The 71,137-nt window shown below is 35.5% G+C and overlaps 1 protein-coding gene across 1 annotated transcript; it reads left to right on the top strand.

Annotated features, from left to right (window-relative positions):
* Positions 1–39,641: 39,641 nt before the first annotated feature.
* Positions 39,642–68,832, top strand: LOC123266356 (aminopeptidase N; the record flags this gene model as incomplete). The annotated part of the gene is given in 6 exon segments (XM_044730595.1): positions 39,642–40,009; positions 41,162–41,534; positions 49,579–49,892; positions 66,593–66,751; positions 66,820–67,119; positions 67,192–68,832. Coding segments are annotated over 5 exon segments (2,774 nt in total), but the record flags the coding sequence as incomplete, so codon positions are not given.
* Between the last annotated feature and the right edge of the window lie 2,305 nt (positions 68,833–71,137).

The following is a 71,137-nucleotide window of genomic DNA, read 5'->3' as shown; positions in this document are numbered from 1 at the left end:
ATTACCAGCCGAAAAGAAGTTTGAAACAATTAAGATTAATGTCGGTGACCGAGAAATCACATCACAACCATTTATCCGTTATCTGGGAGTGATGCTGGATGCACGACTCAACTTCAAACAGCAGGTGGAACATGTCAGTGCCAAAGCGTCAGTAGTGAGGGCTAGTCTCGCACGGCTGATGCCTAACATCGGAGGCCCAATGCAGAGCAGGAGGCTACTATTGTCATTAGTAGTCACATCAGTGCTCACTTACGGAATATCCATTTGGGCTGATGCACTGGAAACCCAAGAATCATGGAGAAAAGCTGGACCAATATACCGACAGAGTGCCCTACGAGTAGCTAGTGCCTTCCGCACTCTATCAGAAGAAGCAGTGTGCGTCATTGCTGGAACCCTACCTCTTAGAGTTCTAGCAGAGGAAAGACAGGCCCTTACCAACGAAAAGGTCAACTGCACTGAGCCCGGAAGAACTTAGAATTGAAGAACGGCAAAGAGCATGGCCAATGGCAGCTACAATGGGATGCTGCAGAGAAGTGTTGGCGGACGCACCGTCTCAGACCTGGGGTCGTCATTTGGCTTATCCGGGTTCACAGTGAGATACAGTACTATCTTACGCAGATGTTGTCGTGACATGAGTGTTTTCGAGTATCTACACCGCTTTAAGCACGATGACTCTTCGGGTGCCCGACCTACCCCGGAGCTCCTGAAGCCGCGGAGCACGTCTTCTTTGTATGTCCTCGTTCCGACCCACAGCGTGAAGAACTGGAGAGGATCCTGAACCAGAGAATGCAACCAGATTCACTAGTAGAAGCAATGTTGTCATCAGAAGCTGCCTGGAACGCTACCAACACGTTTGCAACAGAAGTCCTTAAAGACTTGCGTTCCACCGAAAGAAAAAGAGCAAATAGCAGAAGACAGAAGGAAGATAGTTAACACCTTAGCCACCAGAAGGAAGAGCAGTAGCTAGATCCTCCCTTCACGAAGTAATGCCTGACGGCGGTTTCCATGAGGGATTAGAGGAAAGAAGGAAAAGGGGTTTAGGGTTTAGTGGGTAGGGGCGTTAGTGTCGAGTTAGTATGACGCTGCGTCGAGTCGCCACATATCCAGGCCAAACAGCTATGCCTAGAATCCGTAAAAAGGATTCCCCCCCCCTAAAAAAAAAAAAAAAAAAAAAAAAAACACGCATACACACACACACAATACAATTACACACATCCACCAACATACACACACTAGCACACACGGAACCAAATTATTAGCATACACACACAAAAACTACCCACATACATCAACATACACACACAAAAAAATAATAACACGCACACAGACACAAACACACTAAATTTACACACATCCTTCAACATCCACACACTAGCACACACGAAAGAATAATTATAAGCTTACACACACATACACACAATAAAGTGACACATATCCACCAACATAAACACATTAGCACACACAAAAAAGTAATGACAAGCATACACACTCACACCTACAAAAACAATAAAATTACACACATCCATCATCGTACACAAACTAGCTCACATGAAAAAAAATTATTAACGCACACACACACACACACACAAATACTTAATTAATTACACTTATCCATCAATATACATACATTAACACACACAAAAATAATTACCACCATACAGACACAAACTCACACTTTAATCACATACATCCTTCAACATGTGCACACTAGCACACGTGAAAGAATAATTACAAGCATACCCACACACACCGACGCACACACACACACACATACACACAAACACATAATACAATTACACACATCCACCAACATGCACACACTAGCACACATGGAAACTAATTATTAGCTTACTCACACTAAAACTACACACATACATCAACATACACCGACAAAAAAATAATAACACGCACACAGACACAAACACACACTAAAATTACACGCATCCTTCAACATCCACACACTAGCACACACGAAAAGAAATCATTTGCCTGCACACACACACCTACACACACACACACAGACACACACACACACACACACTAAAATTACCCACATCCATCAACATACCCACAGTAGCACACACAAAAAAAATTATTAGCATACACACACACATACTAAAATCACACACATCTATCAACATGCTTACACTAGCACACACGAGAAAGTATTCATACGCATACACACACACGCACAATTACATAGTAACACACACACACACTCTTGCACGTGTACATACTCTTTCGTACATGCCTTTAAAAATTTTTCCTTGTTCAAATTTACAGGCGCTTACATTTTCAAATAATCCAAAACACAAACAAACACACAGACACACGCATACAAAATTACATACTAGTACACATAAGCAACATTGTTGTTCCATTGTAAGAACTCAGTCTCGCGAGCCGCCGCTCGAGCGAGCGTACCGCTGTACCTTTCGCGTCTCACTCTCGCAGTCACCGACTACTTACCGCCGAGTTGCCTTGCTGCTATAGCGCGCACCTGATTGGCTACTGATTTTAATTAATAATTAATTATCTATGGGTCTGATCGAGAAATGGCTGAGGACTTTTCGTCTTAGAATTTTTTCTATTAGATCCTTCAAGGACGTCTGTTACTTCTGGGACACCCTGTATATATATATATATATATATATATATATATATATATATATATATATATATATATATATATATATATATATATTGAGACACTACAAAATGTCCCGATGTTACCAGCCTGGCGAACTACCACCCGAAATTTTCATTACCGACACTAGCTAAATTAATGTGTAGCCCCGTGACGTCACAAGACGACACGAGGAGGGAAAAATCAGCTACGAACCTCAAAACTTGAGCGATGATCGACACTTCGATCTATCCCCCGGTGTCAACCACCACGCTAGATATTTCTTAGTCAATTTTACCACTATTACCACTATTACCACTATTACTACTATTCGGTGATTACTCACCAAAATCATATATAAAATCTATTATTAATTATTATAAAATCTTATACTACTTTTATTAATATTATCAGTTCATATTAGGTGATAATTCACAACAATTATTGTTAAACAACGTATATTTCTATTATTAAGTGTATGTTCTTTTTATTATCAATATTCTATTAAGTTGCGTTACCAAGTTATTCATAAAATTATAACAAAAGTGAACAATTGTGCAATAAAATTGATTTCATTGTTAATACTACTATATATCATTATTGAAACAACACCACACAACTATTTCGGCCAATCTCGTCAATCAAAAGGGTCAATCAAGGACAAAGGGTCATCTTCGCAGTCAAATTTGTAAGTAATTAAAGCAAGTTAACTGGCACGCGCGAGAACTTTTGTCTAGACCTTTTCTATTAAACAAAATACCGACATTCATACGGAAGCGGAATATTCCAAAGAGCAGTGGATCCCAAAACTTTTTATGAAACTTAAGGCGACTATTCTCTTATCCGCGAGGTTTAGTGGGCTAAGGAATTAAATTTTTTAAGATTGAAAAATTTAGTGTTTCAATGGCGCTCGAACAGGGACACTGCCCTCATAAATGAATGTTGTCTATTACCTGTAAAGTCTAAAGAAATCGTAAATTCATTTTTATAAAACCAAGAATTCTTTTTATATTTGATACTTTACAGAAAATTTATAAAACTTATTTAAACAGTGAAAGTTTTGTAATCACAACTACAAAATTTATTGAACTAGTGAAATTTTTGTTATAAAATTACATCAATTGTAAAATTTATAAATTTAATTTCTAAATTGACAAAAATTCTCACGTTCTCATATTAATTCATTTAGTTTGAGCATCATAAATTGAAAATATTCTTATTGTACTATAAATTGTAAAATTATAATCCTATTATTATAAAGATAATTATGCTGATGTCATAGCTGAGAAGTACTCTCAGTAAAATTTATGAAAAGCATTTTCAGTATTAAATTTATCAGTATACAAATCTTTACAAGGTTATTGTCTAATACACTTTGTGTGCCGGGTCATAAGCCATCAACACGTTGCATACTCGAACTCAAGTAAAACACAACTCAAGGTCATTTCACGTGTATATTTTTAGAAAAACCGTTGTCGTATACTACGTATTGAAACTCGGAAATAAAATAAATTCTTTTATTTCTCCATAAAATATCTTTTGTTCAGTTGAGCCGGAACTAAACCTTTCATCTAAAATAAATATTAGAAAGTATTTCACTATCGAAACTAAATCTCTTATTTGATTTTATTTTCAAAATAAACATTTAGTAGAAAATATTTTATTATTAAAATTAGATATCGCCGTTAAAATAATTTATTATTTTTAGCTTCGCAGTTCGAATTTCGATATTAATATTAATATTATTAAACTTAACGTTAAAATTTAGGGATTAAATTCATAACATCGAGTATCGAATACTCATTAAATAAATTTGAGATTATAAAATTAACTTTAAATACGTCACCGAGAAAGATAATCATTAGGAAAATTCTTTGTCAAGTGTGTCATCATAAAATAATACCCTGAAAACTTAATACACTCGGAAAACAATTAAATAAAATTTAATATTCGAATTATCCAAAATGTTTCCTCGTACGCCAGTACATCGATTTTCGGTACCCGTCAGCAGTAATGCGAATCAGATCCCACAAAACCCTAATCCAGTGGTATCTAGCCACAATTTATCAAATTTTAACCCGACTCAAGCCCCTAGTACAAGTTTCTATCCACAACTACCAGAAGATTTACTTGAACTGGACAACTCAGACAACGATTTGCACAATAGCACCGGTTACAATAACACCGACCCTACCCAGTTAGTCCGTGATAACGTAAGCGGAGTACAACAGTTAGTTGACCCCGCAAGTACGAACGGCAACGATACAGGCAGGGTACAAGACCCAGCGAATTCGAATTACAATAACGCAAATAAGTCTTCAAACCCCAAAGATACAGCTAGCGCGACTCAAACGGTTGAGGAAGTAGTTAGACAGTTGAGAGCTGAAAATTACGCCTGGAAAGTAGCATATCACCAATTGATGCCACCCTTTGCCAGTACCCTAGCTCGAACGATGTCCGATACTGTAAATAACCATAATAATCACGTTAACGAAACATATGCATTTCAGCCGCGGGAATTATTCCCAAGTACAAATTTTTCGGCAGCAAACCACTCCGTGCCGCCCGCGCCTCGCTCTCTCCCTCCGAGTGTGCCTCCTTCCTTTACAGCACAGAACCCAACTCTTAGTGGGGCTGCGCGTTTACCGTACGCTCCGCTGCCTGCCCCACCACTCGTACCGCTGGTACCTCAGCATATACCAGCTACACACGTACAACCTCACACCACGTTACCGAACGTAACTCAGACCTATACAGCACCACCGATGCCATGTTACGCACCAGGTACACACACTCAGTCTCACACTACCGTACCCCACGTGACGCATACTTACACAGCACCGATAGTCTCTTCTCATGTGCCTGCGTCACAGACACAACAATACACACATACTATTCCAGGCATAGTCCCAAGCGCTTCTCCCTCCTATATGTACCAGAGTATAGTTGCACCCTTACGGACAAATGACATTTGCCGGACTGCAAAATCATGGAATATATTTTTTCCCCCACGCGATTCATCTATTAAATTAGATGCCAAAAAATTTATTAAAACTTTAGAACAACGTATGGTCAGCAATGATATTCCTTTAGAGAATTTTAGACTGGTTGTCGCTTCAACATTAACGGGTAATATTTTAGATTGGTATTATCAAAATAAACAATTATTTGTTAATTGGTCAATTTTTAACACTTACTTTAAAATATGGCAGACCTATCAATCGGATGAAACTCTTTTACAAGAAATCTATTCTTATCGACAAGCCGATGACGAACTCGGAGTCGCGTTTATTAACCGAATGCAATGCGCGTTTGCTCAATTAGACGAGCCCATGCCTGAACACCGACAAGTTAGGATTATTATTCAAAAATTTAATTCAAAATTTTTATTTAAATTTGCGGAAGAACATATTGACACTTATTCAATACTATATAAACGTGTTAGTTCTTGGCAACCAGTAGTAGATTCATGTCAACGCTCACATAATAACAAAGAAGCGAAATCTAACACGGATTCCGATTATAACCTAAAAACTCAAACGAAATTAAATCCCATTACTAAATCGAAGTTACCGAATTCTAATATGATTAAATCGGAAAATGACCAAAAGACCACGCTTTTTGCATTGTCGAGTTCAAACCCAGTTAACTCAGGTAACAGAATTCTAAAAAATGACCACTCGGACGTACTTGTATCCGCAATAACTAATTTCCAAGCCGCGATGCAGGATATGTTCGAAAATTTACAAAAGACACTTAACCAATTATCTTCACAGACCGTGTGCGGCCGTTGTGGACGCAGTGGATATATTGCTGCAGTCTGTTGTTCACGAACTACAGACGAGATACGGAAAAGAGCTGGTTTACGACCCTTTACAAAAAACCCGGATCCCGAAAACCAAGTAGTTACTCCGGTGATCTCCAATACACCAACTAAGGCTCAAATATCCGCGATCCAAACCCTTACGGCACCTATTTCTTTAACTAGTGTCCCAGTTAGGTCGGTTTCTAACAACTGCGAAGAAAATAGTTCAGAAATCCCTGATATTAACCAAAAAGAATTAGATTATGAGTATATGGACTATGAGTCAGACTCTGAGTCAGAAATGCTTAGTTCAAAACCTGAATTAAAAATCAAATCCGGCAATGAACTTAATAACCTCATGCTTATACATAGTCTCGGCACACATGACTCAGACAACTTTAAAAAATCAAGTCAAATTAAACGACAACCATCATTTCAGACTAGAACTGAGAGTATTCCAAAGTTGTCGTCAGTCATAAGCATTGAATCAGAAACTTTATCTTCTGATCCCATAATCACTTGTAATATTAAGAAACAGTCATTTTTATTACCACCTTAATCATTAATACCGACCCCTACAACGTCAACGATCAACACCGAAGAAGCTTCAGCATCCGTCACCCAGCTCAACATTGGCAAAATTCCTAGACCAACAATGGTTCAGCCTGGCATAACTTCTACAGCTCCAAACTTCAGGTTCACTTATGAACGGCCTGAATGGTTTGAAAGTATCTGTAAAGCAATGAAGGAAATCCATATCCAAATCCAGAAGAATACACAGGACATCCAAACACTCCAGAGTGGCATAAAAAGACTCGTGCAAAGCCATTCTTCATTAAAGAATTGCCAACTCACCAACCTGGCAAGTTCTGTGCGTGAAGTAGAACGAGATGTCGTTGCCGTCAAACAACGACTTAACTCAATCGAATCTAAGATACAGAAACTGGGAAAATACCAAGATAAATGCAAGGAGCCTGTCCAACCAGAAGCCGATTCACTTCCATTGATTTTCAAGGGAAAACAAGACACTACTATTTACAAAATTGGAACTAAAAATCGTCAGTTAGCTCAAAAACCAACTTTTGAAAAAATTAAATTCTCTCAGTCGAAAATTTCATCTCGACAAGGGTTACGAGACGAGTTTCCAACTAGTCCAGTCACGGTAACAATTTTAAATTCGTTACCGCCTTATCAGACACAAACAACACCAATATACGATGTTTCAAGTACTCGAAAGGATACAGCCAACCAAGCTTGGAAGCACGCTGAATTTAGTTTTCGTCCACCTGAAAACGAGAAAAAGGACAACTTCCAAGGACACTACCAAAGATGTGGAGTACCAATTCAACTTTTTGATCCAGAATGCCAGGCTAGTAACCGACGTTGGCCTGGATACAAAAACGGAATCAAGATAAATAACAACGAAGAGGACATCGAAGACTTCCAAGAGACGTACCAACGTTCTCTGTGAAGATAAACCCCTATTTAATCATTCACTTAATTATTTATTTATATTACTGTATCATCGTTCATATCATTATTTAAAATATCACTGTATCATTATACTATTATTATTACTTTTCTATGACACAATTATTACTACTATAAAATTTATATTAAGCATTTATCATACTATTTCATCATAAAACTATAATATTTACTAAATCATTCATACCATCTAATACTTTATCTGCCAGTTTAATTTGTTTAATTACAGCTGCAGACCAATCAAACAAAAACACAAAAACATAAAACAATTAATTAATAATTAAAATTTTATTTTATATTCAGCCCAGCAAATAGATCGAAGTTTAGAACGAAGTTTCGACCATTTGCTCAAGGGAACTTTCTATCTAATTAACTATTTATTTACAGGTGATCACTCACCAACTTCACAGCTAAAAATTTTATTTTTATATTTTAAAATTTCTTTTCAGGTGACGACTCACCAGTCCATTCACACATCTAATTCCCAGGTGATTACTCACCAATCTACTTATCCAATTCCTCATTTACCACTATCAGGTGACTACTCACCAAACCTTTCATTCAAATCTTCCTATCATAGGTGACTACTCACCAAATCATACTACTACTAGGTGACTACTCACCAAATCATACTACTACTATCATAGGTGACTACTCACCAAACCATACTACTATCAGGTGACTACTCACCAAACCTTTCATCAACTTTTCTTCCTACTATCTCATCAAGCCATCCTTCCTAGGTGATCACTCACCACTAACTCCTATCATCCTACTATCCCCATACCCGGTGACGACTCACCGACTCTTGCAAAGAGCTAGCTCGGTTCAAAAATTGACGGGGTAGTCTTGGCTTGGCAGGGGGGATTGAGACACTACAAAATGTCCCGATGTTACCAGCCTGGCGAACTACCACCCGAAATTTTCGTTACCGACACTAGCTAAATTAATGTGTAGCCCCGTGACGTCACAAGACGACACGAGGAGGGAAAAATCAGCTACAAACCTCAAAACTTGAGCGATGATCGACACTTCGATCTATCCCCCGGTGTCAACCACCACGCAAAATATTTCTTAGTCATTTTTACTACTATAACCACTATTACTGCTATTAGGTGACTACTCACCAAAATCTCAATTAATCTAAAAGTTTATTATTTAATTTAATATTCTGTATTATTTTCTATTAAAATTATTATTTTTCGCATCAGGTGATTACTCACCACGCTCACTAGTATTATTACTAAATTAGTTATAATCTTAAATACAAGTGTTCTGTTTCATAAATATTTCGTTACCGAAATATTATAAGTCTTGTTTAAAGTGTTGATTTGGTGAAATAAAGTTAAGTTTATTGTTATCACCGCTATACACTATTACTAAACTACCACTATTCACCTATTTATTTACTACGACTATCCATCTACAACCTGCCAAAGGGTCAATCAAAGACAAAGGGTCATCGTTGCAGTTAAAATTTGTAAGTAATTAAAATAAATTGACTGGCACGCGTGAGAACTTCTGTCTCAAACTAATAAAATCATCTAAAGACAAAGACACTCATTGGTTCACGGGAGCGGAATATCCCAGAGCAGCGAATCCTAATTTTTAGAAGTTTAGGCGATTATTTCTTATCCGCGAGATTTAATGGTCTAAATAATTAAATTTTAAATTAAGTAAAATTTAGTGTTTCAATATATATATATATATATATATATATATATATATATATATATATATATATATATATATATATATATATATATATATATATATATATATATATGACATATAAGTATATATATCAAGTAGATATATAGGACATATATCAAAAATGCATGTATACTCAAATGAAAAATCTCGATCAGCACAACATCAGTAGAGGTCATATTTTAGAAAATGTGAATAATAAAGTAAAAACAGAGCAAGTAAACAAAATTCGAACGCTCTAGGGCTACAATCGATTTGCTGTCAAATCTTTTTTTGAAAAATAATTTCATTCAAAATTAATATTAATTAATTGGATATAAAAAGTTATTTTTTTATATTACATCGTTTTAATAATCAGTACATCTTAATCCGGATTTTCCTTATTCTTAAATAAAATTGTTTCGAGTAAAAAAAATGGTGATGCGCTCGGAGCAGGGAGTCCGAACACACTATTCCATTCAATTATGAATGACAATACTTTAATTAAAATTAAATCGAATGATCAATGGGAAAATATTTATAATTAGAAAATTAAAATTAATGATTAATGAAAATATTTTTCATTAAGAAATTAAATTTAATGGTCAACGAAAATTATTTCCATTTAAAAATTAAATTTAATCCTTAATGAAAATATTTTTCATTAATAAATTAAATTTAATGACCAATGAAAATGCTAATGCATTAAGAAATTTAATGCATCATTTGCAACTCTGGCTTGAATCATACAAATTTATCAAATATCGTACAATTTTGCTAAAATTTTTAAGCTGTGTGACGTCTGCTAAAATTCAAAATTTTTTGTTTATTTTTAAATATATGTAACTTCTTATTTTTAGTATACAATTTGTCATACCCTTGAAGTCTGTAGAAGAGAAATCTGGCCTATCTTTCCCACGATTTGATGACGCTCACACGAGTTACCCGGATCTCTTTGTATCTATCAGAATTTAACGACTTTGTTTTTCTAACTTTCAAATTTGTAATATGGTGAAGTCACCATCACGTTTTCCGCTTAAAGTCGTAAAAGTAAGACCTATAAGGCAATAGTTCAAACTACGCATAGGTTTATCCGGGTTTCGAAAAATCTAGAAACGCGATGATGCAAAATACCCTTGAGCTCTCCCTCAATTTTTGAATTAATTTTCCTATGAGTCCCATACAGACGCCGGTGTCGCTAACCATATATAAACTGCCCGAAAATCATTTTTCAATAGTTCGATTTCGACCAGGTTACCACTGGTTAGCTGCGCGTCGGTCGGCTCCGGGCATCAAATTCTTCGGAAGCACAAAGTACTCCGTGATACACGAGACAGTGCCTTGCTCGTGGTTAGGCTGCACTTAGTAGCACTAACGTGGTAGATTCATCGGCTATTCGATATATGCCATAATTATATTCCGTTTGTCTTTATTTTTATTATTTTCCGCCGTTGAGCGTCGATTGTTGATTATTCCGCCGTTGAGCGTTGATTTTTCCGCGAGAATCGCGAAGTATATTGTTTTCCGCCGAAGAGCGTCGAGTAGTGTTAGGTTTTTGCGCTTAAAGTCGCGAAGGTTAATTCATTATTTGAAATTATTCAATTTCTCCGTGATACACGAGATCCGGTAATTCGGTAGCGAAAATACCTGAGCGTCGATTGAGTGTTAAGTTTTCCGCGTAAAGTCGCGAAGATTAAAATAATATCATTATTAGTAAATATTTAATTTCTCCGTGATACACGAGATACGGTATTTCGATAGTGAAACTACCCATAGAAGGTGAAAGGGCCCATTAAATTTGAGCCTCTCTACAGACTTCCAGGGTAAGCCCAAAACATTATCTACTTTTAAGACATTATTATTTTTCTAACATTTGTGTTCTTTTTTATCTCTATCTTTATTAACCGTTTTTGTAAACCCAAATTTGTAACACTTTTACTTGTTATTCTCAATAAATTCAAACAAATAAACAAGTTGATTCCTTCATTTTTACTTTTAAAATAAAATGAGATCTCCATTACAAAGTAAAGTTACAACTAAACAATAGAATAGGTTACTCGTGACCGAAGTCAGCAGGATCCATCATCCTTACTCTCTCTAAGTTAACACTTAGAGATAACGTTCGAGCTTGTGTACCGCTCCACACTCCAACGCAATTTTTAATTTAACTCCCGAACGGACAAAGTGATAACGTTCGGATATTTGAGATTTCTATTTCATATTCCTTGCGCCCATCACTCACTCCGTTCGTGACAGCTGTACGAAAATGGTTAACTTTATTTGCAGCATACAATCTTAAATTTATAATTTTAATATTACAATAGTTAACGTATGACACAGTACTTTTTTAAAATTATGTTTTTGTCAATAAAAATTAAAATATATGTATAACATTAACAGAAAAATAAAATTTTACTTTCTTTATTTAAAATGATTTCTCACTTTTAATTAGTTATTTTGATCTATTCAATTTATTTAATAAGCTTCATAGAATATTGCTTTTGCATTTCGATTCAGTTATAAATTTAAATAAATTTAATTCGCCGTTGCTATCTTATGATAATAAAAATATAAAAAATATCTTTAATACCGACTGCCACTGACGCTTAGAAATTTTACTGAAAAGTTGTTCATCTATGAGATAGTAATTTTAAAATATGTCCTGTCTTACTTTTAACATTCTTATGTAAAATATTTTTGGATAAGTTCCATTGATGTAATTGAAAATTGGATTGACCGCAACGTGGATTAGGTATTAAAAGTTACGATATTTTATTATTATGCTTAAACATTCGCTTTTTTTATTAATCCAACAGGTGATAACAGTGATTTATATACTATCGTGTTATTCTATCGTGTTAAATCGGCATTCGAATTTATAAAATTTCTGAAGGTGGTACACATCTAAAATATATACTTTTGACTATCTGCCTGCAAGCCATTTTTTCGAAGATTTTTGAAAATCAGGGTTCAACTACTAACTTCCCGATTTGTTGAACATCATTGATATTAGAGCGGGAAGTTGAAAAATAGTTCGATTAACAATTAAATTTAATATCTAATTTTACAAATTTCCATTAATCATTAAAAAAAATTTTTAATTTTATATATTTCCATTAACTATTAAATTCAATATTTTAATTTAAATGATTTTTGCTGATCATTAAAAAAATATTTTTAATGATAAATATTTCCATTCACAATTAAATTAAATTTTTGAGTGGAAAATTTTTTCATTAGAGAATTGAATTTAATGAGTTAATGAAAATATTTTTCATTAAAATTTTCACAACTCTGGGTCCGAACTATCTACGATGTAAAATTTAACCGACGCTTGACTAAAATTCGTGAGAAGACAACTTAATTTCATAGAAAATTTACCATCGGTTTTAATTTGACTAAATCGTCCAATATAAATTGTGCAATCCAAAACCGTTTTTAGATGTTAAATCATTTAATAAATAACTGAGTAAATTAAATTTTAATCAAATAAATTCTCACGAAATTACGAACCTTTTTCCCCGCAAGGTCCACTGAGTGACGCTCGGCTAAAAATCCCCTTGAGGACCACTCAGCACCGATTAACGAATATTAATAATAAATCTTTGACTGTTGTTAATTGAAAAATTAATAAATAATTAGTAAAAAGAGGAGAAATAAACCTGATATTAGGTAAACCGCGGTCCACTCCTAGCCCACAGAGTAATTTTCGATACCTTGATGAATAAAACGACGATCTAACTCATTACTTGAGATTGAAGTCCTAGTTGTTGTTGGCTTCCTTCGTCTTGTAATTACTCCGGGGATCCACCTCTCTTGATCTTCCATGAAACTCCGTCCGGCGGTTACACCACTTCTCTCTTTTGCAATGCACGGCTCACCTATAATAACCCAAAACTACCCCGTCCCACTTTCTCTCTAGTCCCGAAGATCGAGACGAGCCAGGGCTGCGTCGAACAATTATCGATATCCGGCAACTTATCGATTCAGGGTATATTTACCCTGTTACAAAATTAATATTCAATAAACAACAAAAATAACAACAAAACCTATCTTAGAAAATAAGGTTAGATTAAAGTTTAAATATATAAATCAATCCATATTTTGAAATAAATTAAATACTATACAATTAATATTTGATAAATATCGAGTAGAATTATTATTTTTATACTTGCACACGTGTAGGTATTAATACACGTGGCCGAGTATATTTTAAATTACCACATGCACATAAAAGTAGAGAGGACCCAAACGATACGTTTAGGAAAACCTTAAAGAGAAGTTAGAGAGGCCCAAGAAAATAGACAGCTAATTGGACACTATTTTCTCCCAATTAGTAAAAATTGGGAACGCCCAAAACTCAATACCTCAACGATTTTTCACAACATACTTTCTTATCTTCAAGATTTCCAAATATATCTCTCGTAGAAAAATGTACAAAGAAAAGCATATTTGGTGGAGAGCGGTAAAGTTCAAATCATTGCTTAATATTTTGATTTCAGATAAAACACAGTGTAATAAGTAACAAATTTGAATTGAATAAAAAGTAAATTCATTAAGCAAATTAAATTTTCAATTACATAAGAATAAAATAATAATTGATGAATAAATAGTGACAAAAATAATTAATAAAAGTAATCACTTTTGTTGACGAAACAACTTCAGGCATTTTCTATATTTTTGTTACACTCAAGTGTAATTGGTAAATGTTAATTTACCATTAGATCAAATTTTGTAAGTAATTTAATCAATTAAATTAATTTTGTGTTCAATAATATTATCTATATTTTAAATAATTCGAATCATGATTTTATTAATAGTCTAGTCGAGAAGTTGATTTTTTGCGAAAAATAGAGCTCCTTCTCCTAAAAATATGGTCGATGGCTTAAACGATCCGGAATGGCATCTAGAAAAAGCCGTTTTTTGGATTTTTTCTGGAGAAAAAATTTCAATTGTTATTGTTACGTCTTGGTCTTAAATAACATTTTTTTTTGTTGTAAACTAATACGAAAATTATTATCTCAAAGTATTTTTTTTTCTTTGAAAACAAATTTACAATAGACCATAGTAATGAGGAAATGCATTAAGTGTCTCGTCCGGTCTCTCAGAAAAATTTCCCGTCATTAAACAAACCAAAGTTCTTGAAAAGATTACAAAATCCTAAATACACAAATAAATGGGAGTTTTATTGCCCTCTACATAGACTAGCATTACCGACAAGGACTTTGGAATTGTTCCATGTTGAATAAGATAAAATTTTTGAGAGACAAATAACGTACAACTTTTAAATAAAATAAATTTTGAAAAGAAACAAAAAAAATAACAATTTTAGGTACGAATAATAAAAAAAATCTAATAAAATAAAAGACTTAATTGAATAAGGAAACTGTGTATTTCTGTACATGTAAATGTGCTTGCGTGTACACCAATACATAGTTACACACATAGTGTAAGAGTAAGAGAGAGAGGCACATCGTGCCCTCTGGGCCCAAAGAGGGGAGTTCAAGCGAACATCTTCGGGAAACCCGGAAGAGAGGGTAGAAGCCTCGGGAAATAGACAGTTGATTGGATACTGTTTTCCCCCAAAATAATAATTTTGGAAACGGTGGAAATTCGAGACCCAAAAGAAGCTTGGCTTGAACTCCCTCTCGTCATCCTGACCTCGAAGTGTGCGGATCGCCCAAACAGCTAGTGACCGGGTTTCTCTCACGCAGCTACATAGTTTATTTTAAATTAAACTCAGTGTTTTAATAAAAGTTTCATTAATAAGTCAAGTAGAATCGTAATAATATTCAAAATAATTTCTTATTAAAATTCCAATAAAGTTAAAATTAAATGTCAATTACAATTAAATAAATACTGATCATTCTAATAAAAAACCCACGTGTGTCGACGTAACAATCAAGGTATGTGTAAACCGATTGTAGTTCTCACATATTGATATAAAAAAAAAAATACATAATAGAATTTTTGTAAGTTTTTACCATTTACTTTTGTAATCAATTTACTCCTTGTGAGAATTTATTATTTGTAACCAATTAACGTGTAATTCGAGTTTTATAATTTTAATATATTTTATACAATTTAAACTGATTTAAATTACTTATTTAAAAATACCAATATCCTTTCGCAATACTTTTGGGTTCCCGGTCTAGTGGTTGGAAAATACCAGGACCAAAATAAATTATAATTGTGTCTAAATAAAGTGTGGGCCGGAAGTGTTTCCTCGCTTATAATTTAGCAAAGTCCCTACGTTAAAGCGTAAACTCTGGTATATTATAGTCAGGGCACGAATTCTGCTCCACTTTGGATATAACAGTTATTAACAAAAAACTGTTAAAAAAATTAGCTATCCAGCTTTTTGGCAAAATCTCAAAAAGTATAAGTGATAGCTCAAATATTAAAAAAGATTCTGAAAGAGCAGAAAATTTTAGTAAAAAAGTTCTCGACTCCCGAAATTGTAGCTCCAATGTTTATAATTTTAATTAAGCGTTGAAAATCGGCTTTTGCGCGGCAGTTTCGGCATGCGCGCACCGCCACTCTAGTAAGCGTAGTTTATAAATAATTTTTTTAAGCTATTAAGTATTAATTAAAAAATTAAAAAAAATCCTGGTGTCATATAGACACTTCAAACAATATGATACTACGGTAATAAAAGTTGTATCACCATTTTTCAAAAAATTATTCAATTGTTAATTAACATTTTTTTTACGGGTTTGTGTTGTTATAAAAGGCGGTATAAAAGTTTAAATAATTAATCGATAAATTTTTTGTTTCTTGGAGCCCTTTTTATAAACATGGTCAACGATATGGCGTTATAAAAGTTTATAAAACATTTTTATTTCATTAATTATTAATTTTTAAAGCAATAAAAAAATTAAAAATTTAAATAATGTATGTTAAATAATTTTTTTTTCTTAAATCTAAGTGATTATTGATTTTATATTCTTTTTAGGCATCAAATGAATATTTTTCAAATTTTTTTATGCCATTTGTTTGTAAAAAATTTATAAACAAATAAATTAATTAAATATTTTTTTACTACATTGGTGTGCCGCAAGGGAGTGTGCTAGGCCCTTTATTGTTCTCACTCTATATTTCGGATCTCTCTCAACGACTGCGCTGTCGATACTTGCTTTATGCTGTTGATTTAGCGATATACTTGTCTTGTGATTTGGAACATGTTAATGATTGTGTTGCTGCGCTAAATGCAGAGATAGTTGACATTGTTGAGTGGTGCAATATTAATTATCTTAAGTTGAATGCATCAAAGACCAAAGCTATAATTTTTGGTAGTAATTTTAAAGTCAATAGTAATAGCTGTAAGTATGCTGATTGCATTCGAGTAGATAACTGTATTATTCGCTATGACACAGTTGTTAAGTATCTTGGCGTTTTGATTGATTGTACTCTTTCCTGGGATTGTCAGGTTACGGAAGTGTGCAATCGGGCGATGCGGGTGCTAGCGCAGTTGAAGGTAAATAATGAAGTCTTCAATGAGAAATTGCGTATAAAGCTTGTCACCACGCTGATATTTCCGGTGTTTGACTACTGTTGTGTAGGTTACTGTAATATTAGCAATAGTTTGCAGGTGCGGCTGCAGCGTAAAATGAACTCCTGTGTTCGCTATATTTTTAGGGTTTCAAGGGCTGAGCATATTACGCCGTACTTTAAGAGGCTGGGATGGTTGAAGTTGAGTGACAGGAGAAATTATTTCATGGCATGCCTTTTTTATAAAGAAATATGTATGGGCTACCGACAATTGTTCAGATGTAATTTGGAGTTTTTGCCGGTAGCTTTGCGGAGGGGTGATGTAAGGGAGGATTATTTACGCCTGCCTAGATCTAATTGTCGGATATTTGAGAACTCTTTTCTTATCCGCGGGATACGCATTTGGAATGCGCTACCCCCAGAAGTAACTAAAGCTGAAAATTATGAACTGTTCCGTAGTGCGTGCTATAATTGTTATTTGCAAAAGTATTAATTTATGATATTGAGCTTTGATTGTCATTATTGTATGCTGCTGTGCCTTGAGTGATATTGAATGATATTAGTTTTGCTTAACTGTGCTATTACCAGGTTTTCTGGCAACTTGTCTCATATCTACCACGATTATAATTTATAATTTATAATTCACGTTATTATTTCATTATAATATGTTATTATTTTATTATTTTCAATTTATGTAATTACATGCTCTGTATTTTACACTGATTATAATGTATAATTATGATGGTCCTGAGGGAGCTAAGGCTCTAGGGTCAATAATAGTATATTACACACCTGTGGCAAGAAAATGAGAAATGTCTCAGAACACATATATGTTGCCCGAGGCGAAGCCGAGGTCGACATATATGTGGTCTGAGATATTTATTATTTTCCTGCCATAGGTTTGTATACTATTTTTCTGTCTGACAGAGGCGGAAAGCGGCAATTTCGTTTAGCGCAGCGGGCCGAAAGTTGCCACTTTCCGCCTGGAGGGCAGAAAAGTTTATTATCTATCTATCTATCTATCTACAGTGTTAGCGTAAAAAAATTATGATTTAAAAAAAAATTTTTTTTCTTAAAAACAATATCTTATTGTTTATAATCGTTTTTTTTTATATTTTGATTGTTTAAATAAGTGATTAAGGAATCGTTTTTTTTTTTAATCATAATTTTCATTTCTAAATAAAATGGCAAAAAAAATTTTTAACTTCCCGCTAAGAAAATTGAAAATTTTTAAAAATCGGGAAGTTATTGTTTTTACCCCGTTTTTCGAAAATTGAGTTTTCATCAGATCTCGACGTTTTGAGGTCCTAGAAAGCTTCCATGACTATTCCCGCGATGGTGTCTGTATGTCTGTATGTATGTGTGTGTGTGTGTGTGTGTTTTTTTTTTTTTTTTCTTAAGGGGGGGGAATCCTTTTTACGGATTCTAGGCATAGCTGTTTGGCCTGGATATGTGGCGACTCGACGCAGTGTCATACTAAAACTCGACGCTAGCGCCCCTACCCACTAAACCCTAAACCCCTTTTCCTCTTTCCCCTAATCCCTCATGGAAACCGCCGTCAGGCATTACTTCGTGAGGGGAGGATCTAGCTACTGCTCTTTCTTCTGGTGGCTAAGGTTTTATTCTTTCCTCCTTCTAATCATTCGGGCGTCATTCGCTCTTCTTCTTTCTATGGACCGCAGGTCTGAGAGGACTCTCGTGACAAACGTGTTTGTGGCGTTCCAGGCAGCCTCTGATGACAGCATTGCTTCTACTATTGTCTCTGGTTGGATTTTCCTCTTCAGGATATTCTCCAGCTCATCTCGCTGTGGATAAAAACGTGGGCACTCAAAGAAGACGTGTCCTGATAACATCTGCGTAAGATAATAGTTGACCTCACCGTGACTCCGGTTTAACCAAATGTTGATCCTTGATATGAGACGATGCGTCCACCTACCTTTCACTGTGGCATCCCACTGTAGTTGCCATCGACTTATGCTCTTCTGCCGTTTTTCTGTTCTAAGCTCCTCGGCACTTAGTGTCGTTGACTTCTTTCGTTGGTAAAGGATCCGTCTTTCCTCAGCTAAGACACTGAGAGGCAAAGTTCCGGAAATGACACACACTGCTTCCATAGATATTGTGCGGAAGGCGCTCGCTACTCTTAAGGCACTCAGACAGTAGACTGGTCCAGCCTTTCTCCATGATTCTTGCTTCTCTAGTGCGTCTGCCCAGATAGATATTCCGTAAGTGAGCATTGATGTGACTACAGATGATAGCAGTAGTCCTCTGCTCTGCTTTGGGCCTCCGACGTTTGGCATCAGTCGTGCTAAGCTAGCTACTACTGCTGATGCTTTTGCACTCACGTGTTCGACTTGCTGCTTAAAGTTGAGTCGTGCATCAAGCATCACTCCCAGATATCGGATATATGGTTGTGATGTGATTTCTTGTTCTCCGACTTTCAGCTTTATGGTCTATCACTTTTCTGCTGGTAATAAGCACAGCCTCAGTCTTCTGTTTAGCCAGTTGTAGGTTCATTGAGTCCATCCACCGGTTAATTTTCTCAAAGGTGATACCGAACATGTGGTTTATCTCATCTAGGTGTTTAGCAATGATTACGACAGCTACATCATCTGCATATGCAACAAGCTTGACACTTCTTGGAAGAGTCAGTCTCAGCAGGCCATCATACATGACATTCCACAGAAGTGGACCCAGAACGGAACCCTGGGGTACACCTCTGATAATATCATACTCTTTTGGACCATTCTTCGTGTCGTATCTCAGGATTCTGTCCGTGAAGTAGCTAGCGACTATCCTACGTAGGTATCCTGGTACGTTTTTCTCTTCCAGGGCTTGCATAATGCAGTCCCAGTTGGCGGAGTTGAAGGCATTTTTGATGTCCAAAGTGGCCACCAGGCAGTACTTCTTCGCCCCACCCTTCCATCTGATCCCTTCGATTGCCTCCTTGGCCGTTGCAACAACCAGATTGATTGCGTCCAGGGTTGATCGTCCTTTCCAAAAACCATACTGGTTGTCTGCCAGGAGTGGATTGACAACTGCTTCTATTCTTTGGTGGATTATACGCTCAAGTATCTTACCTGCCGTGTCTAACATACAAAGTGGTCGATAAGATGACGGTTCTTCAGGTGGCTTTTTCCCTTTTGGAAGTAGTACTAGTCGTTGCTGCTTCCACTTCCGACGGAAAATCCCTTTCTTGAGGCATGTGTCGTAGACGTCCAGGAACAATGATGGCATTGCTTTTATAGTTGTTTTTAAAGCAATATTGTGGACCCCGTCCAATCCCGGCGCTTTATTGTTCCCTACACGATTACAAGCCTCCATCAGTTCTTCCTCCGTGACAGATGGAATGTCATCCATTTCATTCTGCGCTAATAGGTAGTTAAACTCGCTTTGTTCGGGGAACAACGCGTTTACGATCTTCTGTAGGAGTTGAGGACACGTGGGTGATGGCATAAGCTAGTTTTTAAGATGGGTCATGACCGACTTATACGGCCTACCCCACAGATCTCTGTCCACCTCGTCGATGAGCTCCTTCCAGCATTTTCTTTTGCTATCTTTGATGGCTTTGTTCAGGGATCGACGGGCTTTTTTGTACTCTGCGACCAGCTCCGCAGAGTTAAGTCGTCGGTAGCCACGCTGAGTTATTCTTCTCTTCTGATGACACTCTTTACGAAGGGTGCTGATGTGGTCGTTCCACCAGTGAACGGAAGGTCTTGTGTTCATGCCACGTCTACGAGACATACTGGCGTCACAAGCCTGGGTCACTCTTTTCGTCAGGTCCTTGGTCTTCTCTTCTGTGCAGCCCGCGATAATCTGGTCACTATTGAGAGCTACTAACAATGCACTTGGGTCAAGAGTTTTTACCTTCCAACCAATGGTGTTAAGTTACTTTTTAGGTCTTCCCGGGCTCTGGACGTTTGATATTTCCCAGAGAATCGCGTTGTGGTCGCTGGCTGTGTAGATTTCCATCACCTTCCAGTTGATATTACCTCTGGTGAGGCTGCTACTGATGAAAGTGAGATCTACAATAGAACTTGCGTCTCCTTTGGTGTAGGTTGGTGTATCACCACTGTTGAGCAGTACTACATCTAATGTAGAAAAGGCTTCTAGTAGTTCCTTTCCTCGCGCGTTTGTATACTTGCTGCCCCAGTCTACTGCCCAGGCGTTGAAGTCCCCGGCTATTGCCACTGGGTGGTAATGCTTCGCATCCTTGGTAAGTTGATCCAGAAATGCGGTGAATTCGACAGTAGAGAGGCTAGGTGGTGCGTAACAGCTATAGAAGCGGATGCCCTCTACTGATACTGCTACAAAGCCGGCATTGCTGTTGTCGACTGCATTTTGGAAAGGGAGCTTGCCATATGACCAGATGACAGCTTTGGATGTGTTGTCAGATTCCCAGGGTTGGGTACTCAGGTGTTTATATGGCTCTGCTATCAGTACTAAGTCAAGCTCTAGTTCTCGCACGGATTGCATGAGCAGGTCATGCGCTGCCTCACAATGGTTGAGATTGAGCTGCAGTATCCTCATGTTTGTTTGTTCGTCAACTTCTGGAGTGCCTCCTGAAATAACGGGCACTTATAAGTATTGGCATGGTGGGCAACATTCTCTGCACTTTCAATCTCAGCACATAATGCACATTTGGCTGGATTTTTACAATCAGCAATCTTGTGCCCTTCTTGTTCGCACCTGATGCAAAACTTCGACCGGTCCACTTTGCTTCTGCACTGGGATCCATGATGTCCAAAATGCCAGCATTTAAAGCATTGAATAGGTCTCTTCGTTGCCCTTATTCAGCAATTAACCCCACCAATCCGGATTTTGCTACTTCCATCCAGTAGTTTCTGTGCTGTTGCTGCTGGTAGAATTACTGTGGCAATTTGAGTACCTCTATAGGCCTTACGGATCTTGATCGCCTCTAGTGGTATCTCACAGCCATCTCCAGCTTCCTTTTGTAGGGCACCCTGGATGTCGTCCTTCGTTGTGTCATCATCGACGTCTCGGATCTCAATTACCTCCTGTGGTCCTTTGCAGGTTACTCTTGCGTCTTCTTCCAGTATGTTTGCAATGGTCTTTCTCAATGTTTGGCCTTTGTCGGTGTTCTTCCTCGAAAGAGTTATCAGCATATCTCCAGCATTGGTCTTATGGATCTTCTCTACCGTACTGCGGACCTGATCATCAGGGACGTCCTGTTTTATTCGGCGCAGGATCTCGGCGTACTTTGCTTTTTCTGTCAGCCGGATGATGAGGGCATCCGGTCTGATCCATTTCCGCGGTTTCTTTTGCTTGGGTTCAGATCGGGGCTCCTTTGTCATCTGTTTTGAGAGCACCTCTTTTTGTGTCGCTTTAGCTCTTTCTTGGACTGAACTTTTTGCCAAACCGACGCTTTTTCCTGTTCGTCGCTTCGTACTGCCGCTCCTTGCGGAGGGCTTTTCTTCAAATCCTTTTTCTTCACGACTTGGCTGATTGCTGGGTCAGGAGAAGGTCGATCTTTTCTCTTACCTGACTTGCTGCTGGCTTTACTTTTGTCTTCCGCGACTGATTCACCGTCACCTTCGGCTCCGGTGTCCATTGCTTTGTCAGCCACGTCGACAACCTGACAGGCTTTCTCCGGTGTAGCATGAGAAATGCGCTGCAATGATGAGCGCCACTCCTCGCCCAGCTTCTCAAACCTTTGAAGGGCGTTAGCTACACCAGTCGTCTTGGCCTTTATCTCTTTGTGAATGTTGACCTTTGGTTGGACGAAATCATTCAGCTCACTGATCAGCTTTTCAAGGCGTTTGAGCGCTTGCGAACGCTTCATTTCAGCGCTTGCGTCAATCGCTGCTTGTTGGGCATGTAGCCCGTTTCCACTCTTGTTTGTTTCCTGTAAATTACTCATACTTTTTTGATTTACCAGCGCATCGTACGGAATGGAGCGGGTTGTCATAACTAGGAACGGGTGTACCCTCGGAGATAGTACTCCTACCTAAGTTCCCTGAGGCCTAGTCGACACTTAGCCAGTCCCGGAATACACGGACGGACTAGACTCGCTCGGAGCGGTGAAGATTCCGATCTCTAGCACTCACTGCGTACTCCCTGATCAAGGCCTGAGGTGGCTGGCTCCTGATCTACTGCTGTAACTTACACCTCGGCAGAGCAAGCTCACATCAGCCGTGGCCTGCGTCGTCGGAAACTACGACACAGGTTCCGGACACTCCCAGTGGGTTACAACAGAGAACGATCTTCTTTTTGCTAGGTCAGTTAGTGTGACCAACCCATTAAGGGGAGTTTTGTCCACGGGAGCGTATTTTATTTAGCTCCTACCCTTGTCAACTAAGAGACTCAGTGTCATCCAAAAACAGCGAGCGTTCTCCCATCCGCTCGGGGAGACGCGCCCGGTAGCAGTATCTCTTCTGCCCCGAGTGTGTGTGTATGTGTGTGTGTGTGTGTGTGTGTGTGTGTGTGTGTGTGTGTGTGTGTGTGTGTGTGTGTGTGTGTGTGTGTGTGTGTGTGTGTGTGTGTGTGTGTGTGTGTGTGTGTGTGTGTGTGTGTGTGTGTTTATGAATGTAAACCTCTTATAACTTTTGAACAGCTGGACCGATTTGATCGCGGTTGGTGCCGAGGCGAAACCGAGGGCATCATGTCGCGCAGTTCAGGGCTCTCAAATTTCTGCCCATGTAGTGGATACTAGTTTTCTTGCTATTCGGTCGAAAGTACGCAAAAAATTGCGTTGAAAAAAATTGATGCCTGCCCCCGACATTTGCGACACAAGCGGAGCGAGTGCTGCTGGTCGGGGGGCGGGGGGCAGGCATCAAATACACCTGTCAATAAAGATACTAATTTATAATCTTTCATATACTACTCTCTTTTGAGAAAATATCTTAATTTAATTAAATAAATTTAAAGTTATAAATATATTATAAATTAACTCTGATTTTAAGAATAAAAAAAAAAAAACAGAAAAATGAAATAATAATCGTAAAATGCATAGAACAAAAAATTAAGAAAAAAATCTGCTTGTGTATTTTTTATATCTATCAGGATAAAAAATATTTCTCGTTTCTTTTGGTAATTTAAATATCAAACAAGTCTCATTTCATTAAAATAAATATTTATTTTCTATAATTAACTTAGATTTAACCTAAAATCATTGACATATAACAAGATAGATGAAAATTAAATTAGTCGACATTTGAAACTTCTTATAATTTATTTTATTAATAAATAATTTTTAAAAAATCAAAACAAAAATTTTTACATGTAAAAAATTTCAAAAATTATACGTGGAATTTTTCAAAAATAGTTTTTTAGTTCTAGTTTTTAATTAATAAAAGTCAAAAATACTTGAGTGTCGGTTAACTTAATTTTCATACAAGACAGATACATTCATAACAATCACAAGTAAGGTTAGGCTTATAAACATAAGTTCTAGAGTAAGCGCGACTACCAACTATCGGGCTTTCTGCCGCCTCGAGTCTCGTTGTCAGTGCACGAATGCATTATTTCTGCTCCCCGTCGTAGAGCGCATGCGCGACTCGACCACGGCATAAAAAAGGGTCTTTCTGTTGTGAAATTGCAGTGGGAACCCCGTACTTTCGACCGGCGTAGTAAGAAAAAATTATTTATTGTGACAATAACACTGGTGAACAAAAAAAAAGTTGTCAGTAGTTATGACCGGACCTACCTATCTTTGTGTATTTCGATGCGCTGAATCCGAATCTGAAGTTAGCTTTGCCCGTACACCGTCAAAATTTTGAGTTAAATTCAAAAAACTAAAAAAAAAGCGAAAAATTGCAAAAAACTGCAGTTACAGCGATGAATAAAATTTTGTGGGCCCAGATCAAGTATGATTTTTATGTATTTTAATTCACTGAATCTGATTACTGTAGGTTAATTAGCCCGTTGAGCCGTCAAAATTTGAAAAAAAAAAACATAAAACCCAAAAAAATTGAAATAAATCATGAAAAATCGACATTATCGAGATAAAAGAATTTGTTGGATTCAGATTGAGTATGTTTCTTATGTACCTTGTTTCACTGAATTTGAATCTGAAATCTTGTCCCTTTGAAGTTTTAAAATTAAAAAAAATCTCAAAAAACCAAAAAAATCGGGAAAATTACAGTTATAAATATGAGAAAAAAATCTATTAAACACGATTGTTAATGACTTAGATGCATTTTCATAGATGGAATATGATCTTAACATTGTAAAATTGACAAAATTTTTAAATCTTTAAAAAATAGCATGTAAAGAGAAGGTACGAAGCCATATTTTCGAATTTCAGACTGTCGTTCGTTTGTATTGAATTTTTTTATCTTTAAATGACCTACACAGTGGGTTTCTTTTACGTTTTCTGTTTTCTTCTGGTGTTTCTCTTGTTAACATTCAGCAAAAATCAGACATTATGTTGACATTCTAATTTACTCGATACCTACCCTTCATTTCATTTGCGTCTTAATAAAATCGTTTTCCTTGTTCTTCGCTGTAGTCTTCGAGATTTTTAGGAAAGTGGTCGACGTGAGAATCCATGAAATGTAGTTTAAGGTTTATTAAGCAACCTAAAAAAGGAACCCTAAGAACCTAAAAAAAAAAGGAAATTCGATACAAACGAACAACAGTCTGAAATTCGAAAATATGGCTTCGTACCTTCTCTTTACATGCTATTTTTTAAAGATTTAAAAATTTTGTCAATTTTACAATTTTAAGATCATATTCCATCTATGAAAATGCACCTAAGTCATTAAAAATCGTGTTTAATAGATTTTTTTCTCATATTTATAACTGTAATTTTCCCGATTTTTTTGGTTTTTTGATATTTTTTTTTAATTTTAAAACTTCAAAGGGACAAGATTTCAGATTAAAATTCAGTGAAACAAGGTACATAAAAAACATAATCTGAATCCAACAAATTTTTTTATCTCGATAATGTCGATTTTTCATGATTTATTTCAATTTTTTTGGGTTTTTTGCTATTTTTTCAAATTTTGACGGCTCAACGGGCTAACTAACCTTCAGTAATCAGATTCAGTGAATTGAAATATATAAAAATCATAATTGATCTGGGTCCACAAAATTGTATTTATCGCTGTAACTGCAATCCAATCAACAACCGTTCCACTGAAAAAAATACCCGAGTCGAAATTTAGAGCCCAAATAGAGCCTCCTAAGGTGGGACTCCGGTCAGACCTCTGGGCTCTAAGTCGAATCTATTATCATGTTAAATTAGGTCCGACTTTAGACCCCAAAGCAGTACAAATTTCCGTTTTTACCACTTTAGTGTCCAAAGTCGGACCTAATTTAACACGTGCATAGAACCTACTTAGAGCCCAGAAGTCCGACAGGATAACTATTTCGCATGCAAAATTTATTTTGCGCACACCAGGCCCCTATGATCCACCATTTTGTTATTAACTATAAACGTATTTTGAATAAAAAATTCATAGAAGAGAACTTTTATAGTTTTTAGTTCAAAGTGCATTTTGGACTCAGAAATTGACCAGATATAACATACGTTAGTCTAAACTTAAACACTCGCCTACCTAGCGAGAAGAAATAAATTCAATACGCCCTAACAAAGATTCGAACACACGACCCTTCAGACGCGAAGCCGATGCATAACTGATTACGCTACTACGAATGATAGTAGGTAGATTAATTTTGTTTGAATATGAATTATTGAATGTACTGAAATATAGGTGACAAGTTAGAAATGTTGTCAATCATCGTTACTACTATACTAGTAAAGCTACGTACTATAATTAATTAAATTCAAAAGATTTTTTTTTAACTTCTCGCTAAGAAAATTGAAAATTTTCGAAAATCGGGAAGTTAAAAATATTTTGCAAAAATTGAAATAAGTACTTATTAGTTTTTACAAAATTTAAATGTACCTTTTCGGCTTTTTAAAATGTTTAAAGAATTTTCAAAAATTTTTAAACATTTTAAAAAGCTGTAAAAAATTTTAAATAAGATTTAAAAATATTTTCTTAAATTTTAAAGACTTCTAAAGAATTTTTAAAAATTTTAAAATACTTTAAATAATTTTCAAAAATTTCAAAATACTTCAAAGAATTTTCAAGAATTTTCCGTAATTATATAGAAGTGGGGCTCGGGTTTTTTCAAATTATGAAATCACTATGAAAAATTGTTTTCTTACTACTCCTGTCAAAAGTACTGGGTTCCCGTTGTGATTTCACGGCAGAAAGCCTCAGTTTTATGCCGTGATCATGTCACGCATGCGCCCGACGACGAGGAGCCGAAATAATGTATTCATGCACTGACAACGAGACACGAGGCGGCAGAAAGTCCGAAAGTTTTAAAATACGAATTTTATGAATTAACGGGTACCAATAAATTAATTAATAAACAAATAAATTAATGAATAAATAAATTTCGATTGATTAGCTTCTCCTTTACGACACAACTTAAAAAAATTCTCTCGTATATGCTGTCTAAATAAAAAAAAATTAATTAACAAGTTTACTGATAAATGGTAAAAATAATGATTTCAATTCTGTATCGGACTTCGGGGTTTAAAATCAGACCTCTCGGAGTCTAGAGAGGACCTCGAGACTCAAAATCGGGGCTCTCGATTAAAAGTCGGACCTGTGGGTCCAATGTCGGTGCTATTCGGACTACTGGGCTCTAAATGGGTACTATTTCGGACTAGGCAGCTCTATTTCGGCTTTAAATTAGTTGTTGCGTGAAAGGCATTTCAACAGAAAGTTATGAAATTTATTTTATCGAAAGATAAATATATTAATAATTCACTACCAAAATTTCAGATCAATTGACCGCACCGTTTTTGAGAAATTAATTTTCGAAATTGCATCTTTTACACGTAGAGGTATAGGGAGATGGTAAAGTTAGTATCAAACCTTCCGTACCAATCGAGTGGGCCAAAGATTTCATACTAACTTTACCATCTCCCTATACCTCTACGTGTAAAAGATGCAATTTCGAAAATTAATTACTCAAAAATGGTGCGGTCAATTGATCTGAAATTTTGGTAGTGAATAATTAATATATTTATCTTTCGATAAAATAAATTTCATAACTTTGTGTTGAAATGTCTATCACGCAACAACTACCTTAAATTTCGACTCGGGTAGCGCCAAGTCCACATTCATAAGACTATTATAAGAACAAAATTTTTTTCCTTTAAAAAAGATATAAAATAAAAAAATTAAAAAATCCAAGTAATTGATATGATTTTTGATAATTAAAAAAAATTTTTTTGTAAATTTAAAAATGAAAAAAAAAACAATTTTGGAATGTACTTGGTGTGCGTGGTTACACAATATTTTTTTTTCTTGTAAAATTCGTGAAATCGATCTATTAGGACTTAAAAAAATTTGAATTACACAATGACGCACACCAAGTACATTCCAAAATTGTTTTTTTTTTTTTTCATTTTTAAATTTACAACAAAATTTTTTTTAACTATCGAAAATCATATACAATTATATCAGTTACTTGGATTTTTTAATTTTTAACTTCCCGCTAAGAAAATCTCAGATTGTCAAAAATGGGGAAGTTATTGGTTTTACCCCGTTTTACAAAAATCGAGTTTTCATCAGATCTCGACGTTTGAGGATCACAGGAAGCTTCCCTGACTATCCCCGCGAGGGTGTCACTATGTCTGTATGTGTACATGTATGTATGTGTGTGTGTGTGTGTGTGTGTGTGTGTGTGTGTGTGTGTGTGTGTGTTTTGTGTGTGTGTGTGTGTGTGTGTGTGTGTGTGTGTGTGTGTGTGTGTGTAAGTATGTAAACCTCTCATAACTTTTGAATGGCTCGACTGATTCGATCGCGGTTGGCGCCATTCGAAAGGGCTTGTCCAAACTTAGATTTTGAATACAATTTGGATGGATTTGGACCGATAGGTTTCGAAAAATTAAAAAAAAAACTGTAAAAAATAGTTTTTTTAAAAATGGATTTTTCGGAATAACTTTCGAACGGCCTTATCGATCAACTCCAAAAACTAATCAGCTCTTAACCTTGAAAAACCACGTCGATTGCCGCTAATCCGGTCAAAATCGGTTGATTCGTTCGAGAGGTATCGTGCAGGAAAGAAAACCCAAAAAAGTGTTTTTTCGGAATTACTCCGAAATTTCTAGTTTGATCAATTCAAAGATTTTTCATAAGACTTAAAAAACTACGTTGAATGCCGCCAACCGCGTGAAAATCGGTTCATTCATTCAAAAGTTATTGTGGTTTGAAAACTCAAAAAATAGTGTTTTATCAACTTTTTATCAAACTTTTGAGCTTGAAAAGCTCAAAAGCATAGAAAAGTTATCTTTTTGAGCTCGGAGAGCTCAAAACAATATATTAATTGTATTTTTGAGCTCGAAAAGCTTAAAAACGTCATAAATGCAATTTTAAGCGCCCAGGTATTAAAAGTAAATAAATAAGAGAATAATTGCCGGCAAAACACTAAAATCCATCAGCATGTGTGTGTGTGTGTGTGTGTGTTTTTTTTTTTTTTTTTTTTTTTTTTTTTTTTCCCTTTTAGGGGGGGGAATCCTTTTTACGGATTCTAGGCATAGTTGTTTGGCCTGGATATGTGGCGACTCGACGCAGCGTCATACTAAAAACTCGACGCTAACGCCCCTACCCACTAAACCCTAAACCCCTTTCTCTTCTATCCTCTGATCCCCCATGGTACCGCCGTAAGGCATTTCTTCGCGGGGGGAGGAATTAGCTGCCGCTCTTCCTTCTGGTGGCTAAGATGTTATTTCTTCCTTCTAGATTCTGTCTTTTGCTCTTTTTCTCTCGATGGAACGCAGCTCTGTAAGCACTTCTGTGACAAAAGTGTTCGTTGCATTCCAGGCAGCTTCTGAAGACAGCATTGCTTCTACGACTGACTCTGGTTGACTTCTCCTCTTCAAGATCCTCTCCAGCTCCTCACGTTGTGGATTAAAACGCGAGCACTCGAAAAAAACGTGCTCCGCATCTTCAGTGACTCCAGGGCAGGACGGGCACTCCGGAGAATCGTCATGCCTAAAGCGGTGAAGATAAGCCCGAAAACAGCCATGTCCTGACAACATCTGCGTTAGGTAGTAGTTGACCTCTCCGTGTTTCCGGTTCAGCCAAATGTCGATCTTTGGTATGAGACGATGCGTCCATCTACCCTTCTTGTGTGTGTGTGTGTGTGTGTGTGTGTGTGTGTGTGTGTGTGTGTGTGTGTATGTGTGTGTGTGTGTGTGTGAACCCTTTTAAGATTTTAGTTAATTTTTCTCCGGTATCAACTCAAATCTCGTGTTGGCTGCACTTTTCATGGCAAACTATCTCCTTGAAGCTACAGTTTATGTAAAAATAATTTCAGCGTACTCTGGCGGCCGTAGGTGCAAGCTGTGAATTATCTTTTATTTTAGTGTAGTTACGTATCTATAGGAGAATTACTACACATTTTTATTTTATCTAGTCTGTGGCGCTGACCTTTCCCCATCGAAAAAAAGTCAGGATCGAAATTTTTGACCTTGCTATAGTATGTGCCGATAAAATTTAATAATTTAAAGTAAATTAATTGTTATAGGTGAATATAATCAATTAATACAGTAAAATAAAGTTATGAATTACTGTTATAATAAACAATTTAGGAAAAAAAAGTACCGTAAAATTAAATAAAATTTCGCAACCTCAAAATACCGTTCTGCTTACAGTAAACATAGTCGGTAGTCTGGCGCTCCGTTTACAACGGATTTGAACGGAATTTGGCACCAGATTCTACCGAATCTGTGGATTTTTCGCCTTTTTTTTTGGATTTTACTCATAATTTTGACGGTATATGGGCAAAATTGACTTCAGGTTCGGATTCAGCGCGTCAAAATACATAAAGATAGGTAGGTCCGGTCAAAAGTACTGACAACTTTTTTTTTTTGTGTGCCGTGTAATTTTTTTTTTCCGACTGACCAAAATATTTTTTTACTTTGTGCATTATTTTTTTTCTGAGTGACACGTGGCTATAGGTGCGCCTGGTCTGGCAAACTTTAAATTTACTAATTTTGGAACAAATAGTGGATATTGTTCTACTCTAATTTGACATAACGTGACATACGTGTGCTGGTTGCCAAGCAATTTATCACCCAAGCTGTGCCAGACAAGCTGGTTCTCTTGCTGGTGGTTTATTTCAAAGATGCTGTGGACGTCGTAGATCTACCTTCTTAGATGACATACGTGAACTACTTTTATCTGAATTAAAAAAATTACGTAGTGACTTCAAATCCGAATTTACTGCTGCCACCAACAATATCATTGAATTCAAAATTAAAGTAGATGAGAGTACTAAAATGTTCAATGAGAAAATCAGCAACATTGAAAATGATGACACTGTTATCAAAAAACGTCTTAATAAAATTGAATCTACGATTTAAAATTTTGATGGTCAAAATCTCAGTATTAATGCTGAGAATTTCAGTCCCAATATTCTGCGTGAATTTAAAGATAGACTATCGAGAAATAATAATACTATTTTTTTTATGTTAATGAAGCTGAGTTTAAATCCTGCTGAACGTCAAAATAATGATCGTGATACTATGCTGACCATTTGTAATACAATTGCAGATAACATTACATTCTCTGGATGCACACACGTTGGCAAATACTCCACGGTCTCGCTTCAACCTCGTTCATTAAAAGTCTCTTTTACTACTCATTTGTAGGCCGACCAGATCATATCAGGTCTAATCCGACATAAAAGGTTGAAGAATCCTCCATCTCTGATACGCACTCTATCCAGAGTTCACAATTGTACCAACATGTAACAGATGAAACGAAAAAGATTCGTCAAGAACTTAAAGGCAGAACAGCAGCGGGAGAGAAGGATCTTCGTATCATTCAGTGAACTGGTATTCCGACCATCATAGCGACGCATCGTCCTACTTCAGCGTCGACCCCGAAGAATACTTCTTAACCAACACGAGCTATCCTGCTTTTTCAATATACTATCTGAATTTCTAAAATGTAATAGACGTAAGATATTTAGGAATTCTGAAGATGGTGTGCTTTTAGCTTATAAATTTATGCTCAGTGTTGTTAAAATTGTTTTTGAGGATATAATTTCCTCATTGATGTCTCTTCTTAGCATCGATACTAAGTTGCTTTTTATTGCTTTATATTTGCATCTGGATTTAAGTTCACAAATTATCTCGGATTTTCTGGATACTCTCTCGTTCCTTATCTCTTAAGTAACTCATTTATTCATTTGTAAATTTATCTTTCAAGTATGTCTCTTATTTTCATTTTCTCATACGTTATATTTTCTCACTTTTCAGATAGTTTTCATTATTATATAGTTTAGATTTATTCTGACTTACAGTAAAAACTTTTATTATATTTTATACATTAGAATTTTTAAGCCAATTGGTCACAAGTGACTAGTGAATCTAATTCAAGCCAACCAATGGACATTCCATCTTCGCTACTGGTGGGGGCCCAGTAACTTAACTGGTAAAGCTCCTGACATGTTATCAGGGAGATCCAGGTTCGATTCCTGGCTTGGTTACCAACCTCATTTATTTTTTCAAAAGTTTGTCTTTACTCTCATTCAATTTCTTTCATTATCTTTCATTCAATTAACATCTTTATAACTCGAATAGATACCACAAAACTTCCAGCTTTACTAGTATTCAAGTTCGATGGACCCCATCGAACTAACGTAAAGAGAGGATGTCTCTCGACCAGTAGCGAAGATGGAATGTCCATCGGTTGGCTTGAATTAGATTCACTAGTCACTTGTGACCAATAGGCTTGAAAATTCGAATGTATATATACAATCGGTCACTGAAAAATAACTCTGAAAATTATATTTTATCTTAAATTATAACATATTATTTTTTCACTTGTACATCGTCTTTAGAGTCATTCCATCTAAAATTGTCTAATCAGCAAAGTCGACTCATTTTAGATTTTGGTGTAACTTTGAGAAACTCTTCTCTAGGGTCCCAAAGAACAAAATTTACACAAGTTTGATTTTTACAAGCGCTTGTTTTCGCCTATTTAAATAAAGACTTTTAAAAATCGATATTTTCAAGGCTTATTAACTTTTACTGTGAAATTTTTCTGTTTGAAGCTATCTGCATGATCAAGATGGAATTTACAGTGGGAAAGATAGTAGTTTAAGGGTAAATGAAGATAATTGGCTCGGACGAGTCCTTTAAATATAAGCAGCGTGCTGAAAATGAGTGTTTTTTAGTCATTTTTCGTGAATTTCAATCAAATCTAGCGTCTTAACTGTTGATAATTAAAAACTCGTGCTCCGCGGGAATTAAGTATATATATCATAGACAAAATTCAGCCACAAGTTGACTTGAGCTGCCCACTCTTCATAAAAGAAAACTTTGCTCGAAGTTTTGAAATTAAAAAAAATTCCAATTTTCAGGTTATGAAACGAGCTTGTTGACTGCGCGATAAAAATCTGATACTCACAGAATCTATTATTCTTACCTTCAACTTTAAAGGACTACATCACTTGTTTTGTTATTTTCATTTTTAGTGCATGTGCGAGCCGTTTTTTTTGTAGCAAAAATCTGGACGTTTTTACAAATGGATTAAAATTACTTACCATCAGAAACAACTATAAATATCTAAAATTTTTCTAGTCTCAATAAAGTTATGGATATTTGGGGTGTAAAATTGTCTTTAGAAGTAATTATTATCGAAAATGACAGTAACTGTGAACAATTTTTCAACTAGAACATTATTTTTTATTCAACCGTTTACGGTTTGGTTTTACAATATTAACAATATCAAAATTATCGGAAGCTGAATACTTCCGCGCTTGTAATTGATTTTGAGAAATTGGTATAAAGCTATGATATGATCTCGTATTTTGTATTGTATTGATATTTATAAATCTTTCAGATAAAAATGTCTCAGCAGCTTCTACATCCTGGCTTGATACAAAAAAAAATTTTATACCAGAAATTTGATTAGAACAAAAGTCGTGCATTGCGATTGGAGTTAAAATATGGTCATCGGTAGATCGTTGCAAGCTTGCTCTTCTTACGGTCCTTTCGATCGTACCACCTGCTCCATCGCATGGACTTTTACCATGAGAAGTGGCAAAGAAATGCCACTCTGCTTTTAATCCAAAATCCGCTTCATGACGACATATATTTATAAAATTTTTTTTATTTTTGTATTGAGCGGCTGCTCCATCACTGAAGTAATAAATTTTTTTGACTCCAGATAACGGTTTTGAATGTAATCGAGAAAAATTTTTTGAAATGCAAAAAACGATACTGTATTGTGAGTAAGATAATCACTAATCACACATAAAGTTTTTGTCTTAAGTAAACCGTCTTCTTTAAAATAAATTACAAAGGGATGTAGAGTAGCTTGATTATTTGTCCAATGAAACGATTGTACTTCATCTTGTACCATGAATGCATAATTTTCTGAGAAATCAACTAATGCTATACACTCTGATTGTCTTTTAAATTTTCTTTCAGGTATCTCAAATACTCGGATTGTTTTTTTGAAATAAAATGATGAGGTTTTAAAGTTGTCAATTGTATTTTCAAATCATCTCTAAATTCATCGACATTCTTAACTACAGTTAATAAATTGCAGCGATCAGTAGAAACCCATTGCTTAAAATTAATTTCAGATGACAATTCACATTCATTACATATATCGGAATCAATAACATCAGTGCCTGGACATTCTTTACAGCTATATAACATACATTGTTCACTGCTATCATTACAAACTATCTTTTTCAGTAATTCTTTATAGGTAAGTTTAGTTTTACACGCCATTAACATTAACTTCATATTTTGATGGATCAAACAAACACATACTGAATGAGTACCACTAGCCCCAGCCAAAACACAGTTCTTCGGTCGAAGTGAAGCAAACGACGAGAATCCTATGGCTAAGTTTGGATGAATTTGCTTGAATTTTTCATAGGCTTCTTTCAAATTAAATAAGATTAAACGTTTTTGTTCTTTAGACTTTCCGTTATTCTTATCGCGTACAGTTACACAATCTCTTTAACCTGGCATCAATCTACTAATATCATCATCTTCGAAAAATTTTATAACAGCTTCAACAATTTTTGTTTTCAACTGACGTCCACTTTCTTTTTTTGGAGCTTTCGCTAATACTCCATATTGTGCCCTCAGTGTTTTAGCTTTTTTTACAAGATATTTACTACATTCAAATTCTGACTGTATTTTAGAAATTGTCCACTTTTTCGGTAATAAACTTAAAATTTCATATTTCTCGTCAAACGTTGTAGATGCTTTAAATTTCATTTTCAATTCATCGATTAACTCTAAATAGTCTGCATTATAACAAATATGATCATTGTCTTTTTTATTATTTTCATGTTCCACAATATCAAAAGTAGCTTCTAATTTTTTTCGTATTTTACTTGATATTTGATTTACTTTTTCATCAATTTTTCGTTTTCTTTTTGATATACTTAATTTTTGGATAGGTGGGATTGGTGACTCTTCTACGATTGAACAAATTTTATTAAGTGAATCTAAAACTTCGTACTTAGGATCAAAAGATACCCCAAGATCATCAAAATTTCGCGATAATGTATCGGTAATATCATCATAATTTTCATTTGTTTCGGTTTTTCGTAAATTTTCCATACAACGTGAACAAAGTGCTCGGCCTGGTATAAGGTTAAGATTCTCATTTGCTTCACAAAACTCTACAGTTATTTCCCGCAAGGACTTAAGAATAGGTTTTTTATGAGCACTTGATGGATCACAACATTTTTTTCCAAACAAAGAAAAATAATAAGTCACATATTTTTTATAATGATAGGTACAGATATCTGTGAAAGATACTGCCTGAATTCGTTTAGTTAATAAGTATTTCTCATGTTCATTCAGATTATTTTGATCGATCAACTCTGATGATCGTGAAAACGTTAATTTATGGCAATCTTCTTTCAACAATAAACCAATCGAACACTCCATTACTTTTTTTAAGAATTGAGAAATCACAATACACATCAACTTACTAAAACAACCGAACTGAACAAAAGAACGCTCTCTGAAACAATGACAATTGAGCTTTTATAGACAAAGAGTTAAAGTTCTTCAAAAATCCGCCACGGCCAAATGTCGCTGCTCTCCCACTTAATTACTACCATGCAACCTAACTTGGTCGGGGAAAGCACGCGACAAGCGAAGAGTGAGTGAAACAATAGCGTTAAGCTGATGCGTGAAATTTGACACCGATAATCTAAGAAGTTTGTTTACTTTTCCATTTTGCTTACTTTTCCAATCGACGGCATCGAATCACAAAAAAATATATAAATTGGAAAGTGACAGAGATTAAGTTATTAGTAATTTAATTGATACTTATGAACTCGAATTTACTTCTCGAGTATACTTATATTGTTAATAATTAATAATATTTCTAATTTTTCGTTTGAATTTACGTCTATTCTCACTTACTTTTCAATGCAATGCAGTCAAATATTGAAAATAATCTTATCTCTATACGCATGCACGAAAATATATAAAAATTCTGTTGTGAAGACAGAATTTTTATAGACAAAAAATTGAGATAAAAACTACCAGTTATTTAAAAAAAAAAAATTGAGTTGATTTTTGCTACAAAAAAAACGGCTCACACATGCACTAAAAATAAAAATAACAAAACAAGTGATGTAGTCCTTTAAAGTTGAAGGTAAGAACAATAGATTCTGTATCAGATTTTTATCGCGCAGTCAACAAGCTCGTTTCATAACCTGAAAATTGGAATTTTTTTTAATTTCAAAACTTCGAGCAAAGTTTTCTTTTATGAAGAGTGGGCAGCTCAAGTCAACTTGTGGCTGAATTTTGTCTATGATATATATACTTAATTCCCGCGGAGCACGAGTTTTTAATTATCAACAGTTAAGACGCTAGATTTGATTGAAATTCACGAAAAATGACTAAAAAACACTCATTTTCAGCACGCTACTTATATTTAAAGGACTCGTCCGAGCCAATTATCTTCATTTACCCTTAAACTACTATCTTTCCCACTGTAAATTCCATCTTGATCATGCAGATAGCTTCAAACAGAAAAATTTCACAGTAAAAGTTAATAAGCCTTGAAAATATCGATTTTTAAAAGTCTTTATTTAAATAGGCGAAAACACGCGCTTGTAAAAATCAAACTCGTGTAAATTTTGTTCTTTGGGACCCTAGAGAAGAGTTTCTCAAAGTTACACCAAAATCTAAAATGAGACGGCAACAATTTTTTTTTTTTTTGAGACGATTTCATATGGAATGACTCTTTAGTTACTATGTTATACTCTGTATAATTTGTTTTGTGACCTTGTTATTTGCTTTACAGCTGTTGGGTCTTATTAAAATGAAATAAATAAATTTCAAAATTGCATTTTGGACAGTAAAAAATTTTGCGTCATATTGCGTCAAAAATTTTGTGTAAAATATTCAAACTTTTTTTGTTATGATCTTGGGAAATTAATACAAAAAGTGTTAAATCTACACATAAAAGTGTTAAATATTTAACACAACATTTTTCGACGCAATGACGAAAATTTTTTCACTGCAGGAATCTAATAAGCTGTCCTTTAGATTTTTCAAATGGCTTAGGACCAATTCTTACAGAAAACTCACTTATGCACTATAATAATATGTTTTGTGCATGTACGCATCAACTCAGTAGATGCAACGTTTAGTTATTGCTATAAAGAGCGTGACGACTTAGATTAGCCGTCGTAACCAGTTGTGGTCGTCTCGTTATCCGATTATACGTATATATATATATATATGCGATTAGTTTACGAGAATATGCAGCGCATGAAATAGTTCCCCTACTATAGATATCCTATGTTGTACTTGCTTTATCGTAGAGGTTCTATAATCTATATAGTGTAAAGTATATTACATTAAATATGTTTAATGATGCATGTACAGAAAGTAATAAAAAATTAAGTGGATAATCATGGTAAACTTGATTGAATTGAATTTATTTTATTTTCTATTCTATCATATTTAATTAATTATATATAATGAATTTGTCGATTCAGTATTTATTTTTTTAACTAATTATAAAGTTTTGCCGTAATGGAAGTATTTAAACGTTATTTTTTGACTAGCGGTTAAAGAATTAGCTGATTGTTTGGTATGTATATAGCAAATTAATCAAGAAAACACTCGAATCTACATATATGTATGAATATTAAATTTTTTTTATAAAATCATGAATCAATTAAATATGACATAATTCATATGCCACTCTGTGTACGTATAAACATCTCATGATGTCGAAATAGGGGTGATGTCTGGGCTTTAATTTGTTAATATATATATATATATATATATATATATATATATATATATATATATATATATATATATATATATATATATATATATATATATATATATATATATATATATATAATGAGTAAAAACTATCGTGGATAGCGGCGGATATCCTGTTCTTGTAAGAGTACACCAAAATCCTCAATAGGGTAATTCAAGTTGTCTGTCTTCTGTGGTTCAGCAGTTTCAACTACATCGTAATTAAATATTTACCCTCATCCTCTTAATAATCTATTACAACGTTATTTTCCAAATGTTTCATTCATGATAATAGTAACTATAAAAATTATCAAAATTTTATTCTCCTTTAATAATTCTGTATTTGTAAATTTATAAATTGTACATTTGTAAATTACAATTATCTATTTTAAAAAATCGTCTCAATACTTGAAATTGAAAAGGTACTTGGGTAAGTAAAAATATTTTTACTAGTTAAAGTGTATATTCATTCAAGTCCATTAAATATTCAAAAGCATGCTCACAATACGCATAATCTTGTGATTTTTCAAAAGGAAGTAGACACGCCAGAAATAGAAAAAAAAAGAAACAGCAGAAGAGGAAAAAAATTCATTACAACTTATGTTAATTTCTCGAGCAAATAAGATTTTGTTAAAAAGAATGCACTATTCGATCTGATTCAATGTTGAAAGGTTGAATTCATTGCTTATAAATTTTGTTAAAAGCTTAAAAAAAATACAATATAATTTTTTTAATTCTAATTGAACATTTGAACGAAATAATTATATAAGTTTTCAGTTAATTTCAAAATAAGGACTAATGCAATGGATAGATTTTCATATACATAAAGTTTAACTAAAAATAACGGTTTACATACACATATACGCCAGCATACACTTACTATAAACTTGTTTGTTAGCTATTTAATATTTTATTAAAAAAAGTGAGTTTAGTTTTGTTCATAGTTATGTATCTTCAATTATTATTATCTATAATGTAACCGTGACTTTAAAAATACAAACATTTGAAATATTAGTATTTATAAATGGTCTACACGATAAAAACTGTTTATATATAATAAATGTAAACTAACATGTAAAGTAAGCACCAGGTTCATTTTATAAGAATAAGAAAAAGAAGGACTATAAAAAAAAAAGATGGATAAAAATAAAAAAGAAGTAAGGGACGATTAAGACTCTCGATTGAGCACAAGGAGAATGATATTGGATACCGGAAGGATCGGAAAGTATGTGCTAGGTGGGGAACTGGATAAGCGACAGGATAAACTGTCATACAGTAGGGAGTCGTGTGAAGCCGAAAGAACGTCTTCACTCCTTGCGTTGTGTTGTCACAATACAGTTTTGTCGCAGCTGTCCACACGAGCGGATAAAGTGATAAGAGTTGTAAATTTCTATTAAAAAGTGTTGATGATATATTAATTAACTAGTAAACTAAACTTATGTATTTATTTTTAAAATGTTATTTAAATTTATTAGAATAGTGTTTTCTTGAAAATTAAAAATAAGAACTCTTAACATAGTTCAAAAAAAAAATTCGATAAATGATTTAATTTTTCTTTACTATTAATCAAGTGATTGACTGACTTATGATTAAGCACAGCGATTCTTTTGGAATTTAAGTACATGATTAAGAAATAACTTTTGTAAGTAATTTTATTTTTATTAGCTCATTAATTGATTGAATACACCTCTTCTTCAATAAATGTTACATAATGTTCTTATTAATTCAAAAATTAAGATGACAAGGTGAATTTCATTTCATATTACAAGCTATGAATAAGTCTTGTGAACAGATTTTTTATTTAACCGTAGGTTCTTTGAAGCATTCATGACAGCTTCATTAAATCTTAACGGTACTATTTATTGTCTAATCAATATATATATATTCAAATATTTAGTACATATTTGAATATTATCTAACGATAAATTGCTTAGAAATTTATATTTTTGCTACATACAAGTATGTCTTGATTAATTTACGGCTCAAATACGATAAAGAAAATACTATACCCATCGTGTCACTCAGTACCATTCTACATACATATATATATATATATATATATATATATATATATATATATATACCAACGCCATAAAAGAATTAATTGAAGCCCTGGCTGGTGTCGATGTAGCCCCATATAGTATAATTACTATCAACGATACAAAATGCTTTGTAGTAACTACATTATGTTTGTAGGAATGGCTAATTACAGTACCGCGAGTGAGGAATAACACAACGTAAATACACATGACACGTGTTGTTTTTTTTTTTTTTCTTGAACATACTGACACATAAGCTATAGAAAAGAAATGATAATGTTTTTTCATATTTCAATCAGACTTATGAATTTTTAAATGGTATACAACAATCAAGAGTTATCTTAAAAATTGAGATATGCAAATTGTAAGTTATTTAAATATATATACGTTAGATATCTTAATGCGGTATTCAACTTACACCCACATAGGCTTAACTAATAGAAAAACATAATGAATATTTGTTTATTTCTTCTCAACACATGAATTCAAGTCAACAAACAATTACGTAAAAGAGTGGATCAAAATGATTTTCAATAGAATAATACAACAGAAAAATATATTTTCTAATTGAGAATTTTCTTAATATTCATAAACTTTATCAACAATTTTATTGAAAATTGATAATATCTATAAATAAAATAGTTAAAAACTTGTACATTTTGTTATTATAATACTTGATTAATGTAGAATTAGCGTTAACGCTTGACTATGAAAATTTATAATGATTTATATTTACTTCTGTTTGTGTGTTTCAGTTCTTTGAATGCTATGACACAATCTTGTGAAGTGTTAGCTATGATGGATGCACATACTACGACATTTGGTCGCAAGCGCGGTTGCACGATTTCAAAATGTGGAGCATTTTTAATAACAATATTTTTCATACTTGGTATTGTTGCGACAGGATTATTAGTTTACCATTTCGCACCTTGTCTTGATGGTGAATCTTTGAAAAATGCTGATGATTATGCGGATGGTGCCTTTTTAAATTCTGCGAGAACATTTGCCACAGTCGAAGCACATAAGAAAAAGATTAATGTTCGTTTACCAAAATCTGTGATTCCTGACACTTATGAAATAAAATTAATGCCATTTATTTGGGAAGGGAATTTCACATTTAATGGCGAGGTAATACATTTGGTTAAATTGTAACGCGGGTGGTTAGCCCGATCCAATTGGTCACCCCTTTCCTCTTTTGAAAAGGGCGCCACTGGGATTTTATACACGGTGTCCCAGAAACCGGGGTAGCATGAGAAGGGAAAGATCGGGTCGTGAGAAGTTGAGAGAAGGCTGAAAATAAATGCTGAGAAACAATTATTCAATTTTAATAAAAATTTATTCAAATTTCAAAATAAATTTTTGAATCAATAATCAACAAAAATTCGTTTAACAAGAAAAAAAAACTTAATAATAAATTCCGAGAACCTCTCGCTTAAACTAAAAAATTATCCACTAAATATTCTTATAAAACAAACTCCATTTGCTCTAAATGATTCAAAATGGCTACGTCAACCTGACAATAGCTAACAAAATCTTTTCTACGCCAAATTAATTCTAACTCAATTTTTACCTCGTCTACCAGACGGAATCTATCAATTCATCATAATTTACTAGTCCACTGGACTCTTTGAATTTTCTCACAACAATCGTCCACCGACGCTAACTTAATTCTATAAAATTCCTTAATTATTCATACATCTTAATTACTAATAAAACTGAATCTCAACCTTCGCATTTTCCAAATTTACCAAAATTAAGCTTAACTTCTTAGTATAAAATTCCGACCTTCAATTTTAGTGAATCAATTTCCCAATTTAATTTTCTTAAACAAATTCACTAAATTTACCAAATCTTCTTAGCTAATTTCTCTGATTAATTATTCTTAAATTCAATTAATTTCTCAATCAATTCATTCGGCAAATTTTCTAAATTAATTACTTTAGTTAAATCTAGCCCAGCGGCCTAAATTTAATTTTTCTAAAAAAATTTCTAAATGTCAACTGTTCTAATCCTAAAGCGTCTCGACAAAATTTAAATATAGAACCTTCTGGAATGAACTTCACTAACTTAATTGCCCCGTTTCATTTATTATTCAGATTTTTGTCTTGCAAATTCTTAACTAAACTTAATTTATTATAGCCAAAAGGCCTACGATAAATTACCAATAAATTTTCTACTAATAAATTAATAAACAATCAATTAAATTCATTTTTCAATATAAGTGTCCAGCGACAAAACTAACTGATTGACCTTGACGAATGAATTACTTAAATCAAACCAACTAATGTAAAGTGGCTACTCGAGATAGAACAGTAAATCTTTTCAAAATTTCACCTCAATTATTTTAGCCTCTTAAATAAATTAAATATCAAAATTGGTCTAAAATAATTGAAAATACCTGGACTTAATTATTGTTATTATCCAACGACGACTGCTGCTCCAGTCCAACTTGGCGGGATCATCTGCTTGGCGTATCGTCGTCTCGAACTAGGCTACTGGCCTCCGGTCAGAGTTTGTCCAATCCCAATTGACACAGAAAAATTCCTCCAACGTTGCTCTCTATCCTCGACGTCCAAAACTGCACTGTACTGATTTATACTGGCTCAGATCAAAGGTCACTGATCTAAAAGGCAAAAGGCCACTGGCTTCCAGAAGGAAAAAAGCCTCGATGTCTCTCTTGCCGGCTCTTTTATAACTCTGAACTCAGGCTCTCGAATTTTCTTATTGTTTCGCCCCACTTCAATTTTCGGGGACAGCAGTGGATACCTGTGATTTGCACGCCCGGTGACAAGTCGAAACTCTTGTCAAAAATCGAAAGTTAAGGGAAAGCCCTTACCTACTGTGCGTCCGTTATAGCGTCGATAATGACCCCGGAAAGTTCGATTTTCCCTGTTACAAAATAAAAAATGTATTAATCAATATTATTACTGTTCATTGAATTTTCAATTGAGAATCGGCACAATTTTAATAAAATCCTGATAAAATATTGGCTTGATTTTCGATGAAAATAATTGCCATAAAGAATTTATTGATTGTTGTCTCAACATTTAGACATGAAACGGGTTTTACTTAAGGAAATTCACGCGAAGTAGTCAAGTTTTTAAAACTTCCTGAAAATTTGTAAATTTAATCTACATAGCCTAATAATCAATAAAAAAATTACAAAACAGTAAGTTTCCGGGATATTTAATGAAATAATTAGGTTTAAAAATTGTAATTTTTACATGTAGTTAAATGGAGGTTTCACCAGCCGTGTATTTGGTTAAGAATTTAATGCAATTAACGATTTAAAAAAAATTTTTTTTTCATTGAATTTGATAGAAAATTTAATAAGCTTTTGATTAAAACAATAAAAAAAGTAGGTTTCCGAACGTTTTGAGAAGATATTTTATATTTTTTATGAAAAATCACAAGGAACTTCCGTTCTTTAAATTCTTGTATTTGACTTGGCAACATCGCTTGCGCAGTTACCCGGCGCATAAGTAACCGCGGTTTTTTAAATGCTAGAAAATCTTAGTCATTTTAGTTAGACAGTAAACATATTTTTTTTTAATAAAGTAAGTTAAAAATACAAAAATACTTACGATTAAAAGTTGGAAATTATTTAATCGGTGAGTAAGGAATATAATTTAATTAACAGGATTATATAAATAAAATTATATCTTATTTATTTATAAAAAAATATACATTTGTACGCAATTAAATGGAAAAAATATTTGATAAACCAAACTGTTTTTCACTCTGAATATTTTTAAGAGATAAGGGAATGTCACATTTAAAACACCACAATTCTTTGGCAAGTGTACTTATTTCAACTATTCTTCGACCCCAATCCGTCGAATTTTGTTCGTGAACTTTAGATTTATTATAATAAATCTATATATATATATATATATATATATATATATATATATATATATATATATATATATATATATATATATATCTATAAAGGTGTGCCAAAATGTAACTCCCGTGGAGAACCTTTTAAAATTGGAATTTTCAGTTCCGCTTTTAACAGGGGATGCGTTTGGGCATTTCCTGATATATTTTGGTGTGAGACAATGTATTTGATTTTCATAGAATTTTTTAACAGAAGCTTAGTTTGGGTATTTCCGGTGAAAATTCAAAATTTGGCCGGAAGTGCCCAATTAAATCTCCTGTTAAAAATCCTATAAATAATCCAATGAATTCTCTCAACCCGAAATATCTCAGGAAATACCCAAACACAGCTGCTGTTAAAAGTGAAACTCAAAATTCCAATTTTAAAAGGTTCTCCACGGAAGTTACATTTTGGCACACCCTAATATATATATATATATATATATATATATATATATATATATATATATATATATATATATATATATATATATATATATATATATATGTATATATATAGTGCCTCGTAAGTTCTTTTTTTTAGTAGTTTTAATGAAACGTGTAGAAAAGTTTCCAAAATGCGCTCGCAAATTATGTCGGTTTATCTGAGACATGTTTATAAATAAATAAATTTCAAGGTTAGGAAACTGTTGCGGTGTTGTCAAGTATTTACCGGTAATTCAGAGTGCTATATTTTTTTTAGTCAATTAAATAATTATTAAATGTTAATAATTTTTTAATGCGTAAATTTTTCGGAAATTTCCTCAAAAATATTAATTAATTTAAAAATTAATTTTAAGATGCATAACAAAAGTAATTCTACGCATTATTTTTTTTTTAGACATTCTCTACACTAGCAGGGTACTTGGATTTCTTTAAATGCAATAGTAATTAAATTAATTATTATGTCAATAAATGTATATTAATTACGTAAGCATAGGATATACAATTCATCAACTTTTGAATCAATTTCAATTTTTAACTTCCCGCTAAGAAAATGAAAGATTTTCAAAAATCGGGAAGTTATTGGTTTCACCCCGTTTTTCGAAAATCGAGTTTTCATCAGATCTCGACGTTTTGAGGTCCTAGGAAGCTTCCCTGACTATTCCCGCGATGGTGTCTGTATGTATGTATGCATGTATGTATGTGTGTGTGTGTGTGTGTGTGTGTGTGTGTGTGTGTGTGTGTGTGTGTGTGTTTGTGTGTGTGTGAGTGTGTGTATGTGTATGTATGTAAACTTCTCATACCTTTTGAACGGCTCGACCGATCGGATCGAAATAGGTGACGATTCAAAGAGTATCATTGCTATTAAATTTCGTGAAAATTTAATCGATTAGGTTTGCTAGAATTTGAGAAATCTCAAAATTAAAATTTTCAAAAAATCGTTTTTTTGGAATAACTTCTAAACGGCTCGACCGATCATTTCCAAAAAGTAATCCGCTCTTAAATTTGAAAAACGAGGTCGATTGCCACCGGACCCGCCAAAATTGGTTGATCCGTTCGAGAGTTATCGAAAACGAAAAATTTCGAAAAAAGTGTTTTATTCACATAACTTTGACATTTTTTTTTGGATTGTATTTGATGAAGTAAAATAATTATTAGAACCTAAAAACCACGTCGATCGCCATCAAGAACGTGAAAATCGGTGGATTGGTTCGTGAGTTATCGTTGTCGAAAAAATTCGGAAAAACTGAATTTTTCAAATTTCTCTAAAATTTTCGGTTCGATCAATTTGTGTTCAAAAGTATATCATAGAGTTTGAAAAACTGCGAAGAATACTGACAATCGTGTGAAAATAACTTCATTCATTCAGAAGTTATTGCGGTTTGAAAATTCAAAAAATACTGTTTTATTAAACTTATATCAGACTTTTGTACTCAAAAGCTCAGAACAGCTAACTCTTTGAGCTCGAAGAGCTCAAAATAACATATAAATTCTATTTTTGAGCTAGAAGAGCTCAAAAACGTCATAACTGCAATTTTAAGCGCTTAGATATGGAATTAGCGGGAAGTTGCAGGGATGGCTTTAGGATCAATCGTGTTCCCAATATTTTTTTTCTTAATTAGTATATTAACTGTATTGATTATAGCGATAAATTTTGTTAATATACTTATTTGAAAAAAAAATTGAAAAAAAAAGTCAGGAATTTCGAAGTAATTCCGAAAAAACACGTTTTTTGGTTTTCTTTCGATAACGATAACTCACGAGCGAATCAACCGATTTTGACCGGGCTTGCGGTGATCGACGTGGTTTTTTGATCTTAAGAGCTGATTAGATTTTAGAATTGATCGGTGAAGCTATTTAAAAGTAATTCCAAAAATGCAATGATGGTCTAAAGTGTATTTAAAATTCTAACAAAAACAGTTTCACTGTAAAAAAAATAGCGACAAGTCCACGTTCATGAGACTATTAAGAAAAAAAAATTTTTTTTCTCTTTACGAAAAGATATAAAATAAAAAAATAAAAAAATCCAAGTAACCGATATGATTGTATATGATTTTCGGAAATTAAAAAAAATTTTGTTGTAAATTTAAAATTAAAAAAAAAAATTTTGGAACGTATTTAGTGAGCGTGGTTGCAAAATATTTTACTTCTAAGGGGGTATTCTGGTCTAGAAGCCTAAATTTTAGGCATTTTTCAAACTAACATAAAAAAAAAATTAAGAACATTTTTACCATCGGTTTTTTTATATGATGTTTATTAACGTTTCAAGAATATAAAAAAAAATTGAAAAAAAAAAAAAAATGATAAATTGGACAAATTACAGGTCGGTGAAGTGGGGGCTACAAAAACGGTGCACACTGGTTGCCAAGATTCCAGCCCTTGTAGTGATCTGAAACAAAAAAATTTGAAAAATTCTCAATCTGTAAAGATGTCGCTATCGCGTTGACCTTAGTCAAGAAAAAAAAAAAAAAATTCACAAAATGGCGTCGACATGAAATATCAATTTTTTTTTATCCCCTTTTTTTGACCTTTTCGAATTTTTTAAAAATCCAAGGCAGACGCGATAGAGAGATATATAAAGAAGATTCCCACCAAATTTCAAAAGAATCGGTCGGGTAGAACTTGAGATATCATGTCAACCACTTCAAAAAAAGTAGTTTTGAGAAAAACGCGTTTAAAGTTTGAGAAACAATTATAGTAGAATAACTCGTATAATAACATTCAATACTCACTTTGGATTAATCGGCGATTCCAGATCCATACATTGGGCCTTCCTTAACTTCATATTCGATGTTTTGTAAAGTTCTTTCAGCTAATCGAGCTGTTCTGCCTTCTTTGGAAGCAGCAGTAGCTCGTAGCTCAGAGCGCTCAATCCGAACTTCGTTACGTCTGATAGCAAATGAATGAGCTTCAGTACCAACGGTGATGCCCATAAGTTCCATCATTTTTAAGATGGGTAAATAACCTTCATTAAAAATGGAATATATATGAAGGCTTATGTCGAAAACAAAAGAGTTCTTGGAAAGAACGAGTGCTCAAGTCTTCCAGGAACTGCCACTGTTTATTGTGTGATTCGCGACGATCGGCCGGCTTAGATGCTGCGTCACAAAATCGACTGTATCTTCGAAAATAATTCGAATTTTGAAAAATCCATTTAAGGACATATTTTTAAGGGTCTAAACTTTGAAAATATGCAAAAAAAAAATCGATTTTTTCAAATTTCTAGACCAGAATACCCCCTTAATGAAATTCGTAAAATCTATTTACCAGGACTTTAAAAAAATTGAAATACACAATGACGCACACCAAGAAAGTTCCAAAATTTTTTTTTTTAATTTTTAAATTTACAACAAATTTTTTTTTAATTTCCGAAAATCATATACAATCATATCGGTTACTTAGATTTTTTAATTGTTTTATTTTATATCTTTTTGTAAAAAAAAAAAAAATTTTTTTTTTTCTTAATAGTCTCATGAACGTGGACTTGGGGTGATTTTTTTTTTACAGTGAAACTGTTTTTGTTAGGATTTCAGTGTTTTTTGTAATTATAATAAAAATTTACAATTGGTACAAACTTAAATCTCGCGTTGGCTGCATTTTTTATAGCAAACTATCCCCTTGAAGCTACAGTTTATGTAAAAATAATTCCAGCGCACCCTGGTGAATGTAGATGCAAGCTGTGAAATGTATTTTTTTAACTGTAGTTTCTTATCTATTGGAGGATTAACATGCATTCTCGAATTATTTAGTCTGTTGCATGTCACTTTTTACATCGAAAAAAAGACAGGATCGAAATTTTTGAGCTTGCTATAATTTGTGCTGATAAAATTTTATAATTTCAAGTAAATAAATTGTTATAATTAAATATAATCAATTAATATCAGTAAAATAGAGTATGAATTACTGTTATAATATAAAATTTAGGAACAAGAAGTACCGCAGAATTAAATAAAATTTTGCAACCTCGAAATACCATTCTGCTTACAGTAAACACACTCGGTAGTCTAGTGCTCCATTTGCAACGGATTTATACGAAACTTGACGCCAGATTTTACCGTATCTGTGGATCTAAGTTTGGTCAAGCCCTTTCGAATAGCGTCAACCGCGATGAAATCGGTCAAGCCGTTCAAACGTTATAAGAGGGTCAAACACACACACACACACACACACACACACACACACACACACACACACACACACACACACACACACACACATATATATATATATATATATATATATATATATATATATATATACATACACACACTCACACACACACGCACACAGACATACTGCCGTCGTCGTAGGACGGTCTACTAAATTAGCATGGATTCTTTCATCATGCATTGATTACTTATTCAAGCAAAATAATTTATTGATGGTAAATTTGTTGCTTTTTTGTTGCTAATTAGTTGCGCCCTCTAGAATATTGTTGCTTGTTTAGATTCCGAGTGTTCAATAATAATATCCGTCCAAGATGGGTCTTGCCGCTGCTAGCTTGACGACGCTGTCGTAGAATAGTCAGAATAGCTTCCGAGGACCTCTGAAGTAGAGATATGATAAGAACTTAATTTTCGAGAATCGGACTGGAACCGATTTTTGAAAATCATTTATTTTCATAGCGGGACGTTAAAAATCTCATTTAATTTATAGGTTTATAAATTCAATACTTAAATATTTTAAATCTATTTACTGACTTAATAGAGAATTTCATAACCAGTCCACCTGAAGATAACACCGTATCATAAAGTTGTGACGAAAATTCATAAATTCAGTATTTCTAATATTTGGTTAGGAAATTAGGGCTATAATCTATTTAATATGTTATTTTTTTTTTTTTAAGGTAACTATTTATGTGAATGTTACAATGGATACTAAAAATATCACTCTCCATGCAACAGATATGCAAATACATTATCAATCAACGACATTGAAGGAATATAATTTTAATCCAAATACAAAAAGCAAGAAAACGGGAAAATGGATTAAAATATTTGATCAAACAAATGACACTGCCAGACAATTTCACATTATCCACAGTAGTGAGACTTTAAAAGCTGGAATGCAATACGTAATAAAATTAAAATTCGTTGGTCATCTGAATGATTATCTCCAGGGCTTCTACCGGAGTTCCTACACTGGAGGAAATAAAACTAGGTAGTCAAAAATTCTAATTTTCAGAATATATGTACCATTCCATACGAAATCGATAGATTTTAAAAAACATATTTTTAACTTCCCGCTAAGAAAATTGAAAATTTTCAAAAATCGGGAAGTTATTGGTTTTACCCCGTTTTTTGAAACGTTTCGAGGTCCTAGGAATCTTCCCTGAATAGCTGTTTCGCCTGGATATGTGACGACTCGACGCAGCGTCATACTAAAACTCGACGCTAACGCCCCTACTCACTAAACCCTAAACCCCTTTTCTTCTTTCCTCTAATCCCTCATGGAAACTGCCGTCAAGCATTACTTCGTGAGAGGAGGATCTAGCTACTGCTCTTCCTTCTGATGGCTAAGGTGTTAACTTCCTTCCTTCTGTCTTCTGGTATTTGATCTTCTTCTTTCGGTGGAACGCAAGTCTGTGGGGACTTCCGTAGTAAAAGTGTTGGTAGCGTTCCAGGTAGCTTCTGATGACAACATTGCTTCCACTAGTAAATCTGGTTGCATTCTCTGGTTGAGGATCCTCTCCAATTCTTCACGCTGTGAATCGAAACAAGGACATACAAAGAAGACGTGCTCCGCATCTTCAGCAACTCCTGGGCAGGACGGGCACTCCGAAGAATCATCGTGCTTAAAGTGGTGGAGATACTTTCGAAAACACCCGTATCCTGACAACATCTGTGTAAGATAGTAATTGACCTCACCGTGATTCCGGTTTAGCCAAATGTCGATCCGAGGTATGAGGCGGTGCATCTACCTACCCTTCACTGCAGCATCTCATTGTAGTTGCCATCGGCCTATGCTGTTCTGCCGTTATTCAATTCTAAGTTCTTCAGGGCTCAGTGCAGTTGACCTTTTTCGTTGGTAAAGGGCCCGTCTTTCCTCTGCTAGTATTCTAAGAGGTAGCGTTCCGGCAATGATGCACACTGCTTTTTCTGATATTGTGCGGAAGGCACTGGCAACTCTCAGGGCGCTATGTCTATAAATTGAACCCGCTTTTCTCCTCGATTATTGCGTCTCTAATGCGTCAGCCCAAATGGATACGTTATATGTGAGCACGGATGTTACTACTGATGACAGCAGTAGTCTTCTGCTCTGCTTTGGTCCACCAACGTTAGGCATCAGTCGTGCTAAGTTTGCTCTAACTACTGATGCTTCAGCAGTCACATGTTCGACTTGTTGCTTGAAATTGAGTCGAGCATCAAGCATCACTCCCAGGTACCGAATGTACGGTTGTGATGTGGTCTCATGTTCTCCAACTTGTAACTTGATCGTTTCCATCACTTTCCTGCTGGTAATGAGCACTGCTTCGGTTTTATACTTAGCTAATTGCAAGTTCACCGTATCCATCCATAAGTCAATCCGTCTAAATGTAATGTCGAAAGCTAGATTTATCTCTTCGAGATGCTTCGCGACAATCACCACGGCCACATCATCTGAATATGCTACCAGTTTCACTTCTGCTGGCAATGCTATTTTCAGGAGACCATCATACATGATGTTCCATAGCAGAGGACCTAGAACTGAGCCTTGTGGTACACCACCAGTAATATCATACTCCTCAGGACCACTTTTTGTGTCATATTTGAGGACTCTGTTTGTGAAGTAGCTTGCAACCATTCTACGCAAATACCCTGGAACTCGTTTTTCTTCGAAGGCGCGCATTACGCAGTCCTAGTTAGCAGAGTTGAAAACATTTTTGATGTCTAATGCAGCCACCAAAAAATACTTTTTTGTGCCGCGATTCCATCTCTTTCCAGCAATCGCATCCTTAGCTGTGTTGACGACCAGTTTGATTGCATCCAGGGTTGACCGTCCTTTTCGGAAACTAAATTGGTTGTCTACCAGGAGTGTATCAACTACTGCTTCTATTCTTTGGTGAATTATCCGCTCTAATATCTTACCCGCCGTGTCTGACATGCAGAGTGGACGGTTAGATGATGGTTTGTCAGGTGGCTTCTTTCCTTTCGGGAGCAGTACAAGTCTTTGCCACTTCCACCTTTCAGGAAAGACTCCTTCCTTGAGACACGCATTGTAGATATCTATGAAAAATGCCGGCGCTGATTTAATAGATGTTTTTAAAGCAATGTTTGGAATTCCATCCAATCCCGGCGCCTTATTATTCCCTACACGGGAATGTATTGCTTATTGATGGCCTTGAGGGAGCTTCGGCTCTAAGGACAAATAAATATATATCTATCTATCTATCTATCTACACGATTGTATGCCTCCATCAATTCTTCCTCTGTGACAGGTGGGATGTCTTAAGGGTCAGGCTGCAGTGACGAATAGATCAACTCACGTTGCTGAGGAAACAACGTACAGACGATTTTCTCTAGTAGTTGTGGACATGTAGGTGACGGCATTGGTTGACATTTCAGGTGGGTCATGACCACCTTGTATGGTCTGCCCCACAGATATTTCTGGACATCTTCGACGAGTTCCTTCCAACAACCTCTTTTGCTATCCTTGATGGCTCGATTCAATTCTCGACAGGCCTTTTTGTACTCTGTCACCAGTTCTGCAGAGTTAGGTCGACGGTAGCCACGCTGAGATATCCTTCTTCTTTTAAAACACTCTTTATGAAGAGCGCTGATGTTATCGTTCCACCAGTGTACCGAAGATCGATGATTCATGTCATGTTTCCGGAGCATACAAGCGTCGTAGGCCTAGGTCACTCTCTTCATTAGCTCTTTTGCTTTCTCATTAGCACTCCCTGTGGTAGTCGGGTCGCTATCTAAGGCTACTATCAAAGTAGCTGAATCAAAAGCTTATACTTTCCATCCAACTGCGTTAGTTTGTCTGGTTGCTCTTCGAGGGTTCTGGCCAGTTGATACTTCCCAAAGGACGGCATAGTGATCGCTGGTAGTGTGGGTGTTAATAACTACCCAAGAAAAGCTTCCTCTCGTAAGACTGCTGCTGACAAACGTAAGATCCACTATAGAGCTTGCCTCTTCTTTTGAATATGTTGGTGTCTCACCAGTGTTAAGGAGGACAACATCTAGTGTGGCCATCGCTTCAAGTAAAGCCTTTCCTCGTGCATTGGTGAACTTGCTGCCCCAGTCTACTGCCCAGGGATTTAAGTCACCTGCTATTGCTACGGAAAAGTGTTGCCTTGCATCTTCGGTTAGACGATCAAGAAAATCGATGAATTGTACCAAAGAAAGACTTGGTGGGGCATAGCAGCTGTAGAAACGAATTCCGTCTACCCATGCTGCTGCGAATCCGGCTTCTTTGTTGTTGACTGCCTTCTGAAATGGTAATTTGTCACAGAACTAAATGACAGCTTTGTTGGTACTGTCCAATTCCCAGGGTTGGGTGCCTAGATGTTTATATGGTTCTGCTATTAGTACTAAGTCTAGCTCCAGTTCGCGCACGGTTTGTATAAGCAAATCATGCGCAGCCTCACGATGATTGAGGTTGAGCTGCAGTATCTTCATGCTCGTATATTTGTCATTTTTTCGAGTAACTCTTTGAAAACCGGGCATCTGTATGTGCCAGCATGGTGGCAGTGTCCTGCACACCTTGATCGTCAGCGTATAATACACATTTGGCTGGATTTTTGCAATCAGCAATCTTGTGTCCTTCTCTTCCGCACCTTATGCAGTGCTTAGATCGGTCGATTTCACTTTTGCACTGTGATCCAAAATGCCCAAAGTGCCAGCATTTGAAGCATTGTATCGGTCTCTTTGTTGCTTTCATTCAGCAGTTGACCGAGTCAATCCTTATTTTGCCGTTTCCTTCCAGTAGCTGTTGTGCTGCAGCTGCTGGTAGTGTCACTGTAGCCGTTTGCGTACCTCTGTAGGCCTTACGGATCTTGATAGCCTCTAGTGGTATTTCGCAAGTTTCTCCGATTTCCGTTTTCAAGGCAGTCTGAATGTCTTCCTTCGTCGGTCATCATCAATATCTTAGATCTCGATGATTAGAGCATCTGGCTTGATCCACTTTCGCGGTTTCTTCCGCTTAGGTTCCAGCCGGGGCTTTTTCGACGCTTGCTTTGGGAGCTGATCTTTCCTTTGCCTTTTCTGTTCTTTTTTAGACTAAACTCGTTGCCAAGCTGACGCTTTCATCTGTTCGTCACTTTGCAGTGCTGCTCTTTGCGGAGGGCTTTTCTTCAGGTCCTTCTTCTTTGTTGCTTGGCTGAATGTTGGGTCTGAAGAGGTTATTTCTTTTCTCTTACCAGGGTTGCCGAAAGTTTCACGCCTGTCTTCAGTGATTGATTCACCGTCACCTTCGGCTCCGGTGTCTATTGCTTCGTCAGTCACGACGACAGCTTGACAGGTTTTCTCCGGTGTAGCTCGGGAAATGCGCTGCAATGATGAGCGCCATTCTTCGTCCAGTTTCTGAAACCTTTGAAGGGCGTTAGCTACACTATTCGTCTTGGACTTTATCTCCTTGTGAATGTTGACCTTTGATTGGACGAAATCATCCAACTCACTGGTCAGCTTTTCAAGGCGTTCGAGCACTTGTGACCGCTTCATTTCAGCGCTTGCGTCAACCGCTGCTTGTTGGGCATGAAGCCCGTTTCCACTCTTGATTGTTTCCTGTAAATTACTCATACTTTTTTTATTTACCAGCGCATCGTACGGAGTGAAACGGGTTGTCATAACTAGGAACAGCTGAACTCTCGGAGATAGTACTCCTACCCCAGTTCTCTAAGGCCTAGTCGACACTTAGCCAGTCCCGGAATACACGGACGGACTAGACTCGCTCGGGGCGGTAAAGATTCCAATCTCTAACACTCACTGCGTACTTTCTGATCAAGGCCCAGAGTGACTGGCTCCTGATCCACTGCTGCAACTTACACCTTGGCAGAGCAAGCTCACATTAGCCGTGCCGCATCGTCGGAAATAATCGACATGGGTTCTGGACACTCCCAGTGAGTTAAAGCAGGGAACGATCGTCTTGCTAGGTCAGTTAGTGTGACCAACCCATTATAGGGGAGTTTTGTCCACAGGAGCGTATTTTATTAGGCTCCTACCCTTTGTACCTCATCAACTAAAAGATTTAGTGTCATCCAAGGACAACGAGCGTTTTCCCATCCACTACGGGGAGACGCGCCTGGTAGCAGTTTCTTCTCTGCCCCGAGTGTATGTGTGTGTGTGTGTGTGTGTGTGTGTGTGTGTGTGTGTGTGTGTATGTGACCCTTTTATAACTTTTGAACAGCTTATCTGAGTTATTGCGGTTGGTGTCATTCTGAGGGCTTGACCAAATTTAGATTTTGAATACACTTTTGACCGATTCGGACCGGTAGATTTTGAGAAATCTCAAAAAAACTACAAAAAAAATTTTTTCAAATGTGATTTTTTTGGAATAACTTTTAAACGGCTATACTGATCGATTATAAGAACTCATTAGCTCTTAACATCAAAAAACCACGCCGATCGCCGCCAGCCCGGTTAAAATCGATTGATTCGTTCATGAGTTATCATTGTCGAAAGAAATCAGAAAAAAGTGTTTTTTTGGAATTACTTCGAAATTTCTCGTTCGATCGATTTAAACTTAAAGATCCGTTATGAGGTTTTAAAAACTGCGTCGAATGCCTCCAACCACGTAAAAAGCGGTTCATTCATTCAAAAGTTATTGCCGTTTGAAAATTCAAAAAATAGTGCTTAATCAAACTTCTATCAGGCTTTTGAGATTGAAGAGCTCAAAAGCTTAGAACAACTAAGTCTTCGAGCTTGAAGAGCTCAAAAACAAAATAAGTGGAATATTGCGTGTTTAGGTATGGAAGTAGCGGGAAGTTGCAGGGATCAACCGTTTTCCTAATTTTTTCTTAAGCTAAATTTTTGACATGTTTTTGTATGTGTCAAAAAGACACTTATACTTGTACATTTTTAACCCTTAATCTTCAAAAGTTTTTGGAGTATGAAATTTTGAAAATTGCAAAAAAATGTAATATGTCAATGTTAAAAAATTCATGACTCGTGATCAAATTATTCTAATTCCATGGATATGCAGTCATTTTTCTCCTCTTGAAATGTAGTTTCTAAAAAAAAAAAATTAGTCAAACGGTTCACCCTAAAGGCCTTCCCTGCAACTTCCCGCTAATTCCATACCTGAGCTGAAAACTCGATTTTTGCAAAACGGGGTGAAAACAATAACTTCCTGATTTTTGAAAATCTTCGATTTTCTTAGCGGGAAGTTAAAAATAATCAAGAGTGAAATTTTTATTTTTCAATGTATTTTTCAAATCTTAACCTTAACTTTTGAGTTATTGTGACGAGGGAAATTTTTAAATATTTTTAAATTTTTACATTAAATAAGTTAGCTGGGGCATTCCATAATGACTGGTGGAACATTTGACTCTGGAATTCCATCAATTAGAAGCTATAATTAAGTGACTGAAACTTATATTGTTTAGTAAAATGTATCTTATAATATAGAAGAACAACTAATTAACATCATCCCTTTGTCAAAAACCTCCATTACTTTTTAAGTTTCTCGTAATTATTATTTGACTGAGTGTGACTAATGGGACATCAAAAAATCCTTCTCTCTTATCGCGGTATACTTAAAGTCCAATTTCAAATCGACCACTAACTTTTTAAAAAATACTTTCTTCTGAATACAAAATTCATCCTACAAACATTCAATATTATAAAAAATTAGACTGATTACCTACGTAAAAACAATTAAAAAAATTTTTAACTTTCTGCTAAAAAAATTGAAAATTTTCAAAAATCGGGAAGTTATTGGTTATACCCCGTTTTTCGAAAATCGAGTTTTCATCAGATCTCGACGTTTTGAGGTCTTAGGAAGCTTTCCTGACTATTTCCGCGAGGGTGTCACTATGTATGTGTGTGTGTATGTGTGTGTGTGTGTGTGTGTGTGTGTGTGTGTGTGTGTGTTTTTTTTTTTTTTTTTTTTTTAGGGGGAGGAATCCTTTTTACGGATTCTAGGCATAGCTGTTTGGCCTGGATATGTGGCGACTCGACGCAGCGTCATACTAAAACTCGACACTAACGCCCCTACCCACTAAACCCTAAACCCCTTTTCCTTCTTTCCTCTAATCCCTCATGGAAACCGCCGTCAGGCATTACTTCGTGAAGGGAGGATCTAGCTACTGCTCTTCCTTCTGGTGGCTAAGGTGTTAACTACCTTTCTTCTATCTTCTGCTATTTGCTCTTTTTCTTTCGGTGGAACGCAAGTCTTTAAGGACTTCTGTTGCAAACGTGTTGGTAGTGTTCCAGGCAGCTTCTGATGACAACATTGCTTCTACTAGTGAATCTGGTTGCATTCTCTGGTTCAGGATCCTCTCCAGTTCTTCACGCTGTGGATCGAAACGAGGACATACAAAGAAGACGTGCTCCGCGTCTTCAGCAGCTCCTGGGCAGGACGGGCACTCTGAAGAGTCATCGTACTTAAAGCGGTGTAGATACTCTGGAAAACACCCATGTCCCGACAACATCTGCGTAAGATAGTAATTGACCTCACCGTGATTCCGGTTAAGCCAAATGTCGATCCGAGGTATGAGACGGTGCGTCCACCTACACTTCTCTGCAGCATCCCATTGTAGTTGCCATCGGCCTATGCTCTTCTGCCGTTCTTCAATTCTAAGTTCTTCAGGGATCAGTGCAGTTGACCTTTTTCGTTGGTAAAGGGCCCGTCTTTCCTCTGCTAGAACTCTAAGAGGTAGGGTTCCAGCAATGACGCACACTGCTTCTTCTGATATAGTGCGGAAGGCACTAGCTACTCGTAGGGCACTCAGACGATATACTGGTCCAGCCTTTCTCCATGATTCTTGTGTCTTTAATGCGTCGGCCCAAATGGATATTCCGTAAGTGAGCACCGATATGACTACTGATGACAATAATAGCCTCCTGCTCTGTTTTGGGCCTCCGACGTTCGGCATCAGTCGTGCGAGACTAGCCCTCACTACTGACGCTTTGGCACTGACATGTTCCACTTGCTGCTTGAAGTTGAGTCGGGCATCAAGCATCACTCCCAAATATCGGATATAAGGTTGTGATGTGATTTCTTGTTCGCCGACTTTCAGCTTAATGGTCTCTACCACTTTTCTGCTGGTAATAAGTACTGCCTCAGTCTTGTGTTGCGCCAGTTGCAGGTTCACTGCGTCCATCCACCGGTTAACGTGCTCAGAAGTGAGATCGAACATATGATTTATCTCGTCAAGGTGTTTGGCAACGATCACTACGGCTACGTCATCTGCATATGCTACGAGTTTGACGTTTCTTGGCAGAGTTAGTCTTAATAGACCGTCATACATAATGTTCCACAGGAGCGGGCCTAGAACTGAACCTTGTGGTACCCCTCCAGTAATATCATACTCCCTCGGACCGTCCTTCGTGTCATACTTCAGGACCCTGTTTTCAAAGTAGCTTGCTACGATCTTACAGGCCTCCAGTAGTTCTTCTTTAGTGACAGGTGGAATGTCGTCCAGTTCGCCTGGCGCCAACTGGTAATCGAAGTTGCGTTGCTGTGGGAACAGTGCAGTGACGATTTTCTGAAGAAGTTGAGGACACGTAGGTGATGGCATTTGTTGTTTTTTCAGGTGGGTCATAACCACCTTATAAGGCCTACCCCACACGTCTTTATCCACTTCGTATATAAGCTCTTTCCAGCATCTTCTTTTGCTCTCTTTGATGGCTTTATTCAGTTCACGACGCACTTTTTTGTACTCTGCGATCAGCTCCGCAGAGTTAGGTCGTCGATAGCCACGCTGGGATATTCTTCTTTTCTTTAGACACTCTTTCCGATGAACACTGATGTGGTCGTTCCACCAGTGCACTGCCGGCCGTTGGCTTATGCTGTGTTTCCGGACCATACTGGCGTCACAGGCCTGGACAACTCTTTTCATCAGGTCCTTGGTCATTTCTTCTGCGGATCCAGTAGTAATCGGTTCACTATTAAGGGCTATTACCAATGTGCTTGTGTCAAAAGGCTTCACTTTCCATCCAATGGTATTGAGTGACTTGATTGGTCTTCTTGTATTCCGGTCATGTGATATTTCCCAGAGAATTGCCTTGTGGTCACTGGCTGTGTAAATATCCATCACCTTCCAGTCGTATTTCCCACTGATGAGGCTGCTGCTGACGAAAGTGAGATCTACGATAGAGCTTGCTTCTCCTTTAGTATAGGTTGGCGTATCACCACTGTTGAGCTGGACTACATCTAGTGTAGAGAAAGCTTCTAGGAGTGCTTTTCCTCGCGCATTTGTCTGCTTGCTGCCCCAGTCTACTGCCCAGGAGTTGAAGTCACCGGCAATCGCGACCGGATAATGCTGCTTGGCGTCCTCGGTCAGTTTGTCCAAGAATTCAGTGAATTCAACAATGGATAGGCTAGGTGGTGCATAACAGCTGTAGAAACAGATGCTGTTAACTGTTGCTGCTACAAAGCCAGCATTATCATTGTTAACTACACTCTGGAAGGGATGCTTACCACAAGACCAGATGACAGCCTTGGTGGTGCTGTCAGATTCCCAAGGCTGGGTATTCAGGTATCTGTATGGCTCTGCTATCATTACTAAGTCTAACTCTAGTTCTCTTGCTGTTTGCATAAGCAGATCATGTGCAGCTTCGCAATGGTTTAGGTTTAGCTGCAATATCTTCATGTCTGTTTGTTTGTTATCTTCTGGAGTGCCTCTTTAAATACTGGGCACCTGGATGCGCCGGCATGATGAGCCGAGTTCTCCGCACTTTGATCCGCGCATAATACACATTTCGCTGGGTTTTTGCATTCAGCAATCTTGTGTCCCTCTTGTCCGCACCTAATACATAGCTTAGACCGATCCACATTGCTCTTGCACTGGGATCCAAGATGTCCAAAGTGCCAGCACTTGAAACATTGGATTGGTCTCCTCGTAGCTCTGATTCGGCAGTTGGTCCAGCCGATCCGGACTTTACCGCTTCCTGTCAATATCTTGCGCGCTGCAGCTGCTGGTAGTGTCACAACAGCTGTCTGAGTACCTCTGTAGGCCTTATGAATCTTAATTGTCCCTAGTGGTATCTCGCAGGTTTCTCCGATTTCCATTTGCAAGGCAGCCTGAATATCCTCCTTGGTTGTGGTACCGTCAAGATCTCGGATTTCGACGTCTTCTTGTGGCCCTTTGCAGATTACCTTCGCGTCTTCTTGGAGGATATCCGCGATGGTCTTCTGTAAGGCTTGGCCTCGGTCAGCGCTCTTCCTCGAAAGCGTAATCAGCAAGCTCCCGGTCCTAGTTCTTTGGATCTTATCCACTGTAGTACGGACCTGTTCGTCAGGGACGTCCTGCTTTATTCGCTTCAGAATTTCAGCATACTTTGCCGTCTCTGCGGGGCGGATGATCAGTGCGTCCGGCCTGATCCGTTTGCGCGGTTCTTTCCGATTAGGCTCTGGCCTGGACTCCTTCGGCGGTTGCTTCTGGAGCTTTTCTACTGCTTGCTCTCTCTTGGACTTCCTTGACTGGACTTTTTGCCATTCATTCACCTCCTTTTCTCCGCCGTTCTGTGTTACCGCGTTTTTCGGGGGACTTGGTTTAAGGTCCTTCTTCTTAGTACGGCTGGTCATTGAGTCTGGGGAATTTCGTTCTTTCCTTTTCCCGGGCCTGATATCAGTTCCAGTTTCCTCTCCGTCTTCGACAACTGACTCGACGTCACCCTCGCCACCTGTGTCCATCTCCTCGACAAACGTGTCGGCTTTTGCTGGTGAAACCGCTGTCACACTCGTCTTCATCACGATATTACCGTGTTGTTGTTGGATCTCCTGCCATTCTTGGTCCAATTTTTTGAACCTTCTCAGGGCACTGCAGATGTTCGTCGACTTCGACTTGATCTCCTTGTGGACATTTTGCTTGGTTTGGAGAAAGTCCTGCAGTCCACTGACTAGCTTCTCCAGATGTGCCAGCGCATCTGTCCTCTTCATCTTTGCACTAAGTAGCAGTGCGTCTTGCTGGGCATGAGGCCCGTTTTCACTCTTGTTTGTTTCCTGTGCATTACTCATACTTTTTAATTTACCAGCGCATCGTACGGAGTGGAGCGGGTTGCCATAACTAGGAACGGGTGTACCCTCGGAGATAGTACTCCTACCCCAGTTCCCTGAGGCCTAGCCGACACTTAGCCAGTCCCGGAATACACGGACGGACTAGACTCGCTCGGAGCGGTGAAGATTCCGATCTCTAACACTCACTGCGTACTTCCTGATCAAGGCCCGAAGTGGCTGGCTCCTGATCCACTGCTGCAACTTATACCTCGGTGGAGCAAGCTCACATCAGCCGTGGCCTGCATCGTCGGAAACTACGATACAGGTTCCGATCACTCCCAGTGGGTCACAGCAGAGAACGATCGTCTTGTTAGGTCAGTTAGTGCGACCAACCCATTAAAGGGGAGTTTTGTCCACGGGAGCGTATTTTGTTTGGTTATTTTGCTTGGCTCCTACCCACTGTACCTCATCAACTAAGAGACTAAGTGTCATCCAAGGACAGCGAGCGTTCTCCCATCCGCTCGGGGAGACGCGCCCGGTAGCAGTATCTCTTCTGCCCCGAGTGTATGTGTGTGTGTGTGTGTGTGTGTGTGTGTGTGTGTGTGTGTGTGTGTGTGTGTGTTAGTATGTAAACCCCTTATAACTTTTGAACGGATGAACCGATTTCATCGCGGTTGGTGCTTTTCGAAAGGGCTTCGCTAAACTTAGATTTCCTGGTAATTTGAACCGATTCGGACCGATCGATTTTGAGAAATTTGAAGAAATCTAAAAAAAAATAGGAAAAAAAATTTTTTCTGAAGTGGTTTTTTTGGGATAACTTTCAAACGGCTTAACTGATCGATACTAAAAACTAATCAGCTCTCAACCTTGAAAAACCACGTCGATCGCCGCCAATCCGGTCAAAATCGGTTTATTCGTTCGAGAGATATCGTGAACGAAAGAAAACCGAAAAAAGTGTTTTTTTGGAGTTACTCCGAAATTTATAGTTTGACCAATTAAATTAGAAATTCTTTATGGAGCTTAAAAAACTGCGTAGAATGCCGCCAGCCCCGTAAAAATCGAATCATTCATTCGAAAGTTATTGCGGTTTGAAAATTCAAAAAATAGTGTTCTATGAAACTTCTATCAGACTTTTGAGCTTGAAGAGCTCAAATGAATAGAAATACCATCTTTCTGAGCTCAGCGAGCTCAAAATATCAGATAAATTTTATTTTGAGCTCAAAAATCTCAAAAACGTCATAAGTACAATTTTAAGCGCTCAGGTATGGAATTAGTGGGAAGTTGCAGGGAAGGCCTTTAGGGTGAACCGTTTGACTAATTTTTTTTTTTTTAGAAACTACATTTCAAGAGGAGAAAAATGACTGCATATCCATGGAATTAGAATAATTTGATCACGAGTCATGAATTTTTTAACATTGACATATTACATTTTTTTGCAATTTTCAAAATTTCATACTTCAAAAACTTTTGAAGATTAAGGGTTAAAAATGTACAAGTATAAGTGTCTTTTTGACACATACAAAAACATGTCAAAAATTTAGCTTAAGAAAAAATTAGGAAAACGGTTGATCCCTGCAACTTCCCGCTACTTCCATACCTAAACACGCAACATTCTACTTATTTTGTTTTTGAGCTCTTCGAGCTCGAAGACTTAGTTGTTCTAAGCTTTTGAGCTCTTCAAGCTCAAAAGCCTGATAGAAGTTTGATTAAGCACTATTTTTTGAATTTTCAAACGGCAATAACTTTTGAATTGAGCTCAAAGAGCTCAAAAGCATAGAAAAGGTATCTTTTTGAGCTTGGAGAGCTCAAAACAACACACAGATTGTATTTTTCAGCTCGAAGAGCTCAAAAAAGCGGCCAGGTATTGACGGAATTAGCGGAAAGTTGCAGGGATGGCCTTTAGGGTCAACCGTTTTCCTTAATTTTTTTATTGTGATTGGTAAGACAAGTACAAAATATCTACATCAAATTGTTTATTAAAAAGACTTTTATATCATTTCAACCTTAGAAAATCAATTGTTTATATATTTAACAATAAATTATTTAGGATAATTAAAAAAAACTAATTAAAAAACACAAATAAAGGATTTAGCATCCTAACAACACGATTTTGATAAACTTAGGTGTTAATTAATAACGAACAAAAAAATTTGTTTTTAAAACTATAATAATAAGTATGTTAGTTAATAACAAGCATGAAATGAATTTGTTCTTAAAAATATTAAAACAACATTTGACCCGGATACAAGTTAGTACAGCTGAAAAGTATCTAGGAGAGAAAAATAGATTTTCTTATTTATTAAAAAAAAATTTCTTTACCAATTAGTAAAATATAAACTTTTAATAATAAATTAGAACTAAATTAGATTTAATTAAAGAAATTTTGTAATTTTTGTCATTTTCTCATTTCTCATGGAATGCCCCTCTTCGAGCTCAAAAGTATGATGGCAGTTTAAAAAAACAATATTCTTTAAATTTCCAAACGGAAATTACTTTTAAATAAATAAACCGATTATCACGTGGTTGACAGCATTCGATGCAATTTTTCGAATCCTATGATTAACTTCTGAACACAAATTGATCAGACTAAAGTTTTAGGAGCAATTCGAATAAATCTCTTATTTAAATTTTTTTCGTCAACGATATCTCACGAACAAATTAACTGATATTGAACAACCCAGCGGCGATCAACGTGGTTTTTTTTATGTTAAAAGCAAATTAGTTTTTAGAATCGATCAGTTAAGCTGTTTAAAAGTTATTCCAAAAAAACAATTTAAAAAAATTTTTTTCACCGTTTTTTTAGATTTTTCAAAAATCGACTGGTCCGAATCGGTTGAAATTGTATTCAAATTCTGAATTTGGTCTAACTAACCACGATCAAATGGCTTAAGCCGTTCAAAAGTTATGAGAGGTTTACATCCACACACGCACACTCACACACACACACACACACACACACACACACACACACACACACACACACACACACACACCTGCGGCAGAGGAGAAACTGCTACCAGGCGCGTCTCCCCGAAGCGGATGGGAAAACGATCGCTGTCCTTGATGACACTAGGTCAAAAATTTTTTGTTGGCGGATTCTTGAAGGGCATTAAATTTCCTACGAAATCACGCCTGGTTCTATTTTTTAAAGTCAAAAATTCATATATTTACTGGTCATGAAAATTTAACGAAAAATCAAAATAAGCAATTTTAGGCATTTATTGTTAGAAATTTTTATATTTAAGGAAATAAATTACTTTGAAATGAGATAAGTAAGGGGAGGGGGAGTATACGAGTATTATTCATGTAAAAGCGTGGTTCAACGCTTCTTGTCCGATAAGCGTTCCAGCTCAAGTCTTAGATTTCTTGAAAAAGTTAATTAATTATAAAAATATTAATAAAAAAATTTCGAATGCTACTATAACAAAATTTTTGCGACATTTATGGTATCTGGCAGAAAAACTTGCTGCTATGTCATTTTTCGATTCTAGTATTAGTTTTGAAGTTAAAAAAAATGGTAAACGCGATCAAAAAGGAAGAGAACAAAATTTGTGATAAAATAACTGATGTCTTTGAAACAAATCGAGTCAAGTTGATTTTTAGATAATATTATTCTTTTTTCACCAATTTTGTTCTCTTCCCGTTCGATCGCGTTAATTATTTTTTTTTTAAGTTCTAAACTAATACTTAAATCGAAAATTGACATAGCAGCAAGTTTTTCTGTCAGATACCATAAATATCGCAAAAATGTTGATCCAGTAGCATTCGAAATTTTTTTATTAATATTTTTATAATCAATTAACTTTCTTAAGAAAACTGTCTTGAGCTGGAGCGCTTACCAAACAAGTAGCTTCAAACCACTCTTTTGCATAAATAATATTTGTATCTTCTCTTCTCTACTTATCTCATTTCAAAGTAATTTATTTCCTTAAATATAAAAATTTCTAACGATAAATGTCTAAAATTGCTTATTTTGATTTTCCGTTAAATTTTCATGACCAGTAAATATATGAATTTTGGACTTAAAAAAATGGAACCAGGCATGGTTTTGTAGGAAATTTAATGCCCTTCAAGAATCCGCCATCAAAAACTTTTAATCTCTAGCGGTTTAAAAGTTATATTATTTTTAATGAAAAAGATTTTTTTACGTGTTATTTAAATGGGAAACTTTGTTTTGTCGAAAACTATCCACTTAAGATAGTTTCCGTAATTATTTTGAAAATTATGATTAATTTGGGATTAGGATATTAAATAAAATATACGTCGATTTGTTGGGGAATAAAATAAAGATTTATTTATCCCCAGAGGAGGAAAACTCAGTTGGGCTGAGAAAAAACCTCCTCGAATGAAAAAATGTACAAGTAAGAACGCAAAGCGTGTAGTGCGAATGAAAAAATATGTGTAAATTGCCGTCGCAAACAACACAAACGAGGTGAGCTCAACCGCTTTAGAAAAGCAAATGGTATTAATTCAGAATTAATGAATTGACGCTAGCTTTTAAGCTAGCTAGAGTCAATTTATAGTGAAATACTAATTAATTGACGTAAAATGTCAGTGCAGAGACTGATTGATTGATTAGAATTATTAGTGTAGGAACTAATTAGATAATTCGATATCAGAATCGAATTGTTGATAAAATTTGATTTGATAGAATGATGATTAAATATTTAGCAATGAATTTAATATAATTTATTACAAATATTGCGTGTTAACTATGGATTGACTAAAGCCGCGTTGCTGATGCAATCCTTTGTTGAAATGGCGCGTAATGACCGCGTGGCGTCACTTATTAATTTTAATTAATTTAATTCACTGAACAGTTACTAATGATTTTTAATGATTTGAGAATTTAATTGGTAATTGAAGTTAATGAAATTAATAGTATTTAATGAATATTTTAAGTGTTCAAGTAAATGCGTAGTATAAGTGATAAATCAGAACACGATTGACACAGAGTAGTCGTACTAGTACAAGCGTCCAAGCACAACTGCTTGCCGCCGACCACGTGAGCCGGCTTCTCTCCTGCTAACCAAGGCGCGCATGAGCGACAGCCATGGTGTGACACGATTTTTCACGAGTTGGAGCGATCAAGCCCGAAGGCGCAACTCCTCTTATAAATTTTTATTAAATGTCTTTTCTATCGGTTAAACAAACTTTGAATGCTCACTGACACCTCTCAAAATTAAGCTAAAAATCCTTCATTGCAGGGGAATTTTTTTTTTTCATGTATAGGTTCATTTTAACCCATAAATTCGAAAGATTCGCTTTTTTGGCTTACCCTAATATACATACATACATACATGCACCATTGTGTAAATCGTCAGGCAAGCTTCCTATGACCTCAAAACGTCGAGATCTGATGAAATCTCGATTTTCGAATAACGGGATAAAACGAATCACTTCCCGATTTTAGAAAATTTTCAATTTTTTTAGTGGAAAATTAAAATAATTGAAATAATGCGAATTTCACTTTTTTATAATTTTCTGCAAATACTACACTTTAAGAGAAAAAATGACTCCATAATCGTTGAATTATAAAAAGTTGATCGAGTTGTAAATTTTTTAACTGCTACATATCACTATTTTTTTGAAATTTTTACAAATTCATAATTTAAAAACTTTTGGAAATCAAGGGCTTAAACTTTACAGTGAAATATCTTTTGACACATACAAAAAGATGTCATAATTCAACTAAATAGAAAAATGTGATTTTTTGAATTCGATGATTACGTATGGAATGACCCATACATAAATGTTGAAATTGATATTAATTATAGATGGATTGCAACTACCCAATTTCAAGCAACTGATGCTCGTCGTGCTTTTCCGTGTTTCGATGAACCATCATTGAAGGCTAAATTTCAAATAAGTATTGCGCGACCTTCACACATGGTTTCTGTGTCGAACATGCCGCGCATCGGTAAACCTGAACCAGCGTAAGTTGTTTCAATTATTATAAATAATAGTAACGTTTAACATTTAATTAGGGTATTGTTTTTTATAGACGTGAAATGGCAACGTATGTATGGGATCATTATGAAAAATCAGTACCAATGTCAACTTATTTGGTTGCTTTTTTAGTTACTGATTTTGATGTTTTAAAGACCTCTGATAATTTTTTCGGTGTTTGGGCACGTAAAGAAGCTATAGAACAAGCACGTTACAGTTTGGATATAGGGCCAAAAATACTTAAGTATTATGAAGATTATTTTAAAATAAAATTTCCCCTTCCAAAATTAGATATGGTTGCAATACCAGATTTTGCGGCTGGCGCTATGGAAAATTGGGGCCTTATTACTTATAGGTAAGCTAACATATACATGATCATTATATCAAACGCAGGTGATAAATTCTTTGTATTCTATGTTTTTACCAGAGAAACAGCAATGTTGTTTCAAGATGGCATATCAACCAGTAATAGTCAACAACGTGTAGCTACTGTAATAGCTCATGAATTAGCTCATCAGTGGTTTGGTAATTTAGTAACACCCAGTTGGTGGTCAGATCTTTGGTTGAATGAAGGATTCGCTAGTTATGTGGAGTATATTGGCGTTGATTCTGTTGAGCCGGATTGGAAAATACTTGAGCAATTTGTAACTTACGAAGTACAAAATGTATTTAATCTAGATGCATTAGCATCATCACACCCAATATCTATTGAAGTAGGACATCCAGATGAAATAAGCGAAATATTTGATCGTATTTCTTACGGAAAAGGAGCTTCAATAATTCGGATGATGGATCATTTCTTAACAACAAATATATTTAAGCAAGGATTAACTAATTATTTAATAGAAAAAGCATACGGTAATTCTGAACAAAATGATCTTTGGAATGCATTAACAGATGAAGCACATAAAAATAATGTGTTACCATCGGAGGTTACAGTTAAAAAAATCATGGATACTTGGACTCTTCAAACAGGTTTTCCAGTTGTTACTGTTGTTCGTGACTATAAATCCGGTAGTGTTTATTTAACTCAAGAACGATTTATGCTTCAAAATAGTACAACTACAGTTACAATGGTGGGTACAAATGAAGAAATGAAAGATGAAAATGAAAAAGAAGCTTTATGGTGGATACCAATAACGTATACAACTGAAGCTATCAAAAATTTTAATAGTACGAAACCATCAAACTGGATGAATGCTAAATATTCATTGACGCTACAAAATATTGATGCATCTAATAATCAATGGATTATATTTAATATATTAGAAACCGGATTTTATCGTGTTAATTATGATAACGAAAATTGGCAATTAATTATAAGACAGTTAAATGATCGTGAGAATTATAAAGATATTGCAACAATAAATCGCGGACAATTAATTGATGATGCGCTTAATTTAGCACGTGCTGGTAGAATTGATTATTCAACGGCTCTTGATGTCACTACATATTTAAGGCATGAAACAGAATACATTCCATGGAAATCAGCTTTGACAGCTCTCAATTACATAGACAATATGTTAAATAAATACCAAGGTTATGACAGATTTAGAGTCTACATTGTTAGACTTTTAGATAATGTTTATCGCAAAGTAGGTTTTAAGGATATGTCTGGGGATCCACAACTAACTGTTTTTACTCGCATTGATATTCTTTTATGGGCCTGTACATTTGGTCATGATGACTGTGTTCGTAATGCCGTTATGCAATTTCAAAATTGGCGTAATTCACCTGATCCAGATGCGAATAATCCTATTTCACCAAATTTAAAGAGTGTTGTTTACTGTACAGCTATTAAAACAGGTGGACAAGCTGAATGGGACTTCGCATGGGAACGTTATAGAAAAACAAATGTTGGATCTGAAAAAGATATACTCATGTATGCACTGGGTTGTGCTAGAGAGCCATGGATATTGAGTCGGTATCTTGAATGGGCAACTACAGAAAATTCTGGAATTAGAAAGCAAGATATATCACGTGTATTCAGTGCTGTTGCTAATAATCCTATTGGTCAACCACTTGTTTTTAGTTTTCTGCGAAATCAATGGGCTCGCTTAAAAAAATTGTAAGTTATTTTCTTCCATCTTAATGAATACTTATTATGATCAACAGACTCGATAGAGTCTGGCACCAAGTTCCGTTCTCAAGCCAGACTCAACACTCAGACTACCGAGTGTGTATATACCGTAAGCAGAACGGTTTTTTGAGGTTATAAATTTATTTTGATTTTTTTTTATATGCTATTTTATAATAGTAGTTAATGCTTTTTATTACGCGTATTACTTGATTATTATTAATTATGTTTATAATTTCTATTTAAAATTATTAAAAATAATCAGCACAAACTATAGCGACCCAGATTTTTAGATTTTAACTTTTTTCGTATGTAAAAAGCGGACGGCCAGAGACTAAATAATATAAGGATGCATGCTAATCTTATAATAGATGGAAAACTACAGTGAAAAAAAGATATTTGACTGCTTGCAATTACACACGCCAGGCGGCGCAAGAATAACTTTTACATGAACTATAGCTGAAAGGGGATAATTTGCCACCGGAAATGTATCAAGTTAAAATTGTCAATTTTTATTATAATTACAAAAAATACTGAAATCCGTACAAAGACAGTTTCACTGTAAAAAAAATCGCGCCGTCCACGTTCATAAGACTATTGAGAAAAAAAAATTTTATTTCTTTACAAAAAGATATAAAACAAAAAATTAAAAAATCCAAATAACCGATATGGTTGTATATGATTTTCGGAAATTAAAAAAAATTTTGTTGTAAATTTAAAAATTCAAAGAAACAATTTTGGAACGTACTTGGTGTGTGTCATTGTGTACTTCAATTTTTTTTTAAAGTCCTAGTAGATAGATTTTAGGAATTTAATAAAAAGAGAAATATTTCGTAACCACACACACTGAATACGTTCCAAAATTGTTTCTTTTAATTTTTAAATTTACAACAAATTTTTTTTTAATTTCCGAAAATCATATACAACCATATCGGTTACTTGGATTTTTTAATTTTTTATTTTATCTCTTTTTGTAAAGAAATAAATTTTTTTTTTCTCAATAGTCTTATGAACGTGGACTTGGCGCGATTTTTTTACAGTGAAACTGTTTTTGTACGGATTATTATTACACTTGTGTTTTGTTAAATTTTATTTTAGCTACAACACAGATAGAAAGGATATCTTAATTCAATTGAAAAACTCGCTTCCTTGCTTTTCTTTTGAACTAAAAACAAAATCCGTACTTGATGAAAGGAAAAAAAATTTTTTGCGTCAAGAGTTGAAAATGTTTAGAAACAGGAAAATTATTAAAGTGAAAAAATTAATTTCTAAAACCAAGAAAAAAATTTCTTGTGACAATTAATTTCAATCTCAAGTGAAGAACTCCTTATTCTAAAATCTAGAAATACCTCATTTGGCGAAAGATCATTTAACTAGATGTAAAGATAGATGAAATCTATCAAATTTGTCAAGAATTTCATTCAACTACTTTCAGTATAAACTATCATTTGTGTAGTTTTAATGATTTTTTCACATAATTCTGTGATTTTGAAAATTTTCAAAAATTTTTCAATAAACGTATTTCGGCTTTTTTTCTTCAAACAATTTTTAAGCTGTAAAAGATAGCTTAAATCTATCAAATTTATTCCAAAATTCACATAATTATCTTCAATTAGAGCTATTATTAATCGCTTTATGATACTTCAATTATTTCGTAGTTGGGAAATCTAAAAAAAAAAATAATTTTTAGCTTTATCGTCAAATAACATTCATATATTACAATTCCTCTTTTCTAAATAGTGTTTTTGTCAATATTCAATCAAGAAATCTACCTATCCATGTCAGGTGTGGCAGAATGGCGCTTTTTTAACTTTCCACTAAGAAATTTGAAAATTTTCAAAAATCGGGAAGTTATTGGTTTTACCCCGTTTCTTAAAAATCGAGTTTTCGTCAGATCTCGACGTTTTAAGGTCCTAGAAAGCTTTCCTGACTATTCCCGTGGTGATGTCACCGTATGTGTATGTGGGTGTGTGTGTGTGTGTGTGTGTGTGTGTGTGTGTGTGTGTGTGTGTGTGTGTGGGTGTGTTTTTTTTTCGGGGGGGGGGGGAATTCTTTTTACGGATTCTAGGCATAGCTGTTTGGCCTGGATATGTGGCGACTCGACGCAGCGTCATACTAAAACTCGACGCTGACGCCCCTACCCACTAAACCCTAAACCCCTTTCTCTTCTATCCTCTGATCCCCCATGCTTGTAGTACCATAAGCCGTAAGGCATTTCTTCGCAGGGGGAGGAATTAGCTGCCGCTTTCTTTCACTTCTGGTGGCTAAAGAATGTTATTTCTTCCTTCAGATTCTG

This window comes from Cotesia glomerata, linkage group LG5 (genome assembly GCF_020080835.1).
Source record: "Cotesia glomerata isolate CgM1 linkage group LG5, MPM_Cglom_v2.3, whole genome shotgun sequence".
Classification (NCBI taxonomy): domain Eukaryota; kingdom Metazoa; phylum Arthropoda; class Insecta; order Hymenoptera; family Braconidae; genus Cotesia; species Cotesia glomerata.
This window is presented reverse-complemented; position numbering and strand designations above follow the sequence as displayed.